We start from the raw sequence: 72,089 nt of genomic DNA, 5'->3' as shown, positions 1-72,089 counted from the left end.
ATATCGCAAAATACCATCTCATTCCAAGGAAGTTAAACTCCTGATACTTCGCCACTCAGTCCTGGGGTGAACATGGCAGTATTTATGTAGGCTAGAAAGAGCTGAGAAGTTATCCTGAGACAGGCTCATTAAAGCCTGGATCAGAAAAGAGGTGACCTTGAAAAAACCCCAAATTATTATCCAACTTGAATTTCAATCCAAACTGGAGGATAACAGGGTTTAGTTCAGTTGACTCCCTGGAACAGCTTTATTCCATTAACTTGCATGCAGTGGCGTAGCGTGGGGGGTGCCAGGGGTGCCGGCCGCACCGGGCGCAACATCTGGGGGGGCGTGAGTCCAGAGGGAAGGGACAAGTTCCTTCCTCCGCTGGGCTCCCCGCCGCCACCGCCAGCCTTGCGCCCTAGTGTGCGCGCGCCCCCCGCTCGCAGGAGGAGCAGCCGCTGCAGCAGCGCCGACGCCGCCACCGACGCCTGGCCGGGCACGGGCAGCCTCCGCACCCCGACGCCGACACCATCCCCTCGGCCCAGCCACAGGTGGCTGCTTCTGCCAACTGGGAGGGAGGAGAGCTTCGAGGGGCCTCGCCGCGCCCTGTGCTCCCCAAAACCCTCCGAGAGGAAGCCGGTGGGCGAGGGTCTCCCGGCAGAAGGGGGCGCCGCTGGCTCCGGCTCTCAGTGTGTCTCAGCCGCGGGGGGTGGGGCGAGGACGGAGCACGGCTGGAAGCCCCCGGACCCGGCCGGGAGGAGGAGAGGCGCTCGCCAAGCCCGGATCTGGAGCTCCACCTACAGCCCAAGGAGAGGAGGGGGCGGAGAGGCGCCCGAGGGGAGGGGGCTTCAGCTGCCTCGGCCCGCGGGGGCTCCGCAAATAATAAATTTAATAAATTCCTGCTTAGCCTTTGGAGGGGTCCTTGGCTTCTTCGCTCGCCCCCAGCCCCAGTGGCGTAGCGTGGGGGGTGCAAGGGGGCTGGGCGCAACATCTCGGGGCGCGCGCTCGCACTCCAGTGCTAAAATCCACGGGTTAGGGGGCGCAAATTACTTGCCTTGCCCTGGGTGCTGACAACCCACGCTACGCCACTGCTTGCATGGGCTGTTCAGGCTCTCTAAGGCTGAAATCTGAGGTGCATAGACAAGAAAACATGCCTAAGCCCCTAAGTAAGGGGGTGGGAGCAACTTTGCTCTGTTAATTTTGGTTGGAGTGGGGATACAGGGTGGGGGAAAGGAGTAGACCATTTTCCAAAGCACTCAAATTGGTTTGGGAAATTCCTAGGATCTCGGGTGGGTATTCTAATTCATGGTGACCTTCAGAGCATTCACCTATCCCTAATTTAGACTCTCTCCTGCTAAGATGTCTTGCTAGGAAACTCCTGTCACACTGAAGAGTAAACATCACTTGAATTGAGCATTGTCATTAAGATCTAGACATAACAAGAATTATTGCTAACGTGCTGCAGCCTCCATTTTTATTTAAGCCGATTCTGTAAACATGACATTGAATTGTGAGACTGGAAGAGAACTGCTTGCTAAGAAGCATTTTAGAATTGACCAATTCCATGGACAACATCACAGAGGCTCAACATAGAAACACATATTTTTGGTTGCACTTTTCTGCCCTTCCAGCTCCTTTTTGAGATAGGGCAGCAGAAATGTAGAGTATATTCCAGGTGTGGTTGCAACATAGATCTATAAAGCAATAGTGCTTAATGTTTTCTAGCTTAAAGGTTGCACCAAAATACAACAGCACAGACATTCACCACATATGAACATCTCCCCCCGCATGCACAGGTCACACATTCACTACCTTACCACCCCTGCAGCACACACAAAGCCCACACATGTAGACCACGTACACAGAACATACAGTCTTTACTCATGCAGGCCACACTCGCTGTGCTTCCCAGTCATACCTGTTGCTTCGGTAGAGGAAGCACTAACCAGTTTTGGACCGTTTCTGCAACAGTCTGTGCCAATGTAAGTGGGACAGTTATGGCGATGGCTTCAGTAGTGGTGCTCAGTAAGCCTTCGCCATTTAATGCTGGGCAGAGTGTTTCACAAACAAGAAGGAAAATGTGGATTTGCTCCAGCGCTTGGGGAGTGTTGCAACAGAACGGAGCTCTCCTTTCCACGGTGGCGGAGGAAGGAAGGTACGGTGAGTGCAGGCTGCCACGCGTGTCATCACTGAGGGGGGGTGTGACAAAAATATGAGCTTTTTTATTTAAAAAAATAGGCTCATGAAACTTTTTAGTTCAGTCAAGAAATGTAACGAAACACGGCTGGCACTGGGCGCCACACTGCTGGGGCCGACACTTACCGTGGGGCCTGCAGCGTGCCCGAGCCACACATCTCTCCTGAAATGGCGGTGTGGGGCTTGCGTCTGCCCACTGCCTCTCCCTCTGCTGCCCTACAGCTGAGGGGGAGGCAGTGGAGAGGCACATGAGCAGCTAGCTATGCCACTGCCTTTCCACTCTGACCAGCTCACAGTGGTGATGGATCAGTAAAATTTGTCAGGTCATTAAAAATGGCTTGTTGGGCCAAGGCATGGACTGCAGATTTTCCATCCCAGCATAAAGAGACTATGATATTGGCAGTTTCATGTTAGATCACTTTACTAATACTCCCTAACACAGAATTCACCTTTTCCAAAATTACCAAGGTGACATTTTCATTGACATGTGATGCCAAGATTCCTAATGTCTCACTGTGTTTTTATATTTTGTTGTAAGCCACCCAGAGTGGCTGGGGCAAGCCAGTCAGATGGGTGGGGTACTACTGCTGCTGCTGCTGCTATAATTATTATCATGGGTATAGCCGGGGGGGCAGGAGGGGCAGCTGCCCCCCTAAATAAAAAATAAAAATACATAGCTAACTGAAGTTTTGCTCCCCTAACAAAAGGCCTGCCCCCTCCAAAAAAAACATCCTGGCTATGCCCGTTGTGGTTGTTGTTGTTTTCCTGATCAGTCCCTGTCTGTTCATAACCTATCAGTGCTGACATAGAGTTAGGATTTATTGCCCCAATGTGTAGCACTTTACATGAACTTCAACAGCATTTGCCATTTTGATGCCCATTCACTTGGCTGGGAGGTAGCCTTTTGAAGCTTCTTGAGATTCCTTTTTGTTTTTAGTACCTTGAATAATTCAGTGTCTTTAGCAAGCTTGGCCATCTCACGGCTCACCCCTAAACTCTAAATCATTTATGTCCAAATTATAAAGCACCTGTCCTAACCCAAACCCTGGAGGGACCATTTCCCAGCTGTTCTGAAATATTCTTAGCCTGGTTGTAGCCACTTTCAACTCAATGTCCAGCCAGAGGAAACTGAGTCTTTCTGAAATCTAATTAAAAAGATGGCGTACTCTAAAGGATAGCTCTACGTGCTCAATCAGTACTGTCTCCCATCACTAACAAAAGAACAACAGATCTTTACAGCAACAGACAGGCATTTTTTAGAGTTGGCAAAAAAACACAACCATAACATGCAATATGAGTAGCTTCTGATTTAGGACTGGTTGCACTCCACTATTGGAAAAGAGAATAACCACTGCTGGGACTGTTCCTGTGCCAGCTACAAATTTAGATCTCCTAGAATAAAAAGCACTCAAAATCATAACCTATGGCTTTGCTTCAATCACATATTTAACACCAATTCCAGTATCAGTGATTTGTTGTCTTTCTCAAATTCCATAAAAAGCAAACATGTGTCCACAAATGGTGAAAACACATACAACTTTCTATGCATAGCACAAATAAAATACAAAAACACAAATGCTAAAGAAATAGACAAAATTGCAGACACACAATGCAATCCTATGCATGCTTATTCGGAAGAACGTCTTACTATGTTCAATGGGGCTTACTCCCACCAGGTAAGCATGCACTAGATTCTAGCTACAGAAATGCCATACATAATTTCTTATAGATAAATATAGATAAAATATATCAAATATATTGTACTTTCTGAAGATGTTTGACAAAAAGACTATTGGGTTTTGATGTGGAAAACCTAGATTCAATTCCACCATCTACAGTTACGGACTTAGGGAAGACTCGGCTTTAGTTGATGTACTTTATTGGGTTGTTCTTCAGGAAATACAAGAGAAAGGTTAGGAAAACGTCAGAAAGGGGCATGTAAAAGCCAAATGTTGGAAAATTCAGGGAAGACAAAAGAAAGTACTTATTCACACAGCAACAAATTAAAATATGGGATTTGCTCCCATAAGAGGTAGTGACAGAGACCAACTTGGATGAGGATTAGACAAATTCATAGGGAATAAGGCTATCCAGTCATGATGGCTATGTTTTACTCAACTGCCAGAATCTTAGAACTAAAGAGTTGGAAGGGATCATAAGGGTTATCTGGTCCAACCCCCTGGAATGCTGGAATCTTTTGCCCTATGTGAGTCTCAAACACATGACCTTGAGATTAAGAATCTCATGCTCTACCAGCTGAGCTACCTGAATACCAGATGTTGGAAACCACAGGAGCTGTTGAGCTCAGGTCCTGCTTTTGCACTTTGCATAGGTATCTGGTCAGCCACTGTGAGAACAGGATTCTGGACTAGTGGGCCACTGGCCTGATCCAGCCGGCTCTTCTTATGTTCCTAAGATGCAAGCTACCTTGCACCTTAAAAGTTCTGTAGAAATAGTTTTAAAAAGATTTCCATCAGAGAAACAGTCACTGCTAGAATCTGCTTTCTATCAATAGCACCATTGGTCAATGGATTATTTAAGTGGTGGGTTGCTGGTTTATGCGGGAGGGCAGGCATTGATTATAACAAGATATAACAATAACCTGAATTCTGAAGCGACGTAGGCGGAAAATAATTACAAATATCATTCCTGGGCTTTAGAACACTTACTCACATAGTGGGATTTTTTACAGAGGAGGAAATTGCCCAAGTTTTTGTTTGGTTCTTTTTAAAGCTATCATTTGTTAAAGTTTAAATTTGCAACACCTGGAATGTAACAGATGTGGTAGCATATAATTTCCTGCATGAGAGCAGATCAAATTCTTAATGCCCCAGCAGGAAGCCTTTTTAGTTATGCTTTTGGCCTCGGCTCCCACTGCAAAACGTCAAGCTGATGCAGCAAGATTACCCAGATTGGAAAATACCAGGTCAAAGGAAACTAACACTGAAGAGTGAGAGGAAATAAATTGAAAAGGTGTCAGCAGAAGGCTATTGTGCAATGTTACTAAGCCACGTCTTGAATAAATGGCAATGATATGGGCCAGCACTGAACTCACATATATTCTCCATCACAAACAGTAACATTTCAGTTGCATTCAACAAGGAAAAATACATTGGATTCCTGTCACTTTAACTCATTTTGGTGAACCCTTTTGGGATGGTGGGAATTGTTATTAGTTATCTACTGATCTGAGTAATGATTAATCCCTAAGAATCCAATCCTGACCCCACTCTGCAGTGAGAGACCCAGTGAATTCAGTAGGACTTATTTCTGAATAGAGATGGTTAGGATTGAACTGTGCATCTCCTTCAATTCCAGGGGCTGATAATTTTTTATGCTGCTCTAAGTTTTTAATTTTTTATGTTAACTTTTATTGTGGTTTTATTTTGCAGTGTGCCTAAAAATGTAAGCAATTGGAAAACTCTTTTTTTAGATGTAAAATCATTTTAGAGAACTGCTATAATATTAATAAAATTTTATATATATATATATATATATATATATATATATATATATATATATATATATATATATATATATATATATGCTTTCGTAGATTTTCACGGGTACAGGAATGCAGGTTTTGGTGTCTTCGGGTGTCTTCCCGTGTAAGAGTCGGGGTGTCTGGGCGACGTTTCGACGAGGTCTCACTCGTCATCTTCAGGCTGGAGCTTTCGGCTTCTTGTTACTGGAACAGAGCCAACCCTGCACAAATAAACTCCGTAGCCAAGACTCTCATCTCCAGAACCAAACGCCTGGCTGACAAAGACCACTTGACAACTGAGTTACAGAATCTCTCAAATGTGTTAATCGCCAATGGATACCAGAATATATATATATATACCATATATATATATATATATATATATATATATATATATATATATATATGCTTTCGTAGATTTTCACGGGTACAGGAATGCAGGTTTTGGTGTCTTCGGGTGTCTTCCCGTGTAAGAGTCGGGGTGTCTGTGCGACGTTTCGACGAGGTCTCACTCGTCATCTTCAGGCTGGTGCTTTCGGCTTCTTGTTACTGGAACAGAGCAGAATCTGGTGTTTGAGTTCCTATAAATACTGTGGAGGGGTGTGGTGTATAGCCTCCAACGTTCTGGGCAGAGAGGAAGTTCCTAGATTAGTGTGCCTTTTCTTCTTTTGTTCCTTAATTACTTGAGGGATATCTTGAGTGATTTCATGAGTGATATTCTGAATACCACTGGGTGGGTCATTAAGTGTAGATTAGTTGCTAAAGCTTTTGTGTCTTGACCTCTTGAGCTTGTGAAGAGTTTTTCTGAGAAGATGGCTGTGCTGCATTTAGTTGTGCTCTGGCTTGGCTTCGTGTATAGGGGCGAGCTGTGGTTTTGTGCCTTGTGCCAGCCAGATCTGTGTAGGGATTGCAGGGGGGTGCAGCATCCGGAGGTGCCACTATAGTTTGGCTACTGGATGGAGTCTGTAATATGTCTGTGGAGAGGGTCTGGGTTTGGGTCTGGTGTGGTTGATTGGTGACGGCGTTCTGTGTGCCTCTGGTTCTGGTGTCGGTTTTTGTGGGGAGGGCTAATTTCCAGATGTCTGGCAGGCGGGACGTGTCGTCACGCTTGTTCATGTTGTGAGGGTGTTTCTCTATCTCGATGGCTTCCATGATTATTCTCTTGTGGTGATGTTCCATGTTAAAGAGCAATTTGGAATCTGCAAAATTAATTTCGTGTCCTGTTTCTTTCATGTGTTGGAAAAGAGAGGAAGTTTTTTCTTCTTTTTTGACGGCATTCTTGTGTTCTGCGATACGTGCATTTATTCGTCTGTTTGTTTGTCCAATGTACGTGGCTGGGCAGACTTTGCAGGGTATTTCATAGACCCCTTGGTTTTCCAGCTGGATTTTGTCTTTTGGGTTTCTGAGGATATTGGCTATTTTTTGGTTGGTGCAGAAGGCTGTTTTGATATTGTGTTTATGGAGGATTTTGCTGATTTTGTCTGTAGTGCCCTTGATATAAGGAAGGAGGGCCTTGCCATTGTTTTCTTCTGTGTCTTGGTTTTTGGGGGGTGTTTCTTTTTGGATTAGCTTCGTAACCTTGTTTTTCTGGTATCCATTGGCGATTAACACATTTGAGAGATTCTGTAACTCAGTTGTCAAGTGGTCTTTGTCAGCCAGGCGTTTGGTTCTGGAGATGAGAGTCTTGGCTACGGAGTTTATTTGTGCAGGGTGGTGGTGTGATTGTGCATGTAAGTAGCGGTTGGTGTGTGTGTTTTTTCCGGTAGATATTGTGTCCTAGGGAGCCATCAGGTTTTTTGTAGATTAGGACGTCAAGAAAGGGGAGTTGGTTGTTGTCTTCTATTTCCATAGTGAATTGTATTTTGGGGTGTAGGCTGTTGAGATGTGTGAGGAAGCTATCTAGTTTTTTTTTCCCGTGTGGCCAAATTACAAAGGTGTCGTCAACATATCTGAGCCAAAGTTTGGGTTTGGGTTCTGACTTGTCTAAAGCATTGGTTTCAAAGTGTTCCATGTACAAATTTGCGATGACCGGTGAGAGGGGTGATCCCATAGGTGCTCCTTCTATCTGTTTGTATCTTTGTCCATTGTGGATGAAGTACGTGTTGGTTAGGCAGTGGTTGGTCAGGTCCAGGATGTATTTGGGGGGGTTGTATTTGTTTTGAATGGCTGTCAAGGCTTCATTAATGGGCACTTGAGTGAAGAGAGATACAACATCGAAGCTCACAAGTATATATATGCAGGTTTTGGTGTCTTCGGGTGTCTTCCCGTGTAAGAGTCGGGGTGTCTGTGCGACGTTTCGACGAGGTCTCACTCGTCATCTTCAGGCTGGTGCTTTCGGCTTCTTGTTACTGGAACAGAGCAGAATCTGGTGTTTGAGTTCCTATAAATACTGTGGAGGGGTGTGGTGTATAGCCTCCAACGTTCTGGGCAGAGAGGAAGTTCCTAGATTAGTGTGCCTTTTCTTCTTTTGTTCCTTAATTACTTGAGGGATATCTTGAGTGATTTCATGAGTGATATTCTGAATACCACTGGGTGGGTCATTAAGTGTAGATTAGTTGCTAAAGCTTTCGTGTCTTGACCTCTTGAGCTTGTGAAGAGTTTTTCTGAGAAGATGGCTGTGCTGCATTTAGTTGTGCTCTGGCTTGGCTTCGTGTATAGGGGCGAGCTGTAATTTTGTGCCTTGTGCCAGCCAGATCTGTGTAGGGATTGCAGGGGGGTGCAGCATCCGGAGGTGCCACTATAGTTTGGCTACTGGATGGAGTCTGTAATATGTCTGTGGAGAGCTTCGATGTTGTATCTCTCTTCACTCAAGTGCCCATTAATGAAGCCTTGACAGCCATTCAAAACAAATACAATCCCCCCAAATACATTCTGGACCTGACCAACCACTGCCTAACCAACACGTACTTCATCCACAATGGACAAAGATACAAACAGATAGAAGGAGCACCTATGGGATCACCCCTCTCACCGGTCATCGCAAATTTGTACATGGAACACTTTGAAACCAATGCTTTAGACAAGTCAGAACACAAACCCAAACTTTGGCTCAGATATGTTGACGACACCTTTGTAATTTGGCCACACGGGAAAGAAAAACTAGATAGCTTCCTCACACATCTCAACAGCCTACACCCCAAAATACAATTCACTATGGAAATAGAAGACAACAACCAACTCCCCTTTCTTGACGTCCTAATCTACAAAAAACCTGATGGCTCCCTAGGACACACTATCTACCGGAAAAAAAACACACACCAACCGCTACTTACATGCACAATCACACCACCACCCTGCACAAATAAACTCCGTAGCCAAGACTCTCATCTCCAGAACCAAACGCCTGGCTGACAAAGACCACTTGACAACTGAGTTACAGAATCTCTCAAATGTGTTAATCGCCAATGGATACCAGAAAAACAAGGTTACGAAGCTAATCCAAAAAGAAACACCCCCCAAAAACCAAGACACAGAAGAAAACAATGGCATGGCCCTCCTTCCTTATATCAAGGGCACTACAGACAAAATTAGCAAAATCCTCCATAAACACAATATCAAAACAGCCTTCTGCACCAACCAAAAAATAGCCAATATCCTCAGAAACCCAAAAGACAAAATCCAGCTCGAAAACCAAGGGGTCTATGAAATACCCTGCAAAGTCTGCCCAGCCACGTACATTGGACAAACAAACAGACGAATAAATGCACGTATCGCAGAACACAAGAATGCCGTCAAAAAAGAAGAAAAAACTTCCTCTCTTTTCCAACACATGAAAGAAACAGGACACGAAATTAATTTTGCAGATTCCAAATTGCTCTTTAACATGGAACATCACCACAAGAGAATAATCATGGAAGCCATCGAGATAGAGAAACACCCTCACAACATGAACAAGCGTGACGACACGTCCCGCCTGCCTGACATCTGGAAATTAGCCCTCCCCACAAAAACCGACACCAGAACCAGAGGCACACAGAACGCCGTCACCAATCAACCACACCAGACCCTAACCCAGACCCTCTCCACAGACATATTACAGACTCCATCCAGTAGCCAAACTATAGTGGCACCTCCGGATGCTGCACCCCCCTGCAATCCCTACACAGATCTGGCTGGCACAAGGCACAAAATTACAGCTCGCCCCTATACACGAAGCCAAGCCAGAGCACAACTAAATGCAGCACAGCCATCTTCTCAGAAAAACTCTTCACAAGCTCAAGAGGTCAAGACACGAAAGCTTTAGCAACTAATCTACACTTAATGACCCACCCAGTGGTATTCAGAATATCACTCATGAAATCACTCAAGATATCCCTCAAGTAATTAAGGAACAAAAGAAGAAAAGGCACACTAATCTAGGAACTTCCTCTCTGCCCAGAACGTTGGAGGCTATACACCACACCCCTCAACAGTATTTATAGGAACTCAAACACCAGATTCTGCTCTGTTCCAGTAACAAGAAGCCGAAAGCACCAGCCTGAAGATGACGAGTGAGACCTCGTCGAAACGTCGCCCAGACACCCCGACTCTTACACGGGAAGACACCCGAAGACACCAAAACCTGCATTCCTGTACCCGTGAAAATCTACGAAAGCAAATATATATATATATATATATATATATATATATATATATATATATATATATATATATATCTCACACACACACAGTTATTAATTCAGAGGCGCTAGACCTCTCTAAAATTTCTGGAACCAGTAAGGGTTATAATTTAATTAAACCTTGAGGTGCTAAACTGTGCACCAGATGCTTCTAATCCTTGGACCTAGCAAGTGTTAAAATATAAGCAAAGACTTCTAATTCCAAGAAGTAGCCAGGCTAGTCTCCTGATGGGCCATTAAGAGAACAAAGGATCAAAGAACTCTGTGCAAGACAACAAATGGGTAGGAGGGGCCCCCTCACTCAACTCCCATACATTGGCTCCCAGTACCTTTCCAAGCACAATTCAAAGTGCTATTGCTGACCTTTAAAGCCCTTAAACGGCCTCAGCCCAGAATACCTGAAGGAGCGTCTCCACCCCCATCATCCAGCCCGGACACTGAGGTCCAGCTCCGAGGGCCTTCTGGCAGTTCCCTCACTGCGAAAAGTGGGGTTAGAGGGAAACAGGCAGAGGGCCTTCTTGTTAGTGGTGCCTGCCCTGTGGAACGCCTTCCCATCAGAAGTCAAGGAAATAAACAACTATCTGACTTTTAGAAGACATCTGAAGGCAGCCCTCTTTAGGGAAGTTTTTAATGTTTGATGTGGTCACTTCTTTATTAATATTCTGTTGGGAGCTGCCCAGAGTGGGTGGGAAGACCCAGCCAGATGGGTGGGGTAAAAAGTTGTTGTTCTTGTTGTTGTTGATGATGATGATCAAGTCACAGTTTTGAGTCAATAGTTAGAAGCAATGTGAGCTAGAAGCTTAGAGTAGCGAACAAGAGGTAAATCAAATAAACTGGAAATGAATATATGTGCCCCCACCCTCAATCAAATTTTTAGGTATATTTTATTTCTCAAGGATACTAAATAAAAACATCTGGAATCACTTAACTGTAATAGGCTCAGTACTAGCTAATGGCTCAGTGAATACATTTCTGTCGTGACTTACACATCTGCTGCTCTGGTATCTGTCTACTTATATTGTTTTTTTGCCACATTATTGCTCAAAAAGGCTGATTGGGTGCCTGAAGGGCATACTTTGGGCTTATGAAATCCCGTATTTGCCCAGGGATTGGACGTGAACCTGTTGGAATGCTATTAACTAAACTGAGCACACAATATGGTAATTCCCTGAAATCATCCATCGTTTAACATCCATCACAGGCTTCCAGAAGCCACATAATCCACATAATACTGAAGAAATTGAATTTGTTTTTATAGAAGCAATTGTAATTGCCACAGAATTCAAACTCCACTAATTTCCTAGCATATGTGTTTATTCTCATTTTCCATATTAAGGGCATTTAAAGCACATTTCTCCCTCCCCAAAGATTTCTGGGAGCAGTCATGTACCCCTCACGGAGCTACAATTCTCAGTGCCTTTAACAAACTACACTTTCCAGGATTGTTATTGAGGTTTGCTTTAAATGTATGGCATGAACACACTTGAAAAGTGATGCACAGTCCTTTGTTTTGAAACATCTTCCTCTTCAGGAGGGGAAAAAAGTGAACAGCAATGACAAAAAATCCTGTCATTAATTGAAGCAATGAAATCACCTATTCTAGTTTGCACCCCAGACAAATCAAAGCACTTACAGTTACTGCTGCTTCAAAATGGAGATGGTAGGCAAGGGTACCTGAATCTGGACCTTTGCCACAGCATTTTGAGTTTCATGAAATATAAATCAGCTAGGAGAAAAGATGTTGACAAATTGGAAAGCATTCAGGAGGAACTATGTGAGAATAATAAGAAGTTTAGAAGACAAGTTACGCAAGGCAAAGCTGCAGGAACAGGGTTTACATTTGCTACAGAGAGAAGAAGGTGAAGGGGGCATATTGACAGTTTTCAAATATTTAAAAGGACATCAGATAAAGCGGAAGGGCAGTAAGGAGCAAGGAGTTGAGTCTGCAGAAAAGTAGATGTAGGTTAAATGCCAGGGAAAATATTCCTAACTACGTGAGCAATTCAGCATAAAACCAGCAGCCACAGAGAGAGAGAGAGAGAGAGAGAGAGAGAGAGAGAGAGAGAGGTGTGTTTCTTTTGTTATTGGTAAAATTCATGGATTTTAGCAGCACCTAGAAAAGCAAATTTTCAATTTACTGCAATTGTAAAAATGCATGCTTTAAGAATTTCCAGAAGGGTAGCTGAAGTGTAGGTGGGTTCCCATGAGGCAAGATGCAGTGATAACAGCAAGAACCTTTATTGAACTACATAACTGGGAAACAGGGGCAAAGCAACTACTTATATACATTCCTGAGAGCCTGGGCCACTCCTACTCCCAAGTTGATTGGCTGTCTGAACTTCCAAGCTGAGAATCACGAGTTCAAGGGCCAATGGCAGAGGCCCAAATCCTGAAATGTTCTGTGATTGGACATCATTTATCTATCAGAACACAGGAGCTCAGAATCCTTAGTCCAGACTCAAACTCAGGCAAACTCAGACCACTGAATACATAACAGTAGCCATGTTAGTCTTTAAGGTGCTACCAGACACTTTGTCATTTTTTGTTGTAAAAGACTATCAACTTTATTGTGGCATAAGCTTTCCTGGACTACAGTTCACTTCGTCAAATGCATGAAGTGTTGTCCTGACTTGCAGGTGTGTATATAAATGTTCGGGGAACAGCTTGTAGATGTTACAGTGATAGTTACTGACTTAACAGCTGTAGTTCACAAAACAGTTCATGAGAACACAGACATCCTGATGTTCTGATGAATCAGATTGTAATCCATGAAAATGTTTGCCATAACCAGCTTGTTAGTTTTTAAGGTTATTTGATCTTTTTTAAGGTTATTTGATCTTTTGGCAGGATGAGTATGAAATATGTATCCCAGTTTTGAGCATTGGTTAGGAGTGGAACAATAATATGTGCAAATAAGAGGTGTTCCTATTTGGAAACATTTAACATATTGCTGCTTCGGAATTTCCTTTGCCTCTCTCCCCGCCCCCCGCCCCCCACCTGAAAATAAGTTCACAACATGGCAGGGCATTGCTAGTGGAATGGCATTTTGCCATTTTCAAACAGGCTTAGATGAACATGGGAAGCACCCGACCTCTACGCCTTTCAAAAAGAACAGCCACAAGTATTGGTGCCTATTGTGTTCCTAAACATATTTAACATGGCAATTACAGCAGTAACTGCTGTGCTGTGTGGGGGAAAGAACAATTTTCCAAAACACAGCTGTGCTTTGAATGTTCTGAATTGTAAATGGGAACAGAAAACTGCTCTGGGGGAGGATTTCTGGATCTAGCCCAACAAATAAGTCAGAACTTCGTGCATGTTCACGTTTTAAAACAGTATGCAAAGGTACTAGGAGTCCCTGGCCCTTCAAAAGCACTGGGTGAACTTCCTTGAATAATTATCTGCCAATTTCATTGGCGCAATGTCTGTGCATTCTATTTGGAGCCTCTTTGTACTGCTGACAAAATTCAAGAAATGCACTCAGTTTCAAGCAACTAGGCAAGACGTTTACGGCCATATTAGATGTTGCACAACTCATGTGTTACCACATAGGTCGGATGTTTCATTATAAAGTGGGGAGGGGAGACACAAAGTTCTCCACTGCCTGCACTTGAACAGCTTCCTCTCAGCTGCTTTTCTCCCAGTGGGGCTCTAGAGGTAACGGCTGTTTGACAGAAGAACAGACCACCTCAGAAACTGGTGGACTCTCCTTCACTGGAGATTTTTAATCTCAGGTTGGATAGCCAACTGCCAGGGATTCTAGCTGTGATTCCTGCATTGCTGTGGCTGGACTATTTGATCCTTGGGGTCCTTTCCAATTATACAATTATATTATTCTAAGTAACCCCCTCCAGGAGAAGAAACTGCTTGAGTGTAGTGCTTTAGGAGATATAAGGGTTCATCAGCCCCATCTTACCCATCCAGGCAGCTTTGTGGTTCACAACACAAAGTTACAACACAAAAGCACAGCATAAAATAATTAAAACAAAGAACTATACTAATATATACAAACTAATAAAAAGCACACTCCCCAACAAAAGCCCCTAAATAGTCCCCCAGCCAAGAAATACAAATTCAAAAATCCTAATTAACATATAACATTTAAACAATGTTTTTTTAAGGAAGAACTGCCCCCCAGTTTTTGCAAAATCCTCCATCCTCATCTGTAGGGAACGTCTGCCTGCCAAAATAAGGAGGCTGCATTAGAGAGGCTACTTGGCTGATTTTGTAGAAGATAAATTGCATCAACACACAATGTTTTTCTAATGCAAGTATTCCTGCTACTATTTGGGCACACAGTATTCTCAAGTCCCGTCGCTCCTTTCTATTTCTCCGTATGATTCCCGTGGTTTTCACCTTGCCCATACTTACATCTGTCATTGATGTTGAGTGACCTGTACGTTTGTCTGTCCTAACATACCTTCTGCCTAACTGAAAAGCCCACTGTGAGTCCCAGCTTAAGGCAATCTTGCAAAAAGAACAGACTATCAGCTGTACACTGGAGAGTCGATTTGCTAATAGCTGCTCTGCTGTGCTTGTCTAGGTCATTTGTAGATGGAGGAGAGCCACTCAAGTGTCAGTTACCGACCGTCCCCAAGGCTTTGTCCAACAGTCCTTTTCTCACACATGACTAGCAGATGTGAATGAGAAGGGAGACTTAAATGCTCAGCTGTACCAAAGAGTCTGCTATAAAGCGGAATGAAACATGATAGGCAATACAAGGGCAGGAATACTACTGAAAGCAGCAATGTGTCATTCACACACACACACACACACACACACACACACACACTTAGGGATGTGGATACCTATAGGTAACTATAGGAAACATTTATCCATCTGGCATAGAGTTATGCATAGCTAATTCACAGAGGGCTGGGTGAAAACTGCAGGAGAGAATTTGCCAATTAAAAAAAAGACATTTACTCTTAATATTCTTCATCTCACCCATATCTTTGTTTCAACAGGTTTTCTGTCTCTTACAGGCTTATTTCCCCCCCCCCCTAGACTTTGCCTATTCAAAACCACATTCTGGAACCACCTAGAATCTTGTGCACTGCTCAGCAAGGATTGGGGGTTGGCATGCCAACCTTTGTAATAATATTGTTTGACTGAGGACTACCTACAGCAGCTTGGTTTTATCCTGGGCGTCTGAACTGGGTAGGACATTGGACCTTCCATATCCTCTGCTAGATCTAACCTATTGCACTAGATATATGACAGCGGCATAACCCTCATCCAGAACAACAGAACAAAGAGAGGTGGAGGCGGCAGCATCATTTTCATCTACAACAGTCTGAGCTCATTTGGGCTGATTTTGCAACTCCATGCATTTCCTTAAAAGGATTGTGTAGCATAGTTCTCATAATAAGAAAGGTAAGAAAATGCTGCCTACTCCTTAAAGTTCCTTAAGGACAAGTGTCTATGAATCTCAGCAAAAAAAAAAGTTTACACCTGTCCTAATTGTTACAGGGGGTGTGGGAGAACACGATATTCTCCAGAACAACTAAACATGAGCAATGTACACAGAGAGGCTCGTTTAGCAGTATAATGATCCTGTTTTCCTACTTCGAAACTAGATTGCTGGTATTATTCAAATAATGAGTGTGATGTGGAAAAGCACTTCCTGATAACATGCTCTCAGCACTTAGTTGACCGGATGTGTATATATTTCTTTATTGTGACATTTACATGTGCGCAAGACACATTAAAGGCAAACTACAAGAGGGCAGTGAGGGTAAGTAGCAGTCACAGATGAGCTGCAGCCTTGGAGAAGAGAACTGTGGATTTCAGCATGAGACATCCCTTTTGCAAACAGAGATCTGAAGATCAAAATCTGTGCCCGTTGCATGAGGAGATTGGAATAATAAGAGCCAATCTGTGCATGACATTGAATGAGGGAGAATTCTGGACTGTACCACTTCAGAATGAAGGAGGGAGAGCCACAGTAATTCTGAACTCTCCTTCAAGTGTTAAAACAAAATCATATTTTGTGTCTAGTCTGAAGTACATTCCTGTTGAATTAAAGTAATTGCAGCCAAATTTATTAGAATTGCCATCAAAGTTATTAACATAGCCTTCCACCTGATTTGTATGCAGGTTGTCCTTTACAATAGAAGAGAGATCAAAACTATGAGTCTCACATTTGCAGCTGTATTCTGAAGTGGTACAGTCCAGAATTCAGCCATGTTCTCCTGCTTCGCAGTGGTCTGGTCCAAAATTAGGTAGAATGGAGTGCACCTTCATCAAACTGCAATGGAGAGGGTCACTGTGACATCCTCTTCAAACAACTCATTGAAGAAAGAAAACAGGCTGCCATTTCAATTTCCCATCATCCTCTAGAGTACAGCTACAGCATTGTGGGTAATTAAAAAAATTGCTTTCCTCCAGAATTTTTTGGAATGCTGCTGTTGCTACTCACTGTTGCTGCTGCTGCCACTGCCAGGTAGGCCTGTAGGAGCCCATGAACATAGGAAGGGGTCCACCTGAAAGTACTCTGCTATTAGGAGCCAGCATCAAGCAAAGGTCAGCAATAAAAAACAGGGTGCCAGTGAACTTAACGCTTTATTCAAAGAAACCAAACCAACGCAGGCCTAGTTATCTCAGCAACTCTTCCCTGTAGGTCTTGTTCCAATGAGAAAACTGCGAGGACTGGAGGTCTCTGCCTTCCTACCACAATCTAAGCCTCTTCCTCTCCAGGGTCTTCCCCAAACAGTTGAAAACTTTGTCTGTGCACAACCAACATCTCTTCTGTTGTTTTCATTTCTCTAGGAGACCGGGGAGAGGGGAGCTGGTCGCAGCAGATGGAGAAGACTCCCTGGATTCTTCAGCAGCCTGTCTCAACTCTGCCTCTTGGCCCCACTCCTCTCCACCCTCCGCTTCAGCCTTGGAGTCTGAACTGCTCTCTGCCATAGCCTCTTCCTGCTCACTCAACCCTGATCCTCTTCTGGTTCCGACACATCCTCCTCCCAGTCTGCTTCTCCCCCCCCCCCCCCGACCAGTCATCATTGTCCCACCACCAATCCCCTGACTCTGAGCCTTCTACTCCTGGGGGTTCCCCAGCTGGTTCCCTCCTCTGCATCCATCCAGTCCTTGACATTTGCCAATGGCCTCCTAAAACATGAAGTCAGTCATTCTCACTGTATGGAAATGGGCAGACTTGCTCAGATTTATATGTAAAAGGGGCGTGAAATGGGGGCACTTTATTCTGAGGCTGCCATCATGTGTTTTGGCTTCCACTTGTACTTCAGTTTCAGAAGATCAAAGAAATGTGAGAGTCGAAACAGGAGCAATCAGAAACAGGAGTCAAGACCTCATAGTACCAACTACAACACCTTTCCAGAGTGACAGTCCCAAACCACAGCTCATCAGCTGCAAAGCAAACCATACTTAACTCTCCAAATATAGACCTGTGCCTTTCTGCAGCACTCAGACCTAACCCCCTTCGGTTCCAGAAGATTTCATGACACCACTTTTATTATTCTGCAGATGTCATGCCAGAGTCTTCCCCAGATGATAGCAATCACTATTCACTTTTTAAAAAGCACCCTTGTAAGAGAGTCGACTGCCTCTTTTCTCTGCAAAGACAGGGTGACAGATGGTGTCATTCTGAATATTCATCAAAGGCAAAAGAAAAAAGAAAACCCAAGTTCTCTTCCAGCAAGGTGCAGAGAAGGAGAGGATGAAATGCTAAAAGTCAAGACCACAGACTTCATAAGATGCAGAGGAACAGGGCAAGTCAATCTAAAAGCAAGACTTTGTTCTTGCCTTCTTTTTTTAAGCTGGCAGTAAAGAAAACATGAAATGGTGAAAAATGCCTTTTGTCTAATCAGACACTCCAAGCTTATATGGTTCCACTGCACAATAAGATACAATGCTGTTCTGATTGCATTTTCACAGGCGAATATAGAAAAGCAAGAGGCAAAAACTTGGGAGGGAGAGCTTAAAATGCAGGCTGACAAGAGAATTTCAATAGCACCAGGCTGCTATACCCATGCACTTGTTGGCTTTAACTGAAACAAATATGACATCACAGACAGCCAATCAGAAAGGTCCACTTTCATGCAATTAATAATGCTTAGGATAATGGATTCAATTTATTTGTGTCAGTTTCATACTAAACCTGCCACAAACACTGTTTTATATACACATACAGAAGACAGGGGAGGGGAACCCGATTAAAATTGCTGTATAAATGAATATGTATTTTTTTTAAAAAAGCAGACATGTTCCAATAGATCAGATACCTGACAAAAGCAGTTCATCTTTATGATTAGTGGACAATTTGTGCATTTCTAACTAGAACATATTTTCCATAAACAGTAGATCACACTTTAATTCTCCCAGAATGCTGACGCATTATTTTTGCCCTCGGATTTAGTGAAACTAGTTTGCATGCTGCTTTCTTCGGGGGTTTTGGCTCCTTCCCCTGACTTTTCTGCTTTTGGATTCCCAACAACAAGCACAGACAATGCGCTTTTTGTCCAAATAATTGACAGTAGATTGCCCCATTGAAATAGTAAATTTTCACATTGCTGATTTTCAGAGATAAATGGCCCTGTGAAGCCAAGGGGCTGCCTTTTGACTTTCAAACTATCTGCTGTCTCAGCTGAACTGTAAATTGAAGAGAATTTGCAGAGCAGAGCTTCTTTATTGATAAGGGTCTATTTTGGGGAGGATTAAGACTCTAACGTCACGGAGAAACAGAAACATGCCAAGAGTCTGAACGCTTCAAACCTAGATTGCATTTTCCTTCACTGTCTTCGGTTATTCCTGCACATTACAATACTGTCCATTTAAGGACTACTGCAATTTGAAAAACATTCCTTCACAGGGTATCCTGCCAGAAGAAAGGACTATCATATACTTTTATGGCTTGGGTGACCACTCTTTTATCAAACATCCATTAATCTCTTTGTGTGTGTATGTAGAGAGAGAGAATTGTTTGAACAAATAAACACCCTTTATAGAACACTACTGGCCTTTCCAGATAAGGAACAATGCACACACCTGCTAGAGCTGATAAATAAAGCTACTTTAGCAGTCTGAAGTTGCAGCAAAATATCTACCCCCCACCAATGGTTTGGCATGTGCAGTTAACCATCTGTGATAACAGCTATGCTGCAAGGATGTAACTCAGTAAGTTCTTTTGATTATATGCTATATTTATACTTTCTTGACTTCTGTGGTCAATTTTGTTGTTGTTGTGTATTCACCTCTTGCACATTAAAGCAATGCCTACCTTTATGCCAGTTTCAAATCCTTTGTTCAAACATGTTGTGTGATTCCATCTTATCAAGCTAATTTCCCAAGAGATAAGTACAGGGGAATGGATGGGAACATGAGCCGCTTGTAAGTGATATCATCATATACAGTGGTACCTCCAGTTGTGGGCGATCCGCTCAGATCCCGAGTTTTCCGCAACCTGAGGTAAAATACTTCCGGGTTTGCTGTTTTTGCATCCTGAAGTTTACGTAACCAGAGGGTTACATAACTCTAGGTACTACTGTAGTGTAGTGTATATTATATTGCAGGAAAAATGTCGTAGTAGTAGTATTTACACAACTTTTTGCATTTAACTTTATATGAGCTCCCACCCACAACTGAGTGAGTAGCCACAACTGAGCACCTCTATGTCCCTCTGACTTCAATGGAGGCAAATTAAGTAATGGGTGCAAATTTCTGTATTTACGCGAATCTAATGCGCCATCAAATCTAATACGCACCTCAATTTTCAAAACCTTGAAACCAAAAAAAGTATTTGCTGGTGAATGTAAATGTGCCATCAAATCTAATGCACACCCTAATTTTTATGACGCAATTTAGCCTAAAAAGGTGCACATTTCATACACATAAATACGGTAAGCTGGAAATAACTGACATACTCAAGGCTGACTGTGTGGCAAAGACAGGTTGATTCTTTGCTAGACTCCCAAACGCTCCTCAGTTAGTGTGTTCCCATAGGTCAGTGATAGGGCACATCCAGAACACTGCTGGTTCAATGTCTGCCACCTCCATAGGGATGGGAAAGTTTAAAAACCAGGAAAGCAGACAGATGAAACAATGGCATAAACTGGCACGAGGTCTTCAAACCTTTTGAGTTCCTCCAGAGCATTTGCACAGTTCAAACTACAATAGCCCTTTACGGATGTTAATACCTGGGTATCTATCATGGAGGCTGAAGGTGGTTTTCACAATGAAAACCCCTACCAACTATATAAAAAAACTAGTTGCCTTACCCTGTCAAAGTGGAATATCTGAATGAATGCCTTTCCTCGAAAGGCTTCTCATGAATTAAAATTCATCTCAGAGGACCTTTCTGAATCCCATCCGCACTGAAGCAAGGCAGCTGATGACCAGAGACAGATCTTCATACATGTTGTACTAGCTAAGGACCTCCAAGAGGTTTGGAGTTTGCCAGACATCAAGTTTGACAATGTTTTGGTGGCAGGGAATCCCTTTTTTATTTCCCCAGGCCTTTTACATTGGTGATTTTCAGTTCTGCTTTTTGCTGGGTATGCTGTTTTGCTGGGGTTTTGGTTTTTTATTGTTACACGTTTCAAATCTTGTTATAGGCCACTCCGAGAATCCTCTGGATTAAAGAACAGGGAGGACCAATCAATAGGGCTAAAGTGGGAGCACAGAATGGAGCTTTGCTTATTATGGGGAGGGCAAGCCTCTGCGGAGAGGATTTGAGCTATGTTTAGAAACACTATCAAGGGAAGGGCAGAATCTGCGGCCTACCTTTGGCTCTGGATGGCCCAGCCCTCACTGACAGGGATCCTGTGGGAGGATGCAATGTCTCCACAGATGTGCTACATCCTTCAGGGTTCCTTAAAGCATATAGGACCATATACAGGTTCACATTCACCTCACAATGGATGCTTTGCTTCTTATATATTTGTAGTCAGTGGACCATAAATAATGTTTCTCTTTGTACAAATATCATTTGTGTCAGGGAAGATACCAAATAACCAGGGAGGAGACTGAAGGAGGTAGTTCCTTTTTTTTCATGTGAAAAGGGCATTCCCTATTTTAAAAATTTATACAATAGCACCACCTAGCACGACACTAATATTTTCTGCACTACATCAAGGATGTAACCATGTTGCGGAGTTGAAACAAAGGTTCACAGATGCTTCTAGAACTTCAGAACGTTACCAACTGGGGAATGTTTCTTTAAGTTTGTATCATATATGCACATCTTAATTTAGCAGAATATTGGTCTGAGTGGGTAAGCCCCTACTCATAAACACACACACAAGGAGGCAAGTCAGATTTGTGGCTTTACTGTGGAATACATTCTGTCCTTTAGCTTTGTCAACGGTAGTTTTCCAGTGTCAAAGACCGCAATCCTAAACACACTTTGCTGGGAGTTAATCCTATTTAACTTCATAGGTCTTGCTTTTGTACAAATATACATAATGCTGGCTCCACGCTGACTGAACAAAGTACAATGAAGACCACCACTAAAAGACAGAGACCCCAATGATCCTATTTCATCCAACTTCTGTATAACTAAGCAATTGCTTAATATCATACAGGTCCTCTTCACCCCCAAATTATGCAGATTGCCTGGAGTGCGATATATTCCCAAATATTGGCATCCCAAGATGGAGTGAATGCTTCTGCTTTAGAAATGTGTCGGTCTATTCTAGAACAGTGTTTTTCAACCACTGTTCCGCGGCACACTAGTGTGCCACGAGATGTTGCCTGGTGTGCCGCGAGATGTTGCCTGGAGGGAGGCGGGCAAGTCGGGCGGCGAGAGGCGGGGCGGCGGCGGCGAGGAGAGGCCGCCCAGTGCGGGGCTCTCGCCGTCTGCCTGCCTGGCTGCCTGCGAGCTCGGCGGGCAGCGCCTCCGTCCGCAGCGCCCGCCTCGCGGCTCTCATTCCCTGCCCCTGCCAAAGCTCACCCAGCCAAGCCTCACTCTCCTTCCTGCCTCGCTTTGCTGCCTCCTCCCCCCCCAAAAGCTTGGAGGTTCCCCGGCAAGGGGGAGGGAAAAAAATTGAAACTTACACTTTCGTGCGTCCCTCCCGGCGTGACGCTGCGCGCTGACGTCATGGGGCTGTAATGGTGGTGTGCCTCGAGATTTTTTTCATCAAACAAGTGTGCCTTTGCCCAAAAAAGGTTAGGAAACACTGTTCTAGAACCTTCCAAAGAATGCAAAGAGCAGGGAACAGATTCACTCAAAAAAGCAAACAGATACCAAGACTGGTTGCCAGTGCAATAGTACCATAAGAAGGGTATTTGTATTCCACATTACTGTACAAAAGTTGTTGTTTTTTCATTTCTCCTCATAAACAGGGTCAGAAAAGGGGGGGCTTCAATTACTTCCAAGAGAAGATGCCAGCATTAAACCTAAGGGCATTTCCAGAATGGCTTGCAGGGACAAAAAAGCAAACATGCTTTCCTGTATAAGAAGTCTCAAGGGCTTGGGCTAGCCATGGAAGTATCACAGCTTGAAAAGTGCTTTTGGAGAAGGGTTTTTTAAATTTTCAAATCGGAAAGAGTAAAAACTGATTTTGAGAAAAAAGTTCCATGCACGTAAAGGAGGCTCCCTGGCAGTTGAAGCTGCCCAAACTCTCAGTCCTCTATCCGAGAATTATAAAAGGCCAGATGCATTGTAGGCAAAAACCTTCTTCAACCAGGCCTTTGACTGATTAACATCCAATACCCTTTTAAATGTGTTGAGGGAAGGGTTTGTTTTTCTTATTTTTCTTATATATTTTGTGTTTTTTATATTGCATTTTTTATGTTGTGAGTTGCCCAAAGATCTATGGATGAAGAACGGTATACAAATTTAATAAATATAAAGAAATAAAAAAGGCTGTTGACAAGGCAAGGTTATTAAATGAGCAAAACAGGATAGTCTGTTAACTGCCACACACCACCTAGATCAGGTATTTTTCACTGAAGTTCCCGCTTGTAATCCTTGGGACTCAGGTCTTGCCTCTTACCTCCTGCCGCAGCTCTTCAAAACAGATCATGCTTTTGTTGCTTTCATTGTCACTGGAGAGCTCTGCTAGCTCCACTACCTAAGCCTCAGCGCTTTTCAACTATGCATTTGTTATTATTAAACTGTTTGTTCTTCACAGTGGTACCTCAGGTTAAGAACTTTGCTTCAGGATGAGAACAGAAATTGCGTGGCGGCAGTGCAGTGGCAGTGGGAGGCCCCATTAGCTAAAGTGGTACCTCAGGTTAAGAACAGTTTCAGCTTAAGAATGGACCTCCAGAACAAATTAAGTTCTTAACCCGAGGTACCACTGTATATGGAGCTAGAGAAGAGAGAGCTTCATTGATACACTCATATTTTATCCATCTTTGTTGTGACCCGTTTTGACTGTAATGCATGCAGAGAAAGAGGACTGGCTGTGAAAGGAACCGGGAACTTTTGGATTTTGAGATTTAGATAGGCCAACCCATAAAAATACATATGGACAGTAAAATACATATAGCAACTTGATATGTACACTTAGGAAGAAATATCTTGATTTCCAAACACTTGGAAACAGCTTTGTCTTTACATATCAGTTTTCAGCACTATAGCCACTTTATTTATGAGCACACACCTCTGTTCCAGAGCAGAGCAGACATCACAGGAAACAGATTCTTCACTGGCTACTCACCTTTCGTTTTGATTAAAAGGCCCAGGTAGATAAGGAAAGACAAATGAACAGTGAACTATCAGTCCAGAACGTAATGACTTCTTAACCCTGTAGCAGTGACTAGGAAAGGAGGACCCTTTAAGCTTACGCAGAATCAAGTCGTACTATGAAAAAGATTATTTAGCTTTTTAGAAGTCGATGAAATTCACTAACAGGAATAATAGACCTGTGTGCATGTAAACTTTATTTAGGGGAGGAATGTACATACAACCCAACCATGCTGACACTATATTTTCATATAACTTATTATTATTTTGTGCTTTAGAAATATCTAGCCTATAGCAAAAAAGCATGGAACTGATCACATTTCCTTTGTACCCGAGAGTAGCTGCACCTGAATCCTGATCTTGAAGACATTTAGAAGAAACATGTAAGACAGCCTTCTTCCTAATTTCCTTTTTAAGCTATATTAGGTTACTGCAGTTGGTATATCAATGGTACCTGAAGAAGAACTAAAACAGAATCATTATTGTTGCTATATACAACCTGACAATGAATGCAATTTAACAATCAGATGTGAAGAACTAATTCTTGGTAGATATAGTGCTTTGATAACAGGTTACTCTCTGTGGTAGAAATTGCTCCAAAACACCAATCAGCTAAAAACAAAATGGCTTTATTCTAAATACATCTTATTTCCAACTTAAAACTGGTAAACTGGTAAATGACTGGCATTAGTCAGTAAAAATTAACAAGAAAATGCGACGAGATGTACAGAGGAACTCAATTACACATGCTCAAGAATCACAAATAAGTCAATCTATACATGAAAATGTAAAAAAACCCTTAACAATGAAATGCAAAGCCAAGAAATTCAAATCCCAAATTCATGTAAAAGCTACTCCACTGTAGTTTTATCCTTTTATTAGTGGTTTGTGGCAAATAATTGCCTTTTAAACATTCTTAACTTAGAAGACTGCTCAGCAATTAAACCATCCCTGTTCAAATGCTCTGCAGAAAAGCTGATTTGGCCACCGTGCTTTTAAAAAACGAAACTACAGGAAAGAGACTGAGTGAGGGGCTGTACAAGCAAAGTACAACAGATTATATATTTGCACAATGTAGGAGGGAGCTATTTAAACAAATCAAGTCAAAAGAAATATGGCAAGTGAAAAAGAAAATCAAAAGGGCACACTACAAGGAACTTGTAGGCAATTTTGGGAAGGAGAAAAAAGTTGCTGGTGATTGTTTTAAGAGGAAGGCTAATCAAAACAAAATGGTTCCTTAAAGATACCTTTCCTTCAAAAGTGAAGAGGCTGTTCCTGATGCACCCGCTACGAGCAAAGAATTAGGAAATCCATGCCCATTTCTGCAAGCACATAATGGACACAGAATAAAGTCAAAATTAAAACACCCCAAAGCCAGCTTTCTGACAAAAGGCACTCATCATTTAAATTGGATTTAATCTGAGGAGAAGAGGCTCTTTTCCCGGATATGTCTACTCAGTGTTTTAGTCCAGTAGCAGAAGGTGTTCACAACCCTTTCAACTTTGAAGCTGTACCTCCATTTATTTTCCCTTGAGCCTTGTCGGAACAGGATTCCATCAAGATGAATATTACTCATTGTTCCCAGAACTACTGCTTTAAATTACAACAACGGTTAAAATTTCAACAGCAGCTTTGGTCTGCTTTGGTGACCCACCATTTGGAGTTTGGGTGTCTTAACATTTGAAACTTCAAAGTGAATGAAAAAGAACAAACTTCTCAATGAAAATAAGAGCAGTCCACATGGTTTCCTTCAAACCAGAACACAGAATCAAATCTAGTCTGTGCTAGAGGAGTGCTGCTGACTGCCTGCAGCTCATTTCCCTCAGGCATTTCCTTCTTTAGGTGCACTGGTGATCTTAGCACATTATCTATTTCACAGGAGGTGGAACTGTGGAGGAGAACGACAAAGTTTTAAGTCTTTATTCGGCAGACAAAAACTTGTGCTTAATTTTGGCAAATGACAATGTGATTTTCTCAAGTGACCACTCTATACATCAAGCTTGTTCTGGAAGAGCATTTTAAAACAGGAAATTACTACGCTGGCCTTGCAATCTTCTACTTCACTTGCCTGCTCTACTGACCTTTCGCTCTGCATCCTCCCTCCACAGCTGTCACCCTGGTGCAGTATTTTAGCTCCACTTCCCCCTCTCCTAGCCTTAAAATCTAGTGACGTGTGGATCTATCCAATATTACATCAATAACCACTTGAGAAAAGCTACTACTTTCTCTAAGCTTCACCAACAGGGTTAGAAAACCTTCAAATTCATTCACATTCTCATCTGGAGAGTATACCTCAAAAGTTGCCCGTCGTATTTTCAATCAGCCGCATTTTTCTCTCCTAAAGGAATACGGTCCCAGAGCTGTAGCAACTGTTCACCAACCTGAGGTTCCAGTTCCTACACCAGGGAAGGGGGGAAAGTGATGGTGTTATAAGGCCCGGCTATAAAAAGGAGACCACTACATGGAAATGACAACTAGCCTCAGTAGAAGCTGCTTCAATTACAAAGCCGAAGTTACGTATTTCACTCTACAGGGAAATTTCTTACATCTTGATGTTATTTCAAATAGTGAGATAAAACTGGCCATTACCGGTTTTAAAAAATGAACTATGTCAAGACATTCTTGACAATGAAGACAGAGGGAATCAAGTAATCCATCCTTGAGCATATACTTGTACTCAGAGCTGTAAAATCAACATACCTGGCCATCTCGACTTATTTGTACTTTCTTGTTGTCGTTCCAAGGGTTGAGTAAGTGATGAGCAAACTGAAAAGGAAGACTTTCTTTCCGGATCCACTCCACCTTGAATACTCCTCCTAAGCCAGCAGAACCCCAATCCTGACTCTTCTCACGTCCAATCTCTGAAGACATTCGAGCAAAGCCCTACGACACATTTAAAATGTTAGAATCTAAATAAAACCAGTTTTTACTCTGTATTAAACACATCAGTAGGACCATTGAAATAAATTAACTGAAGTCCATCGATCTCAGTAGGTTTATTCCAAGTATGGCTTAGTTGGATAGCATCTATTCTCACTTAGTAGGGGAAAAAAACCTGATAGGTTTATGGGTTGTCTTTTTATCCCAAGCTGACTTCTAATATTTCTTGGGGGAGCAGGATATCCAAAATAAAACCATGTGTCAGGAGAATAATATTTTAATATGCTTCTCTGACCAGTTTTTGCTTGAAAAAATGCACAGCATTCTTTTTTTTTTTTAACCTCAATACATTAATTCATAAAACAGAAAGAGGGTTTTAGAAGTTGTTTTTCTATCTCAAGCCAAATTCAAATGCTTTGGTGTGGCAAAATGTCCCCCAATAACGCCACGTGTAGTGCTGCAGAAGGAGGCGACTTCGCTGCTTATCTGGGTTGTTTTTTGCTTGAAAAACTACATGAATCTTAGTACTGTCTGGGGTAAAGATTCATTTATAAGAGTCAGCTGTTTTTCTTCAGGTGCTGAGTTGCCGCGGGTGCTTTTTGTTTACAAAAAAGAAAATGTAATTGTTAAGTGGCTGAAGTTTGAGGATACTGTTTACTACCATGTTTGAGAATACTGTTTACTACCATGAAGATGAAAATAAGTTAGGAGGATTACATTGTGGATCTAGTTCTGTATAAATGTCACTCCCAGGGTGGATTTCAACCCCATTTTTCATGTGAGGTTGCCTGTTTCTAGTAGGTTTCAGAGCCTTATTAAATGCCAGTCCTTTGTCAGATCACAACTTGAAAAATTAAGAAATTAACTCTACACACAAGTTGCCTATATTACATCACTGGAGGAAGGAAAAGGACAAATTGTAGCAAGGTAAATGTTGTGAATGTAGCAGATGTTGTTATAGTCTGGTAACAATTTTGCAACATACTCATCAACTTCAGTGTATCAATTTCTCACCTGAAAGTGTCCTGATCCCTGAACAGAAAATACTAAGTAAACAACACTGCTCTCCCAAAAGGCTCGGTTCAGTTTTCGCTCATTACTTGGGGTTGTAGACCAAATCCCCTTCTGCTGTGAAATCTCAAGGTTTCTCAGGTTGCTGCTTTTCATAATGAAGTATCGAACTGGCATATTTGGTCTTGGAGAAGGAGACTTGGAGCCCTGCAAAAAAAGATAACTTTTGTAATGTTTGGACACATTCAACCCACTATGTCCCAGCATTTAACAGTAAGTAAGTCCACATAAAGAAGGCTGATCGCCAAAGAATTGATGCTTTTGAATTATGGTGCTGGAGGAGACTCTCAAGAGTCCCATGGACTGCAAGAAGATCAAACCTATCCATTCTGAAGGAAATCAGCCCTGAGTGCTCACTGGAAGGACAGGTCGTGAAGCTGAGGCTCCAATACTTTGGCCACCTCATGAGAAGAGAAGAGTCCCTGGAAAAGACCCCGATGTTGGGAAAGATGGAGGGCACAAGGAGAAGGGGACAACAGAGGACGAGATGGTTGGATAGTGTTCTCGAAGCTGCCAGCATGAGTCTGACCAAACTGCGGGAGGCAGTGGAACAAAGGAGTGCCTGGCGTGCTCTGGTCCATGGGGTCACAAAGAGTCGGACACGACTAAACGACTAAACAACAACAACAAGACCACAGCTGCACTACCTGGGGATAGGCTATATTTTGGCTGGGTATTACATTCAAATTCAACAGTAAAACCTTAAAAGGGTAAACCAAGAACCATGGTACAACTTGTAGTTTTTCTGGAAAGAGATAGATCATGACCACAGATCTGAAGGTAACACTAAGGTTCAGCCCCGAGTACCATGGCAGAAGCATGACTGGAAGAGGAGCCTTGCAGCTGCAATCTTGTCTGCAGAAATCTACATATTCATGCATTTGCACTAAGCCATGGTCTGTCTTAGAATTATATGAAAACCAGGTCAATGATTAGACATTTGTTGTTGTTTTTTAATGTATTACCTTTAAAGGTATTTTTAAAGGTATGACCATACCATTCTTGTGGAAAGTAGTTCAATAGTTGGTATCTTTGCTGTCAAAGGAATGCAAATACGAAACGTTGCAAATTAAGATAGTAATGCAATGTTGCAATACATCAAGTTGAATTTTATTGGGATCTCTAGCACAACTACAGTTTAGGGACAACTAACCAGCTCTGCCCCTTCTGCCATCTGCTGTCAATAGGTCTCTAGAAGCAGCATATACATTTAGGACCAGTTCTTGTTGAATGCCAAAAATATTGTAAGATAAACGTACAGGTCATATTTTACCAAATGAAGTCAGCTCTGGTATCTAAGCAGAGCTGGTTTTCTGGCTCTTAGGAGAATGAATCAAGTACCATAGTGAACCAAAACTGAATTGAGGAGAGAACGGGATTATACAAAAGTAGTCAGCTCTTTTAAAACTTTATGTTTTTAAACATTTCTACGGCTCTCGATTTAGCCTAAGATCTACCGATCCCTTAATTTTCTTCAATGATTCTCAAGGTATTTGTGTTTCTGCTCCACATATAGACACAAAAACCTCTGAGAGGGTACTCCTGGTTCAAGGTGGCAAAGAAATAAGCCATACAAATTTATCTGAAAGAGCTTGAACCATGTACTCCAGAAAAGGAAATCAAACCAGCAATATTTGCAAAATGTTGTCAGCTCCAGGGTACTATGTCTGATTTTATTATTTCAGCAAGCAGTCAGCAGCTTCCAAAAATTTAAAACAGGATGAAGAACAGCTACTGTACCTTCCCAGATGACGGAGGAGAAGGACTGGCACAGGGGCTGGGGAAACTGCTGCTGTCTGTAGATTTCACAGACGACTGGTCTGACCTATCATCTGTGCTTCGTTTGGAATGCAAAACGCTTCTCTCTTTGTATTTCAGGGGTTGGTGAAATGCTGGAGATGCAGACTTCATTAGAACTCTGTTAAGTTGAAAGCAGAAAACCACGTTTAATGAGGATCAAGCAATTCTAGGGAATTGATAGGGAACCGTGGCCCTCCAGATGTTGGAACTGCAACTCCCATGATCCCTGACCATTGTCCATGTTGGCCTAGGTTTGATGAGAGTTGGAATCTGACAACATCTTCAAGAGCCACAGGTTAGCCTCCCCTGCTCTAAGAGGTTTCCTGAAGACGCCATCTGCTCACACTTATGGGGTTCCAAACTCTGGTCGACAGGCGGAAGCAGTTTTTCTGTATATACTAGCAACCCAATATTCATAAAAAAGCGGCACAGGGACAAAGTCAGGCAAGCAAGGATAACAGGTTTCCAGACACGTTATTCAGCAGCAGCAGCAGCAGCAGCAGCGGAATGCATAGCAGCCGTTTGCCAGTTACCATTGAGATTTATCTCTGTGGAACTAGGCATGAGAAGGCAGACTGGTGTAATGGCTGCTAGAGTCAAACAGCACCAATGCCTTCTTATTTCCTTCCCCTGTAGTTCTAATAATAATAATAATTTTTATTTATACCCCGCCCTCCCCAGCCAAGGCTGGGCTCAGGGCGGCGAACAAGCAATAATAAAAACAAGTTGAATGATTACAACTTAAAAACAAAATTAAAATACAACATTAAAATATTGAAACATTAAAATATTAAAATGTAGCCTCATCGCAGGAGGAGAAAGGAAAAGAAAAAAGAGAGGGAGGGAATCAAATTGGCTCCAAGCCAAAGGCCAGGCAGAACAACTCTGTCTTACAGGCCCTGCGGAAAGAAATCAGATCCTGCAGGGCCCTGGTCTCATGAGGCAGAGCATTCCACCAGGCCGGAGCCAGTGTTGAAAAGGCCCTGGCTCTGGTTGAAGCTAATCTAACTTCCTTAGGGCCCGGGACCACTAGGGTGTTGCTATTTATGGACCTTGAGGCTCTCCGTGGGGCATACTGGGAGAGGCGGTCCCTTAGGTACGAGGGTCCTAGGCCGTGAAGGGCTTTAAAGGTCAAAAGCAGCACCTTAAATCTGACCCTGTACTCTACCGGGAGCCAGTGCAGCTGGAAAAGCACTGGGTGAATATGCTCCCATGGCAGAGCATAGTCATTTAAACTTTCTGGAGAAGGGACAGTGCAATTCACTATTTTTGTATTTCCTTAGTAAGCAATCTATTCTATTTATTTTTCTCTTGTCAAATTGCCTTGTACTCTTTGAAGTGTGCTTTTTACAAGCTTTAAAAATTGGAACGTTACCTTAATATTGTATTGTTCTGTTCTTTGTTTATATCATAGCTTAAAGTTGCTTTGGGGGGATTTCTGAAAGAGAAAACGGCTATATATTTTCAAGTTGTTTTAGAGACATTTTACAAACATGTTGAAGACTAAGTTCATATTATGCTCAAGTCCTTCATAAATATTCCTTTGCTTTTCTATATATTTCTGGTTCCTGCTTATTGTTTTTAAATACTGCAAAGAAATGAATATTGTTGAACAATAAGCTTTTTTGTTAACACTGTATATTTTTAAATCTACTCTGTTAGCCATCAATGTTGTGTGAAAACTAATTTCAAAATTATTAAAAATGGTCCTGAATATGTTCCAGTATTATAAATTACCTTTTTAATGATGCTGAAATTACGTTAAGCTTAAACGGTAGCATACTTGAGTCTGTTACACATGACAATTCTTATTTTTTAGCAGTATATTCTAAAGTTTAAAAAAAATCATGTACGTATGTGCACATATATATGTGTGTGTGAGAGAGGGAGTATGTGTATGCCCCCATAATAGAAAACTGGGATTCCATGAAGTATCTTTGCATATCAAGTTTTGTGTTTGTAAGTCTGCCCTCCTCCTCAATGGCTTTACCGGACCAGGCAGGAGAGGCACTCTTGAAAAGTTCGGAGGAGGGGGACTCAATTAAACTTCGGTCCAGCTATCCCTATTTTGTCCTAATGCATTTTAGTAAAGCTTCAGATATTTTGGTCAGTGGAAGCAACAAGTCAACCAAAATGCAAGGAAGATGTAGGAAAGCATAGAACCTCAGATTTCACTTCTGTTTGCAAAAGACGCACAACCACAATATGACTTTCTATGGGCATGCACTGTCAGATTAGGTCAGGAGCCTAAACACCAGTCAAGAACAGAAAGGAACTCTCCCTCCATCAAGAAATACAATGTATTACTTTGAGGTGACCCAACTGTGGGTTTGCAACTGCTGAGCGACAAGCAATGAGTGGACACAGAGAGGAGAGCTTATGCTACCTCTGGTGCTCTGGTGCTGGTGGGGAAAAAACTACAGCTTCATCCAGGGATGGCCAACCAACAGCCCTCTGTATGTTGCTGAACTACAATTCCCATCATCCCAGATCACTGGCCATCCTAGCTGAGGTTGATGGGAGTTGGGAGTTTCAAAAAATGTGGAGGGCCAAGGTGAGCTTTAAAGCATACAGACACCTCACAGGGTTAAACCCTTTGCACACTATGTGCTTCCTAGTCACGGCAGGCACAGAGCACAGTACTGCGGACAGTACTATCCACTAGATACTGACCTTTCAGCATTAAAAGCATCATCTGCGAATTCTGCTTCTGCTGAGCTTTTTCGGCTAGTGTTTGATCTCCATGAAGACGCTAGAGGAAGTTCTTCAGATGACATGGGTCTTGGTCTTTGCCCAATTCCCGAAGGCTGCTGTAGACCTGCAGACTGTTCTTCAGTGCTTAAAACAGCAATGATTGCGCGTATGGTTGCCTCATCAACTTGAGACCAGGGCTTTGAAGGAGCTCTCATGCGCCGTAAAAATAAACTATGCCATTTTTGCCTCAATTGCAGGAGTAGGCTAGCAGCCTGTAATAAATATAGTTTATAATTTAATATATATATGTCTTGGAGACCCTTCCAAGAACGCTTAGTGACCCTTTATTGAATATAAGTGTATTAAATAGTTTTGATAACTACAATACTTTGAGGAAGTTTGATGTCAGCAACATGATTCCTGAAAACATCCTTTTGTTCCAAAATATTTGGAAGATTTTAAAAAATTGTATTTTAATTAATATTTCATTCCTCTGTTATATCTGTAACCATGACCAATGGCAAAGGATTTCAAGTTTTTCAACTGGGATGATTATTCTCATAGTGATAGAGGATAGGTCCAGAATTAAACTGCCCCTGCATGGCTTTCTTGCAGCACCATTTACATAGGTGAAAGGACATGAATGGCTAAGGAAGAGGGAGTTCAATCTAAATCAACATCAATAAATGGTTGAAACATCTGCTTTTTCCACCCAGGCGAAGTGCACAGGTTTATGTGTCCCATCCCTACCTCCAAACTCCATACATTCATCAAATCTGGAGCTTCCATTTAGCCAGTAGAGATAGTAGCCTCTATAATGGACACTTATAGAAGATCAATCTAACCACCTTCTAAAGTCATCTAAGTCAGTGGCCATCACCACATTTTAGGATAGCAAATACCATGTTAATTATGCAGTCTCTGAATCTAAAGCCAATTAATTTAATTTAACTGAGAGAGAGGGGGAAATACCCCCAACAACTTTCTTCACATCATGTATGATGTTATAAAAACACACTAAGGTCCCCTTGCTGTTTATTATTATTAATAATAATAATAATAATAATAATAATAAATTTTATTTGTACCCCACCCATCCAACTAGATATTAATTCCACATATTGGTGAAGACCAAGTCCCAGCTCCCTGCTGATCTCTCCCAACTAAGTCCTCCAAACATTTTAACCTTTTCTCATATGGAAATGGTTCCAATCCCTTGTTTAATTTATTTTGACTCCCCTTTTTGTGCACCATTTCCTACTGTACAACAGTGGGGTTTTTGTTTGTTTAGATGCAGTATCTAGAATATATATTTTAATGTGGTCGCATCATAGATTTATAAAAAGTGATTACGATGCTGGGTGAAACGAGAGAGCAAAGAGTTCTGTTTCATTCAGAGGTCAGTTTTTGAGCCTGGAATCCTAATTTTGAGTCATTTTGAGGTCAAAGTGCTGAAAGCAATTCTCAAGACTGAGCTTTTTCCTTTCAATTTTTTTCAGATGAACCATGAAGTACGCACCTCTGGGTCTAATTTGAAATGAAGCCATTCATCCAGTTTCAAGGCAGCCAAGTTAGCAGTAGTTCTGTCTTCCATCTCACTATCACTGCTGTCATTAGGAACACCATCCACTATATTAGAGAAAAGAAGATCTCAGACATTAACATTTACTGTACTCCGTACTTAAACCGACAACAATTATGAAATGTATGCATTCTTAATATGCATCAAGATTAATCTGCTAACTTCCTACCTGGTGCCTGGTTCAGAAGCTGCAGCTAATGGAAAATGCAGCTGCTAGGTGATTTAGTGGGACACCCAGACTGACATGTTACACCAGTGTTGTAAGATCTGCACTCACACCCTATTAGTTGTTGACATTTAAAGCGCTAAATAACCTGAGAACAGGATACCTAGCAACACAGAACTGGGCCTTCCCAACGATAGCACTCACTCTCTGGAATGAGGTGATGACAGTCATGACATTTAAGATCTTACAGTTACCCAAGCTTTCCGGGACTCCAATTTCTTTCTTTCTTTCTTTATTTCTTTCTTTCTTTCTTTCTTTCTTTCTTTCTTTCTTTGTACTCTGCTTAGTTTTATTTGCAATATACAGCTGCATTTTGCTTTTATCTCATTTACTTAACAGGTTAGCTTATATGACAGTAACCACATTCATATTTATTTTAACAAAACATTAAGAAAACGAACTGTTTGAAAGAGCTGCTAAAGGCAAGACAATCTACACTTTCTTCCCAACAGTGAGGCGCTTTCCCTGCAAGAAAACATAATGTATGAAGCTGCTTCCAGACTTCAAAATAATGAACAGAACCCAACAATCGGTTTGAATTTAAAAGGGAAAAATGAGAAGAGCAAGTGCCAATTTTTCATTCCCCATCCCATTATAAAAAAATGTTTATTTTACTTTAGCGCAGGAAACAAACAGCTCTTAACAACTGCTAACGCAAGTCAACAAGTGGATTAGATCTACCCACACATGCATATTAAAAGCGTGTTTCTTATTCTAGCACTATACCTCTGAAGGAGGAAGGCTCCTGCAAAGCATTACTTGGCAGCCTAGCTGATCCACAGAAGAGGGCCACAGTGACTGGTGTCACAGTTGAGCAGCACCTGATATTGGCTATGCGGTGGGCTCTTGTCATTTCATCGTATATGAGCCAGTCCGTGGGAAGTGCCTGAATAGCTGCCACTTGACCATTCGCTGGAGGAATCTGTTAGGCAGTAACACAGAAGGAACAGAATTGCTTCTTTGGGTTCGAGAAAAAGGGACAATTTTAAAGATCCGTTTACAAGCAAACTTTCCCTAGCCCTCTGAAGAAAACGGGCAGGGGGGACTCAATGCGCAGCATTGCTGAATCTAAACCATTGTGAACCTCCTCATTGCTGTATGGGAGACTACGGGAGCACCATATAAAACACACAAAAAGCTATGCAGAACAAAAGTACATGGTCAGGAAGCCTTAAAGGTAAAGGTAAAGAGACCCCTGACCATTAGGTCCAGTCGTGACCAACTCTGGGGTTGCGGCGCTCATCTCACTTTTTTGGCTGTGGGAGCCGGCATACAGCTTCCGGGTCACGTGGCCAGCATGACAAAGCTGCTTCTGGCGAACCAGAGCAGCACACAGAAACGCTGTTTACCTTCCTGCCAGAGTGGTACTTATTTATCTACTTGCACTTTGATGTGCTTTCGAACTGCTAGGTTGGTAGGAGCAGGGACTGAGCAACGGGAGCTCACCCTGTGGCAGGGATTCGAACCTCCAACCTTCTGATTGGCAAGTCCTAGGCTCTGTGGTTTAACCCACAGCGCCACCCGCATCCCATCAGGTAGCCTTGAGAAAGGGTAAAATCCTGCTGCATGAGGTGGGACGCACAGTTCACATGAGGAATACTGTACAAGGCCTTTACAACACAAACGTCCTGAAACAAGATCAGGTACCATTTGGTGCTAAAACAAGTTTAGCAAAGAAACTCAGCAAAGGCTTGTGCCACCTTATTTTACTAGATCTCTGCTTCCTCGTTAAGAATAGCAACTGGTATCGGTCTTGGGTTGCTATTATTTAAAATACGTTTCTAAATAAACAAAACATTCAAAGTTCACGGAAGAACTGAGGTTCTCATATCTCCCACACTAATATTTTAAACTTTATACCTTCTTACCTTTTTATACTGGGGCTGGCTAAGAACGGAGGTAGGATGAAATCTAACTTTTTTTTCTTTTGGCCCAGTCAAAACAATGTTCTCTCTGTCAACATGAACTATATTGGGGTACATTCCAGCTACTAAGGCACCTTTCACCACAGCCCAGTTCTCAGAGTTGGTGTTAACATCTCTTATGTCGCCACCACCTCTGGCTCTTACAAAACCTAGAAAGAAAAAAGAAAGAAATGTATGCCCTGCTAATTAAGAAAGCATTATTAACTTCAGAGACTCATGTCAGGGATAGCCTTTTTAGCTCCCACTCTGTCATTAACGGTATACCATTTTGAGCAGTGAAACTCGGGCATTCGGTTCCAAAGGATCTTGCCTTGGTTGCAGAACGGGAGAATAAAAGTTATTTTGCACGAGAATAAAAGTTATTTTGCACGAGAACACCCAAACACAGTATTTTCTCATTTAACTCAGGACACAATCCTTCCTGCTGAAACTTACGGAAACACCATTCCTGTCAGGGACTGGGCATAGGAGGAATGGTGGAGACTGCCTCCCCAGCCTGACCCTTCCAGAGAAGAAGACAGCTCAGAATTACTACAGGGGTTTGAGGGAGGTCACAGCTCAGAGGCAGATGAGGGGGAAAGCTGAGAAATAATGGAAGAGGAGGAAAAAGAAACACCAGAGGGGGGACAGCTGACAGACACAGTGTTTTTAGAAAGCATTCCAGGCCCGCCCCCTCCTAGAGCCTGGCAAGCCTTGAAAGTAGTAGAGCAAAGGGCTCGGAAGCAAAGGGCCCTCAGTGCCACCCGTAGGAGACAAGGTGATGAATGAGGAAGTGGGAGGAAAAGGGGGTGGAGAGTCACTTGGGACAACGCCATTATTCCAGGAGGCTGTGTTCCAATCCTCTCTCTATAAATATTGAATAAAAAGCAGATGGTAAGGACTTTTCCTTGTCTTATCCATTCCTGGCAACCTGCCATGGGGGTTGGTTCCTCTGCCACCTGACAAATTCCCCGTAAAATACCTCACTTGAGTTTTCTGTGCTCCTGAGCCAAACTCAAAAATATTAGCTCATTTTGAATTAAAACTAGCTCTTGGCTTTGATGGGCTATCAGGCTTATTTATTTTTACCCTGCTCTCCAGCTGGAAAACACTCCCAGAGAGGTTTACAATAATCATTAGAAAGGATGTTCCCATCCGCAGTCTAAAAGACATGCTGGAAGAGGAAAAGGAACTGGGAGAGAAGATGAAAAAAGCAAACTCAGCCACTACTTCTTAACTGCAAATCTCATTTTAACACGGAGGCTTGAAGCAAGCTCAAAGCAGGATAGGACCAGTTCTCCCTCTAATCAACACATAGCCATAGATGCACTTTTGTTAGGATAACAGAACAGTAAGTATTCACTATACAATCTACACAGCAAATATTACTAATGTAACCACAAATACACATAACTGGGGCATATTTACAATCCACTGCAATAGCATAACACCTCAAAGTGTGCTAACAAGTGGAATATGCTTTCAGTGTAAGTAAACCAAAGGTTTGGTTGTAGGATAACTGCTCCAAAAGAAACCTCAAAAGATAGCAACTGTATCCCTGATCATATACATAGGAATCAATAGTACAGTGAAATCCAGGAAGAAAGCTTGAAGACTTTGTGGGGCAGATTTCAGGTTAATAAATATACAGATATATATATATATTACCTGATGCTCTGAGTTGCCCAAGCAGCTGTGTTCTCATTCCTATTATAATCTCCATTGTTGCCTGAGAAAGGAAATTCTTCTCACAAAAAGCTCGCTCCCAGCCATCGCTTCGCGCCTTTTGCCATGCCTGTAAAACAAGTTGATTTAAAAGAACTTTCAGAGTAGTTAATGTTTCTTCAGTAACCATTTAAAATGCAACCCCTGACAAACACACATTTCAAGATGTTCAGATCATTAGTATAGAAAGCCTTGATTTCTAGAATAGCAATAATTTATCTATGGTGTTGCTATATCACACAATTCACAGGCAGATTGCCCTGCCCACCTGTCAAAATCTCTTGCTGTCCCTGCAATCTCACCTGACCACAGGAGAGGTGGGGAATGAGCTCTTTTTGCAACAGTCATGGCATAAGCCTGACATAGTATAAGCCCCAAGTACTCTGAGCCAGTGAGAAAGAAACGGAACACATTTGGGGAATACCCAATTCCTGAAGGCTTCTCTCTACATTGTTCAACTACCAGAACATTGCTAGGAACAGCTATACCACTTTGCAAAGAAGAATCCAAGTGCAAGTCCATGGTTTTCCCCCCGCATCCATGGGCAGATGAGGAAATATGGGTAGTATGCTATTAACATTTCTCCTTAGTGTCATGGATAAAAGTAACTTTAATTAATCCTTACTTAATCATAATATTAGAGCAATAAACCTGGCTGCAAGGAGGGGATGGGGACATATTTTTCCCATAGCACAGCTTCCAACATTATCTGTGTACAATTATTCAACTTAAAAACAAAGGATTCATGGAAAAATGGAGATGAAGCAGGTGATTAAAGCCATGGCTCAATGGAAATTAGAAACTCATCTTTTCTGATTGTTAAAACAATGCTACCGCAATACAAAAGCTGGGCTTGCATATCTCCAAGCAGCCCACCCTCAGACTCAGTTTAGAGCAATAGCAGTCTTATAAAGCAAAGGCCAAAGGAAGACGATTCACATACAACCAACATAGCACTGCTTTTCCAGCTGGTAGCAGTTTAAAAGGGGAACAAGTGGCAGGTGGCAAGCAGCAATGGAGGGAGACAAGAAGAAGCAGCCATAGCAGACAAGGTCTACAAAGGCTTGGTAATTGGCCTCCAATAACATTAGTTTGCTAGACTGAACTAGGTAGAATTTCAAGATGTGTTAATCTAGCTTAGGCACCTCCTTGCTTTCTGACACATTTCACAAAGATCATAAGTGTTTGGGGTTTTTTTTGTAGACTCGCAATACCTGGAAAGCCCGGAGAAGAGCCATATGGTCACTAAATGTTCCTGCAGTAAATCTTTTTCTACACAGCATGGCTGCACGCTTTTGAGAGGCCTGTGTAGGTAACACGAATGGGTCGCGGTATGCAAGGGTGCATGCTATTGTCAGAATAGGATCCAGGCACTTCAGAACAACGGCGCACAGCACCATTTTGCCGAGATGAGGTTCTACTGGTAAGTCAGCCAGATGATAGCCAAGTTCTGTCAGATCCTCCCAGGTATCCATAGCATCTATTGTCTATTTTTTAAAAGAGCAAACAAAATCAGCGTACAAAGAAATGCACATTTCAAAAGCAGGTAACGACTAGACTCCAAATTTCAATTAGATTAGCAACTATTTCTCTTGTCGTGGCTTCATCTGAAAATGCAAGTGAATTGTTTCATACAAACAATTCCAACACAGACTCATGTAAAGCCACTTTTGATCAGTTATTTCCAGGGCAAACTTCAGAGGAGAAGTATTAAGTAGGGCACTGATGAAATTGGGAAAGGTGCTTACGGATTTTTTTCAGAGCTAGTAATTTCAGTAGTTATGCAAAAATTTAGTGTTTTAGGAATCATTATAAAAGAAGAAGAAGAAGAAGAAGAAGAAGAAGAAGAAGAAGAGTTTGGATTTGATATCCCGCCTTTCACTCCCCTTCAGGAGTCTCAAAGCGGCTAACATTCTCCTTTCCCTTCCTCCCCCACAACAAACACTCTGTGAGGTGAGTGGGGCTGAGAGACTTCAGAGAAGTGTGACTGGCCCAAGGTCACCCAGCAGCTGCATGTGGAGGAGCGGAGACGCGAACCCGGTTTCCCAGATTACGTGACTACCGCTCTTAACCACTACACCACACTGGCTCTCTAAAAGCTGGTAATAAATAAAAATACAGGGGCAAGAACAGCTTTATTTGTATTACTCACCTTAAGCATCTGTACAGCATTTCTTATTATTAAAGCAGGAGGTGGTTCTGGAGCTTTCATCAAGAAGTCAGCAATTGGACAGTTGATGGGAGCTAGCAATTTGGTATGCAAACAAAGCTCCTAGAAATTAAGACACGTTTCAGAAAAACCAAAATACACAATATAATGTCCTTACATTGAATGAATTTACTTTATTATGGTTACAGACCAGCATAAGCAAAACATCTAAATAAAAAGCATAACAGTACCTCTAAGCGGATAATTATTAAATTAATTGGGAGCAAGAACCAAACGTAGATTAAAACATATACATAGAATACTTGATTAAGGATAGATATATTAAACAATGTGCTTGCAGTGCAACTCTATACTTGTCTGTTCACAAATGCCATGGATTCCAATGGGATTTCTATAAGTAAAGTGGGCATATGTTTACAGGATTAATTAGTTACTTATTTTTTTCCCCAAGTATTAGCTCAGTAAATGCATAGGAGAAAAACTGATTGCTCCCTAGTACTTAACAAACTCTTATGCCAGTCTGACATTTGAAAATGTGTGAACTAAAATACACAAAATCGAATATTCAGCTTTAATCACCCCTGATCCAAAACATGTGGTAAAGCTGTAACAAAAATAAAGAAACTAAGAATATTCACACTTTCAGTATAGCAAGTCTGCAGGAACTCTACTGAAAAGTGTTAGTTTATTCAGCTCCGGCCCCTCTGGAGCTGATATGGCTCATCTTGTCTTGAGCCCAGCAGAGTGTAATCTCGTAGGCCGCAACGAAAGGATGAGGCCAGTATGGCTACATTGCTATTTTATTTCGCTATACCGAGAACACACAAATGTACATCTTGCCTCTGTGAGAGCAGAGAGCAACTCTCAACAAAGGAACGACAGAACAAAGAAACAGGAAACCAGTGAACGTCACATCCAGTCTCCCTTTCCCGTGGGAACCCAACAGTAACTGAACTGTGGAATGAAAACAGTCCCATGACTTGCAGCTGCTGCTCAGTGAGGGAAGCAGAAACCAACAAAAAGCAAGTACCAGCTTCAGTGGGATCAAGGAATCCTGCCGATGATTTCACCTTAAAGTGCAATCAATTGCTCATTTCTGCTTAAGCCTTGATATATAAAAAGCAGCTAAAGAAAAATGTTTGCTTGTGACATTCTACAGACATTCTGTGCTAACTCATACAATGTTGTTCCTGCAAAGGAATGCAAATAGGCAAACAAACCAGGAACACCATCATCAGTGACTACCACCAGAGACAACACTGAAACATTGTCCAAGGCTGCTTTTTGGGATGATGTGAAGTAGAGATGCAGGACACTCTTAATACTGATCAGACTTCCACAAGTATTATATAGAAATACAATGGGTTATTTTAGATTCTTTTAAAATTGAGGTGTCCTGTGGTAAGTGCTTCAAACAGCAACCTTCCACATACTGGTCATGTTCACACATCCTGCTAAAGCATAGCTTAGCGTGACATGAATAAAGAAGAATTCTTGCATATTCTTTCCAACCAGCTGGGAAGCAAAGGTCAATAGTTTCCAATACCATGAGGCCTGAACCATTTCTCAGTCTCCAGAGGCTTCAGCTCCAAGTAAACTGGTGGGAGGACAGAAATTAAAAGGAAACAAACAATTCTAAACCATGGTTTGGAGTCTAAACTATGGTTAGCACAAGTCATGGTTTGGCTTGAAGGTTGAATGGGACCTTTGTGTTATAAAGACCTCTTTGGATTTAACAATACAAGAAAGATCACTAACCTGTAGTGGCATTCTTAGTAGTTCTGGGGTCTGAAATTCCAGCATATTTTGAAATCTGAGTCTACTAAAAAGTCGGAAACAAATTCCAGGTCGACAACGTCCTGCCCTTAGAAACAGTTAAGTATTATTTAAGGTAAGTCAATACATAGAAGAGTAGAATTTTAAAAATGAAAGCAGGAAAAAGAGATGTTGAAAGTAGAAAGTAGATTTCATAAATAAGCTCTTTCAGAAGTGTCATTCATTATAACTTGCCTGAAGGGCTCAAATTAATTGGAAATGTAACATGCGCTTCTTAAGAATACTACAATATAAATTTTAAACACAGGGCTGGTGTGTGATCCAAAGTGAATAGTGTGAAAAGCACAACCAGATGTCTCCAAAAAGATATTATTTCCAGAAATAGTCCAAGAAAGGTTTTGCTGAAAAATAAAAATAAAAGTACTAACATTTAAGCTTTCTTAAAAATCAAAATTAACCTGTTTCAAGTAATCTTATACCAGTAATTCTAAGAATCTTTTTTTCTTGAAAAAGTAAGAATAGTCTGTCTGTAATCTGTTCTTAGAAGAAAATATTCATGATATTTGCATTACCTGCCCTTTCTCTGAACGGCACTAGCTTTAGAAATCCATACCATCTTCAGCATGGTCACACAGTTCAATGCATCAAAGGACTTCTAAAATTTCAAGAAAACACTTTTATTAGAATGTAGATTTAGAATAGCAAGGTGAAATGAACACTTGAATGATAAAATAATCTAAATTAACAATAGTTTCGGGAAGTGATTTTGGCATACATTGGCCTGGATCCAGGCGTGCCCTTCCAAGAACAGAAGTTCTCTTTGCATTTATAGAAGGCACTGAGATTCATTTGAGGCTCCTGCTGGAGAGAAGGGAGGAGGTGAATTTCCCCGATTCCACTTTCCATGTTTCCATCTCCAAAGCAGCATTTCAGGGCCACAGAGAGCTGCTGGGGAACTGGCAAAAATCAAGTCCCATGCTTCCAACAGCATAGCATCATCTTGAGATCTGAATGCTGGAAATCCCTCCACTACAGACTCAGGTTGCATATATATGTGTGTAAAAACAAATCAGTCATAAAGACACAACAGCCTCCACTGTGCCTTATTTCTGAGGAAAACGTGAACCCTGGGTGAAAGCCAAGACCCCTGGAATCTCAAACTAGCTGGAAATTGGGGTGGCATGTAACAATATTTTACACATTGTACAGTGGTACCTCGGGTTACATACACTTCAGGTTACAGACGCTTCAGGTTACAGACTCCGCTAACCCAGAAATATTACCTCGGGTTAAGAACTTTGCTTCAGGATGAGAACAGAAATAGTTCTCCGGCGGATTGGCGGCAGCAGGAGGCCCTATTAGCTAAAGTGGTGCTTCAGGTTAAGAACAGTTTCAGGTTAAGAACAGACCTCCGGAATGAATTAAGTACTTAACCCAAGGTGCCACTGTACTAAAACCCTTCTTTAAATGTTTTGTTTACAATACAGCACACTTTTAGTTTATGGTAAACTAAAATTAAATGTGAGTCTAAGATAAATTTGAGGGTTTTTTTTGCAATATACAGTTGTGTTTTATTTTCACCTCATTTTTAGCAACTGCTAAACTTTATTTTATGTAAACCACTTAGAGACTACAGTGGTTGCGAACGGGATCCATTCCGGAGGCCCGTTCGCACCATGAAAAGAGCGCAACCCGCAGTGGCGCATCTGCGGACGTGCGGGTTGCAATTTGCCGCTTCTGAGCATGATGTCATTTTGTGCTTCTGCACATGCGCGAGCAGTGAAACCCAGAAGTAACCCTTTCCGGTACTTCCGGGTCGCCGTAGGACATAGCCTGAAGCAAACGTAACATGAGTTATGACTGTATTATATTAAGCAGTATCTTAAAAAAAATAGATAAACAGGCAGATGGCATACCTCCTTCATTTTTCCGGAGTCAATCACAAAGACAACATCATTAACTGTGATGCTGGTTTCGGCAATATTTGTAGAAAGAATCTGAAACAACACATTATGCTGTAATAACAGTTGATGTGAAAAGAATGTGGATTGATAGAAACGGTTAAAAAGTAATTTGATACTTGCTATTTTGCGGATGCCTGGGGGAGAGGTCTTTAGAACCTTCTTCTGATCTGAGGTCTGCATATTTGAATGCAGCATAAAAACTTGGAACCTAAAAACAAAGCAGTATGAATTGAATGAAATGCAGTCTTTTAAGAGTAAAACCGATATACCAAAATAAGAGTTACAGATTTTTTTTTACCTGTGAGCATTATCAGCAAACCTCTTGTCATCAAACAGGATGCGGTCCCTCAAGCCAACAATCTCATCATATCCAGGAAGGAAAATTAAAACCGCTCCTTTAAGACAAAGTTCCAAAGTGAAAGGAAATAGAGTAAGAGAAAGCTATTCTTAGAACCTGGTCTTTCATTATGAGCTTAGGTCTTGGAGCAGGAGACCCATGGGGTCTTGGGTTCGAGTCCCATATTTTGCAAAAGATTCCCACATTGCATGGGGTTGGACTAGATGATTCTCATGGCCCTTTCCAATTCTACAATTCTATGATTGGGCTACATATGGTCGGAGGGAACAAAGTACAAGTTTGAGGCTTGTGCCCACTAATGTAGTCTGTGTTAGTGTGAAGCAAAACCTGCCCATCTCCATTCATACACATGGGGGCCCTGTTTATAAGAACCATCCATAGGAAAAGAGGAGTGGGGCATAATCACAGTCAAATGCATTTGTAAGATAAGAGCAGTCTTGCTGATCAGACAAAAAAAGTCAATTTACTGCAGGACTCTACTTCTAACAAGCTCACATGTGGAATATGACAGCCTTTGGCTTCCAACAAATGTTTTATGTGCATAGTAGTCTAGGTGCCAGAGCACAGACTAAAGGATGTGCATGTAAAAGATGCTTAAAATGAAAATAAGCACTACATCTGCATTTACCTGCATCACAGCTGTGACAGATGTTGTATAGCAGGTGCATGATCAGGTCAAGATCCACTTTTTCATCATCAAAGCTGTGATGATAAGCCTTTAGGAGTTCTCTGTCTTCTGCACTGAGTTCACTAGCATTCGCATGGACCAAAGAACTTTCATCGAGATTACCTGACTCTAGTGAGGCACTAAAATACAAGCATCAAAAAATACACATGTCAAACAATTGGCAATACTTGCAGAGCATGGAAACAGATTTAGAAAAATATAATTTCTGAAGCTGTTGGTTCCTTGATCTACTTCCACTATTATCTGAAAACCACAAAGGAGTCTTCCCACGAACCCAAGGGCCTTTGAATCAGCTGGCCAGATCCAGTTCCCTATCCATGCTTTAGAAAGGACAGGCAGTTCTCTGCTATGTATTCAAGCACAATAGGATAGCTTAGTCGGTAGCACATGGGACTCTTAATCTCAGCAATATGGGTTCAAGCCCCACATTGGGCAAAAGATTCCTGCACTGCAGGGGATTGAACTAGATGACCCTTGTGGTCACTTCCAGCTTTACAGTTCTATGATTCTATGATTCCAGAGTTAATAAACACATTACCAATAGGACTCCAACAGATCAACCACTTCTGTCTGTCCGAAGTGCTTAGCCCAATCTAAAGCTGTCCTGTAATAATTATAAAAAATAAAACAAGCATTTTGCTTAAGTATAAAAATGTAACCTATGAACAAAGAACATTTTCAATCATTGTTAGTTACATTCAGGACGGCATTTTAAATCTTATTTTATTAGCCTGCATATGACTAGAGGCAAGAATCCTACTGAGTACTTACAAAAAACCTTTGCCTAGGACTATAATACATTTTTTCCAGTACTAAAAAAAAAAAGTCAAAAATTAAAGTAGAGCCAAGAGGACGGGACTTGATCAAAAGCTCTATTTCTTTTAAAAACCAAGGAACTCTAATTGATATGTGGAGATTTAATTAAGACTTTTTTGATTACAGTGGTACCCCGCAAGACGAATGCCTCGCAAGACGGAAAACCCGCAAGACGAAAGGGTTTTCTGTTTTGGAGGCGCTTCGCAAGACGAATTTCCCTATGGGCTTGCATCGCAAGACGAAAGCCCATAGGGAAATGCTGGCGGTCGGGAGCAAAGACTTTCGCCCACAGCCGGCCTTCAGAAGAGGACCTCTTCTGAAGGCCAGCGGGGGGCAAAAGTCTTTGCTCCCCCCGCCTGCCTCCCCCCCGCCTGCCCCGGGCGATCTTAAAATGCTGGCGGGCGGGAGCGAAGCGTTCGCTGCCGACCCCCAGCATTTTAAAATCTCCCCGTGTCCTGGGAAGATTTTAAAATGCTGGGGGTCGGGAGCGAAGCGCTGCAGACCCCCAGCATTTTAAAATCCCCCCGTGTCCTGGGAAGATTTTAAAATGCTGGGGGTCGGCAGCGCTTCGCTCCCCACCCCCAGCATTTTAAAACGCTGTTCCGAAGTGGGGCGGGGGGGGCGGGAACACCTGGCCCCGCCGCCCCATTTCGGAAAGCTGTTCCGAAGTGGGGAGGGGGGGCGGGGACACCTGGCCCCGCCGCCCCACTTCGGAAAGCTGTTCCGAAGTGGGGAGGGGGGGCGGGGACACCTGGCCCCGCCGCCCCACTTCGGAAAGCTGTTCCGAAGTGGGGAGGGGGGGCGGGGACACCTGGCCCCGCCGCCCCACTTCGGAAAGCTGTTCCGAAGTGGGGAGGGGGGTCGGGAACACCTGGCCCCGCCGCCCCACTTCGGAAAGCTCTTCCGAAGTGGGGAGGGGGGTCGGGAACACCTGGCCCCGCCGCCCCACTTCGGAAAGCTCTTCCGAAGTGGGGAGGGGGGTCGGGAACACCTGGCCCCGCCGCCCCACTTCGGAAAGCTCTTCCGAAGTGGGGAGGGGGGTCGGGAACACCTGGCCCCGCCGCCCCACTTCGGAAAGCTGTTCCGAAGTGGGGCAGGGGGGGCGGGGACACCTGGCCCCGCCGCCCCACTTCGGAAAGCTCTTCCGAAGTGGGGAGGGGGGTCGGGAACACCTGGCCCCACCGCCCCACTTCGGAAAGCTCTTCCGAAGTGGGGAGGGGGGTCGGGAACACCTGGCCCCGCCGCCCCACTTCGGAAAGCTGTTCCGAAGTGGGGCGGGAACACCTTCTGAAGGCGGGCAGGGGGCGAAAGTCTTTGTCCCCCCCCCCCCGCCTGCCTTCCCAGGGGCTTTTAAATCGCCCCGGACAGCGGAGAAGTCCTCCGCTGTCCGGAGCGATTTTAAAATGCCGCCCGCCAGCATTTTAAGATAGCCCCGCACAGCGGAGAAGTCCTCCGCTGTCCCAGGGTTTTTTAAAATGCTGGGAGTGGGAAGAAAAGCCCTTGTCCCCCCCCCCAGCCTTCAGAAGAGGTCCGGGGACAGACTGTCCCCGGACCTGGTCTGAAGGTGGTTTCCCTAGGAATGCATTAATTGATTTTCAATGCATTCCTATGGGAAACCGTGCATCGCAAGACGAAAAAACCGCAAGACGAAGAGAATTGCGGAACGAATTAATTTCGTCTTGCGAGGCACCACTGTATATAGATTTACTAAGATAATGTTTGGGAAGTGCTTCCAGCTAATAGGAAAAGTGCTAAATGACTACTATTATTTATTGAAGTCATCAGAAGATTCTTCCGCCTCAATTTACTGTGCAGAGAAACATACCTAATTCTGAACTTCGACTATGTCTACATTGCACATAATTTCTCCCCAATTCTCCTTGAAGCAGGGAGAAAGAGATTCTTGCAAACAATTTCTGCTTACGGCCGAGTGTCAAATTAAATTGGAACAAAGACCAAAACAGATCTTAAATTAGAGGTCAGAGAGCATAGGCCAAATTCATGAACTGCTTCTCAAAGACAGGGCAGTAATCATCATGAGCATCTAGCCTGCATGCATGAGCCATGTTTTAACATGACATCTACCATGTGGATACGGAAGGCATGGTGGGGGTGGGAGAAGTAGGTACATACTCAGTCCTCCACCCTCATTAGAGGCATGTCAACTTGTATTTATTAGTTGAACTCATAGCACTATAAACTACCAAACCCAACCAAATTAATTGTGGAAATAAAAAAATCTTCACATGGGAGACTTTTAAACTTTTGGACAAAAATCATGTGGCACATTACATCAAGGCTGAGCGAACCTGCAGCTCTCAGGCATGCCCTCGGCCTACTTCCAGGCAAGTGGCAAGGAGGGGGGAAATGGAGGAGCAGGCAGAAAGAGAAAGTAGGAAGAAAAAAGGGATGTTCTGCCCACTGTCTGCTCTGGCCCCACTCACTTATGCCACCAGTTATGTCCACTACTGGCACCTGGGCCCCCACAGATTACCCTTGTGGGAAGGCAGCAGTAAACAGTAAAAGTATCCCACTCGTTTTAGAGTTGAGTTTGTTGAGGTTTTGCTCTTCAGGGGTGGGGAAGTCGCAGACTAGTAGACAGGAGCTAGTTGCTTTAGCAATGCAACAGACTGTAATGGTCTTGTCTTGTAGGGTAAAAGAAGGACAATTCTATAATCTCCCACTTCCCTCTGTATTAGCTATAAATTGTTGAAATTTCTTCTATCTACTTCAGCATAATCACACAAATATTTAAGCAAACACTGAAATCTATTACAACAGACTGGATCTCTGACAATTAGGTCTGCCAGATCTCAGGCAATACAGGGTATAGCACCAGCATTGTGGAGTAGATAGTGTGGGAACTAACAAAATAATCTTGTTGTTGTTTAAAAAACAGCTTATAATTTACCCTCAACATTTCCAATAATCCACAATTTCTCTCTACATACACACGCACATACACAATGAAATGAACAGGGAAAAGTTGCAATGAGATTGTTTTACCAGCCATTGGATGATTTGATGTGAATGTTTGCTCCCATACCAATCAGCTGTTCTACTTGACTCAAGAAACCTCTTCCAGAAGCTACCATTAAAGTTGTTGCGCTTGTCTCACTGTGCCTGTAGTCAACTAGGACAAGAAGAAGGGAAAAGTTAGTGTTTAACAAATGCTCAACTCTCCAAACTATTTTGGCAAAATCTTTTCAGAACATTCTGGGTTGGATCCATACCAACTTAGCTGCACTTAGTTCCCACTGAAATCAATGGGAAATCCATTTAAATTATGGCAAATGCACTCCACTGATTTCAACTAACCCAGGGTCCACAACTTTAAAGAGTAGCTTGCATGGATTCTTATTACTTTGGGCTTAAACCTATGTACATTTACCTGGAACGTGCTCCAGAGGAAATATACAGAAGATTAAGCTGCATGTTTACGGAAAAGGAATTGCTCAGTGGTACAGTATCTGTTTTGCAAGCAGAAGGTTGCGGGTTCGATCACTGACAGTCAGTGTGGATAAACTGAGCTAGATGAACCAATGATCTGATTCAGTATAGGGCAGCTTCCTATGCTTTGGGAAAATACTTGCCATTCTCTCTCCCTCCCGCCGCAGCCACCCTACCCTCTGCCACAGAGGGTTGGATCTTGCCTATAGTGATTGCTCATGAGTCCCAGTCCACTTATTCGAAAATAATTTTAAAGAGTACCATAAAACGCCTAACTCCAAGAAAACACATATTATTTTTAAAAGGTATGGACCAGATTATTATTTTTTAGGGCAAATAAGGTATTTATGGCTTAGGTGCACAGTTCAGCAAGGGAAAGTTAAGAATGCAAACTTACCACTGACATTTTCAGTTAAAATAAGGTGGAACACCTGTGCAAAGGCATCAATGTCTTTGTGAAGCCAAATATCAGAGAGACAAGCATCCATTTCTTTAATTAACCAAGGCTCAAGGCAGTTGACATCTTTTTCAGCCTGAAAACAAGGAAAACACATTACCTTTCTATCTGAATGCTATCTAAGAGCAACAGACGATCTCCATTTGCTCTTTCCTCACCCTGAAACTGACAGAATAAGAGGCTTCAATGTTTCAAAACTTGCATGCTAGGTGAATGCTTCGTTGGCCTTTCTTTGACTTTACAGAAAGGATTTCTTCCAGGTTGATTGTCATGAATAATATACAATATGGGAAGTAACACTCTTAAGTTAAAGAAAAGACCAAGGACCTAGATCTAGATACATAGTGGAGCTTTTTGCTGTCTTAACTTTCTATTCTTATTGGCAGCCCCTCCCTCTCAAGTTTAAAAGTAGCTTTTACTGTGCCAAAGTAAGAGAAAGTCCTCTGCAGAAGGCAAGGCATCCCGAACTCATGCTACTCCTCCATTTAAAAACAACACAGAATTACACATAGGTGTTAAAAAAATTTTTTTTAAAGAGCCCCACCATGCACAAACACAAAAATAGGCATAATCACTGTAACATACTGTATGAAAACAGTAATACGTCTCTTGGAAAGGTGAAGCAGAAGCCTGACTTTACAGAAATCCTGGAGAGTAGGAAAAGTCAGGAGGACCTCTATGAATGCACATCTGTTGTGTATGCAGAGGAGACTATGCTGACTATGAGCTTCATACGCAAATGAACGTTGGTGGAAATTTGAACCTAGATCATACCGTTCTGGTTTCATAACAATTCCTATCAACATGAAATATTAGAATCCTTAAACAAATTCATACCAACTGACTGAACACTGTGTCACCACCATCATCCAGCAGATCATATTCTTCAGCCACATTTGGTATTGCTCTCTGGCGCTGCAATTCTGGCTTGCTGTTGTCTTGTGCAGAATACCATTCAGTCAGAGTTGTCTGTTGTTTTTCCTCTGGAGAACATTTTTAAATGTTTTACACAAAGAAAAGGAGTAAAGATGAAAATGTATATTTACTTACTAGTGTTTCACAATATATTGGGGGTGGGGGGGTTTGCAATGTTTGCTTATCTCTAGATACATCTCCCTTCTAACACCTGCATATATAAATACCAACCTCGCTGTTTTTCCTTTTTGTATTTGATCATCTCTTTATTTGTGTAGCCTGTACTTCTTAGTAGGTCTTCAAGGAACATCTCTTTTACTTCAAATGGTCTTCCTGGTACTGAAGACATCAATATAAATAATCAAGTTTATGCTAAATCATCAATATCATACTTAAACCTGTAGCTTACAGGTTTCAAACTGCTAAATCTCTTTCTCTCTATACAGTGGTACCTCCGGTTGTGGACGGGATCCGTTCCAGAGCTCCGGTCAGATCCCAAGGTTTCCGCAACCAGAGGGACTGCTTCTGTGCATGCACGCACGGCAAAAACCCAGAAATATACTTCCAGGTTTGCCACTTACGTATCCCAAAGTTTAAGTAAGGGGAGGTACGACTGTATATATACATACATATGCCATGTAAAAATAGTAAATATGTGCCAAAAAAAGCAGTTCAAGACTTATAGAAATGCAGCTTTAATATTAGCATATTGGATTAAAGAAATTGTATACTAATTGTTACAAGCTTTCTCAGCCAGATGAATAGGTCTCTGCCATGGATGTCTATTTTGTATTGTTTTAAAGTATATCTGCTCTCAATTTCTGTGTGACTTTTACCTGTTTTTTGTTGCATTTTGCACATTGCCTTGAGACATGTATGTGAAAGGCAGTAGTAGCAGTAGTAATAGTAACAAAAATAATACATTGATTTGTTTCCAAGGTTTGACATGTACTACACCAAGCTAAGGAAAATGCATTCAACTTAATTTAGTAGACTGATTCCTACTAGCATTTGAACTTACTATATATCACTGGACAGCCTGCAAAATATCTGAGAAACAGGTTCACATCCAGGGCAGCACTAGAAAGTATGAGTTTCAACGATGAGTGTTTTTGTAGTGTATCTCTTAACTTCGTTAACAAGAAGTCGCTGAACCGATCTCTCTCATGGACTTCATCCTGCAATATAGACAAGAAAGAGAGCCCTCCTTAGGACAGAGCTTAAGAAGTTTGCCACAGTGTACTACGTAACTTCTGCATCACAAATTTTGTCATTTGACAATAGTTTTATATTTTTGCAAATACACCTGCTAGGCATTTATCGTGATCTATATAGAATTAACACAGCAATCATCCAGAAACAGTAATCTTTCTCTTATTAGCAGAAGTGCTGAATTAAGCTTGTTTGACTAACATTTTACTAGATTATTCAGCGTGTTAGGTGTTATGTTCTACCCAACTCCTACTGAGCCATTCTTGCAGACATGCCACCCTATTCTCTTATCCCTTTCATGCTTTCTCTTGTGAGCATGTTCTTTGCTTCAGGGTTTCACCACGTCCTCAGTCTAGCAGCACATGTGATGTTGTGGGATACATGTTAACACCTGTGTACTCTTATAGTTCGTTTGTACACACATCATTCCACAGTTCTCTGCCGGTGACAAGTTTACACCATAGCAGACATGACAGTTAAGCTCTCCTTCAGTTTTTAATCAGCTATTCACTGTCCACTAAATACAAATTTATTGAATAAAAATTGGGCCTGTTTTTTTTTTTAATTATTATTATTATTATTATGTTAAATTTCTATACCGCATCCTGAGCCATTTAAGGCTTTAGTATTCTGTTGACTAAGGTAGACACAACTCAAGTTCAGAATTGTAGTTATCAAGTTTTATGTGCCTACCATAAGCTATTTGTAGCCTCTTGGTTATCTGAATAAACATATCTGACAGCAAGTGGCTGAAAGTCATGCCTTCAACTACAAGTTCCTTCGTATGTCAGCCAACTCCAAAACTATAAAGTTGATCATGGTGCTCCATGTGTCAATTTATGCATAAATAATAATAATAAAGAACCAACAAGAAGAACTTTAAGTCAAGTTTCGCAACTTCAAAAATTTGGCATAGTTATTTTCGTGAGAAATAATTAGTCAATCTTACCACAATGACATGAGTTACAGTTGACAGTGCACTATCTCCTGCCATTAATGTACGAAGTAATACACCATTAGTGCAAAATGTTAAAAGTGTCTTTGGAGAGACCCTGTTAAAAATACAAAACAGCTTATGAAGAAGTATTTGCACACAACAATGATATGAAATCATTGCAAATATATGCACTTTTAGCACAAATTTATCACATCCAGACCTGCATAAGATTGTTGACCATGCATAAATACTATCTGACCTACAACTTTTAGTGACACAAGATTGCAAATAACCACTTGCCTGAGAGACAACAGTCCCCCTTCCTATCCTCAGGACAAAACCATGCTTTATATAGTAGTACAGTGGTACCTCAGGTTACATACGCTTCAGGTTACATACGCTTCAGGTTACATACGCTTCAGGTTACATACGCTTCAGGTTACAGACTCCGCTAACCCAGAAATAGTGCTTCAGGTTAAGAACTTTGCTACAGGTTGAGAACAGAAATCGTGTTCTGGTGGCGCGGCAGCAGCAGGAGGCCCCATTAGCTAAAGTGGTGCTTCAGGTTAAGAACAGTTTCAGGTTAAGTACGGAACTCCAGAATGAATTAAGTAGTTAACCCAAGATACCACTGTATGTTCAGAAAGGGAGCAAAAACACCCTGTCTGTCTGTCTCTCACTCTCTCTGATACATGCACCCTCGTCTCCGCTGTCAGAATGCATGGAACAGATCAACATACTGACTTCTGAAAACTGCTCATTAGAGTGTCTTTTTTCGAGCCTTCCACCTATGGACTTTTACAATGCTATACCGCTGATATATATTCTGAGCTGGAGAGCTCTTTTGCTTCCATTTCTTAGCTTCCACAGTGCAGCCCTGTTTAATAGTGCCATGGAAGCGTTATGCAATACACATTTAACTTTTTTTTTAAAATACCTCACTCCTTCAACTTCACAAGTCTCAACATGGCTTTCAATTAAAACAATCAAGAATAGAAAAAGCGGGAAATGTTACTAAAACAGCAGAGCAAAGGGAGGAGCATAAAAGACCTTGACAAAGAGGTCTTCACCAAATGCAGATAAAAAAATTACACCAGGCAAGCATTCCTGTGGTCAGCATTTGATAAATGGGGCACTGTACTGGGGGCGTGGGGCCCACTTAACTTTGAAAGGCAGAGACTCAGCAGATGGCTTTGACTTTTGAGGAGGTTCATAAAGGAATTGCAGGTGCCATTAGAGGTGAGCTGTGCAAAACAGCATAGCAGCCACATTTGGAACCCCTTGTGGCTACCTGCCTTACCTCTGAAAGGAAGAGCCCCAAAGGCTAAAAGAACAGGGGGAGGAGGTAATTACCCTGTTAAATTTTTATTTGCAAGTACAGTTGTATCTTGGCTCCTGAACGCCTTGAGAGTCGAATGTTCCAGCTCCCGAACGATCAAAAAACCGGAAGCGAATGTTCCGGTTTTCAAATGTCCTTTTGGAAGTTGAATGTCCGACAAGGCTTCTGCGGCTTCCTGCAGCCAATCAGAAACTGCACTTTGGTTTCCGAACATTTCAGAAGTCAAACGGACTTCTGGAATGGATTCTGTTCAACTTCTGAGGTACGACTGTAATACATTTCTGCTCCATTGTCTCACATTTTTCTAAATATTTCTAAAACACTTTCTATCCAAAACTACAAGCAATATTGGCAGGACCTGCTTTCCAGTCGGATTTGATAGCCAATCGTCTGCCCAATCTTCTCTCTTCTCTCAGCGGCAACCCTTTCAGCCACAGCAATTGCTGCTAAACGTCTTGGCTGAGTGCAAAATATGCGACATGGTATTCCGTTTTTGTAGCAGTCATCAAGTAGAAACTGGGGAATCTGAACACAAAGATTTTAGATTAGCGTTGAAAAAGTTGTAATGTGCACCCTCCTCACAAGAGACCCAGTTCACACATAATACTGAGCCAATCTGTGCAGGCTACTGGAGAAGATGTTCTTTATGCTGCTATGCCATGCCAATCAAAGCCAAAGGCTGACTCAGTATCTTCTACAAACCAGGACCTTTGGTTACAGCTCCTGGTGGGTGAAGAGAGAACTTAACCACAAGCCCCTGTTCAGACGATATACTAGGCCAAACCTTGGACCAGGCAAGAGCGAAACAGCTCAAGCTCTTCTCTGGAAGCCCACATGCTCAAGCAGTCCTGCTAAGCAATAGTTTAACTTAGGATGACATGTGAACCAGGACACAATTTATTACGACCAACTGAGAATGTGGTCCAGCCAAACCCACTCCAAGTGTCCTGAGTAGATATTAGTTTTCTGCAAAAAAATGCTTCGATAGTAAAATGCATAAGAAATCAAAGTTGTTGAAAATTTATAAGGAACCAGAAAAAAATAAGTCATCAAAATGAAAGTGTATTTCCATTAGTAGACAAAACTAAACACTTGAGATTTAAACTATTTTGGAATTTTAAACTATTTTGGAGATTTAAACTATTTTGGAATCAAAAGATCTTTCCATTTCAAATTCTGATAGTATACATACCTGAGTAGTTTTTCCTGATCCAGTTTCCCCCACAATCAAAATAACTTTATTTTCTTTAATAATTCTAACAATTTCATCCTGCTTTTCATAAACTGGTAGAGACTGCCGAAATGAATCAAATTCAGATTCTCCCCGTTTCACTGGGATTTGAGGGATGCCATTGTTAAGTCGCCCACTTGTTTTGCTCATTTCTCTATTCTCTAAGAAAAGACAAAAGTGATGACTGCACCAAACTTGCTATTAATCTAAACAGATGTCTTTAAGTATGTAAAATTGAATACTTCCTAGCATACTAATCAAGATTACATTTTTTCCCCCAGGGGAGGGGGAAGTAAACAACTGTGCTAACAGCACATAATTGTATCACTACACAGGGGTTGGGGAGTGCTCAGCCCTAAGCACAAACAAGGCTTTTATCTTTAGAAATGGTATGCTTCACTTACACATTTAGCTTTGCCCATGTTTACAGCCAAATGTGAGGTTGCAGCTTAGCAGCTGCACAACTATTAGTGCTGCTGTGGCTGCTAAAAACACCCGCGACATACCATGTCACAAACTTTGGTCCTTACTGAAAGCTGTTAATGACCGTTCTTGTTAGTCTTGTAAAAGGCTATTTCTTCATTGGCCACTGAACCACACAATCTCCCAATCTTTTTGCATGCATAGGGTTTGGTGGGGTTGAAATGGCTTTAGCACAGCATCCCACAGTGCTCCATAACACAGCAAAACTGTAGATCATACCATTGAGCTTCAGTCTACCGTAAGAAGAAATGCATGTTTTCTAGAGAGAAAATGATCTTTTTACACAGCTAGGCAAGTATAAAAATGCTTTGGAAGCATCACAGGAAAAGCCCTGTATTTGTCTCTTAGTTTACATTTTCTCACTGTCCACCCGATATCCATATCTGCTCACAGAATACTCCTGGCTTACAGACAGGAAAGGTAGAATGTTCACCTCAAATTCCTTCCTCAAAATCTGCTTGGTAGGGCTGGGGGACTTGCCAGAAACGGTGTGGAAAATAACACAAGAGGCTGCCTGGGAATACTGAACTGACAAAAATGCCATGTCCTCCCATGAATGGGAGCCTCCGACTCTATTACACTGCTTTCTATTAATAGAGGGGGCATAGGGGAACCAAGTCATGGTCTCCTTTGGTTTGATGTGCCACAATTTTTGTGCATTTTAATTTGAAAAGATAGTGCATGATTGTGCACATTTAGGTGTATCTCATATTATCAGAATGCACAGCTTGCAGGGTGAAGAGCTTTCATTCTCCACCTAGCAATGCCAAGTCTCTTGCAGCACCATCAAAATGCAATGAACGCACCAGCACGTATATGGCAACCACATTTGCAAAAACATAATGCAGTTGTAACTGTGTCATTATACACACATAAGCTATAGACCTCCAAGAGTTTCCAAGCATAGCTTGGGGTATGCAATAAATTTTCCCTTCACAATTCACCATTATATTTCTTAACAGAATATACTCAACGCACCAGCTTCAACAGCAAAAACATTTCCTCTCTCTGTCTTTGGTAGAAGCTCGGTGCGCTCTTTATTGGTGACAGGAAATCGCTGTACGAGGCTTCTGATAGCATGTTTTGTGTTGGGAATCAAATTACATGTCATTACTGTATGTGCCAACTCTGAGCCATCTTTTTTCTTCACAGTTAGATATCTGCTTGCACCTTTCCTAAAAAATAAAAAAAGGAAGGAAGAATCATTTCATATTCAGCACCGGGAGTAACCTTTACAAACACAGATGAATTATAAGACCCACAGTGAAGCAGTTTTCTCAAAACATTAAGATATGCTAGGACTTCCCAAATAAGTGAATTAAACTCTAAACACATTGCTGTGCTTTTTGAGTTAGTGTCAGCTACACTAACTCAGAAATATTGTTTCAGATGCTACATGCCGTAGATTTTTGATCCTGGATTAAGTACCTGCATAAAGACAAAGTATCGATGTGGCTTAATGTCCGGCATAGTAAACATCTAACTTCAAATCTGATTTGATTGCGTCTTGTTTTCCAGTAGGTATGCTTCAAATCTCTTCACTGCCTGACACAATAGTCTCATTAGGGACAATCATATCTCAGTTTAGTAGCCCAATATACAGTGGTGCCTCGCAAGATGAAATTAATTCGTTCCACAAGTCTCTTCGTCTTGCGAGTTTTTCGTCTTGCGATGCACGGTTTCCCATAGGAATGCATTGAAAATCAATTAATGCGTTCCTAGGGAAACCGCCTTCAGACCAGGTCCGGGGACAGTCTGTCCCCGGACCTCTTCTGAAGGCTGGGGGGGGGGACAAGGGCTTTTCTTCCCACCCCCAGCATTTTAAAAAACCCCGGGACAGCGGAGGACTTTTCCGCTGTCCGGGCGATCTTAAAATGCTGGCGGGCGGCATTTTAAAATCGCCCCGGGACAGCGGAGGACTTCTCCGCTGTCCGGGGCGATTTAAAAGTCCCTGGGAAGGCAGGCAGGGGGGACAAAGACTTTCGCCCCCCGCCCGCCTTCAGAAGGTGTTCCCGCCCCGCCGCCCGGCTTCGGAGCAGCGTTCCGAAGCCCGGCAGCGGCGGGAGGAGGCGTTCCCGCCCCACCGCCCGGCTTCAGAGGAGGTCCGAGGACAGTGGGGAAGACGCGCTGTGCTTCCCCGCTGTCCCGGATATTTCCCTATGGGCTGTCGTCTTGCGAAGCAAGCCCATAGGGAAATTCGTCTTGCGAAGCGCCTCCAAAACGGAAAACCCTTTCGTCTAGCGGGTTTTCCGTCTTGCGAGGCGTTCGTCTTGCGAGGTACCACTGTATAAGAACCCTAACCTCTCAGAGGAAGACACAGCCTTCCTCAACCTGGGGTGCTCTAAATACTTTGGTATAGCAGTGGCATTATAGCTCCAGCAGCCAATCTCTGCTGCCTTTCAAAGCAGGTAGCATGCAGAAGGAAAAATTATTGCAGCAATGGGTACACAGTCCAAACTTGGGAGCCATATATGGTCGCCTGAAAGGAACAACTACTTATCACAGGTAATTGGGCAAAGGCCAAATTATGAATCTGCCTCAACAGTGTCAACAGATATCTCACCCCACCCTGGCAGTACTTGTACACAGAACATTTTGAAACAACAGAACACAGAGACTCTCAGGAAGAATTCCACCTCAAGACACTACTCAAAACTGAAAAACAAAACTTTGCCAGAAAGATGCATATTTTCCTATTCACATGGGTAAGTATTTTTAGCAAGGTACTTACTTACCCTTTACTTTTAGAAATTAGACCAAGCGATTGACTCAGTCGATGAATGAAGGCTCTTTCAGTACTAGTCAAGGAGGAAGGAAATTCCATTTCTGAAAGAGAAATCATACATGTATGTGCCTACATACAACTATGTCTAAATAGTAGAAATACATCACCCCTGAATAAACAATCAATGACTTTTTAAGGACAATAAACTAAGAACTGCACTCACTCACGTGGAACTCAGTCCCATTGAATTCAATAATAATAATAATAATAAAATTTTAATTGTACCCCGCCCTCCCCGGCCAGAGCCAGGCTCAGAGCAGCTAACATCATATAAATAATACAATATGCACAAAAACAACAAGCAATCAATTGATTAAAATGCATCCCAAAATTAATTCAAATAAATTAAAATTAAAATTAAAACTGGACAAATGACAATCCAATGACAATGAAAGCAGTTAATACTCGCCAGGACCAACTGTTTCCACTGATATTATAAGGACCTGTGAGCAGGCTGGGAAACCTCCTTCATGCTTGTTCTTATACAAAGAGAAAATGAGTCATACTGAACCCTGACCAAAGGCCTGGCAGAACAGCTCCGTCTTTGCAGGCCCTGTGGAAGAATGTCAAATCTCGCAGGGCCCTGGTCTCTTGTGAGAGAGCGTTCCACCAGGCCGGAGCCACGGCCGAAAAGGCCCTGGCTCTGGTTGAGGACAGTCTAATCTCCCTGGGACCCAGAATCTTCAGGGTGTTGTTATTTGCAGACCGTAAGGGACATACCAGGAGAGGCGGTCCTGGTAGGTACGAGGGTCCTAGGCCATAAAGGGCTTTAAACCAGCACCTTAAACCTGTACTCCACCGTGAGCCAGTGCAGCTGGTATAGCACTGGGTGAATGTGATCCCACGGCAAAGACCCCATAAGGAGTCTCACCACGGCATTCTGCACCCACTGAAGTTTCTGAGTCAGTTTCAAGGGCAGCCCCATGTAGAGTGAGTTACAATAATCAAGCCTGGAGGTGACCGTCACATGGATCACAGTGGCGAGGTCAGGGCAAGAGAGGTAAGGGCAATAAGGCTTACTTCAGGGTAGATATGAATAGGATCATACTATGTATTGAATTTGCTCAGCAAGAAAGATGAAGAAGGAACAAAGGAGATATTTCACACAATGCATAGTTTAAAACAATTAGTGTGTGAAAGTTACTGCCACAAACTATGGTAATTGCCACAACTATTAGCTGCTGTTCCAGTATGTCCAGAGGTAGAGGACAAACTATGAGCTAGCCATCACTTTGCTAGTGATCTTTCTACAGTATAAAGCTTGCTGCTGCTGGAAACATAGTGTAGCAACTTAGTTTGATCCAGTATGACCATTTTTTAAGCTCCATTCATTGGGTTTTGCTATATAAGTGCATGAAAAGCAAACATTTATACTCTGTCTTTTTCCCCTGATGGGGTTCAAGTCAGCTTACAGATAAAAATTGTATATGCCATACTTAAATATAGAAGGGCCTCTTCTACATAAGTGATACAACTCCTGCATTGAATGCCCATGATCCCCAGCTCAATCCCTATCATCTCCAGTGAAAGGATCTCAAACAGCAGCGCTGGACTAAAGAGACCAATGGGGTAAACTGCACCCTATAGTAGACAATGAAGACCTGTAGTTCTGCATCAACCCAATCCAGTATGACCAGTTGGTCAGGGACGATGAATTGAACTCCAGCAACATCTGAGGGGCAAGGGCCATATATGAGCTGAAGATGGGTGCCAAACTGGAAAAGGACAAAGATTAGTTCCCTAGCCCACAGTGTTGCTGCCAGCCACTGAGACAGCACTGAAAACGAGAGAACGGTGATCTGATCCCGTGGCAAGACAGCTCACTATGGATGCATACAGCCACGCCACCACATCTATAGCAGAGGTGCCAACTAGAATAAAATAGGGGGTGGCACGTAAGCCGTACCCCACATAAACACATGATATGGTGCACGTCATAGCAATGCCCATCAACTTTTTTGGAGGGACGGCCCCCTCAAATATTTCATTGGGGGGGCCAAAACCCCATAGCCTCTAGGAGTTGGCAGGTACATACAAAAGCGGGATCAAGACTAATAAAGTGGTACCTCGGGTTAAGTACTTAATTCGTTCCAGAGGTCCGTACTTAACCTGAAACTGTTCTTAACCTGAAGCGCCACTTTAGCTAATGGGGCCTCCTGCTGCTGTGCCGCCGGAGCACAATTTCTGTTCTCATCCTGAAGCAAAGTTCTTAACCCAAGGTACTATTTCTGGGTTAGCGGAGTCTGTAAGCTGAAGTTTATGTGACCTGAAGCGTATGTAACCCGAGGTACCACTGTATTCATGCAGCAGAGCTAGTACTGGCAGGTGATGCTCAGCACAGGGCTGCAAAAAAAATAATAATAATTCGGTTTTAATAGGCTTACTGAAAAACAACCCTGTTCTCGACTACATCTGGTTGCCTGGACTCCTTCGGCGCCCTGACGAACTAACGAGGCGCTGACCCGCGAAGACCCACCATAACAAACCCGCCTCTTTCGACTGGGGCCGCTTTCAGGTCCACCCCCTCCTCCATCCTCGGGGGAAGGGAAGGGGAACCATTACCTCGCTGGTCCCCATAGCGGAACCTCTCCAGAGCGATGTTCACGGCGATTTTCACCTCCTCGTCGATGCGAATGTCCTTCAGCCCTTTGGACCGGCCGCTGCCGGAGCAGGAGGACGAGGCGGCGGCGGTGGACGGGCCCCCGCCGGGAGGGCCGCCGCCCCCTCCGGGAGGCCGCGGGGAGACGCTGCTCGGGCGCGACATCCCCCGAAAGCTGAGGGCTCAGAGGCACCGCTAGAGGGGGCCGGGCTAGGCCGGAGGCGCCCCGTACGCGAGAGGCAAAGCGGAAGGAGGACGCGCCTCCTCTGAGGGGCGGGGGGAGGGGCGAAGCGAGGGGCAGGGCCTGAGGCGGGCCGCGATGACGTCACGGACTCCTGGGCGGGGAAAGCAGGCGGCGAAAGGGCGAGCGGGCGGGCGCGCCCAAACGCAAATTGCGCGTCTGGGTGATTGGGACGCCGAGCCTAGATTTGAGTTTATCGTAGGAGGCAATAATGTTAGGACAACCCGGGCGGCTTGATTTCTCTTTATACGTCTTGCAGCCGTCCAGAATACACCAACATTCCTAGCTGGGGGAACCCAGAAAACAAGGGCGTGGCCAGAATGTATGGGGCGGGGGGAGCAGAAAGATACTCATCTGCCTCTCCCCCCTTAAATGCCGGAATCTTTTGACCACTGTGGGGCTCGTACCTGCAACCCTGAGATTAAGAGTCTCATGCTCTACCAACTGAGCTATATGGTCAAAATCAGATCTCTTCTCCTGCACGTGTTCTTTGATTACATCCAGAAAGGGCCTCCAGTAATCTCCCGACTGCAATATATTTTCAGAGCACCTGCTTATTGACAGTGATCACATCCACACCATATATTTAAAGAAGTGGTTTTGAACCAGTGTGCCATGGCACCCTAGGGTGCCATGAAGGATGGCTGGGGTGCAGCAGGCAACACTGGCCTGTGTCCCTCTTTCCTTCCCTCCCTCCTCTGGTGCCCTCTTGGACCTCTACCTCCCAAAGGCTTGCATGGCTTTTTGTTGCAGCAGCCCTGGCTACAAGCTCCCCAGGTGAATGGTGCTTCTGGGCCTGGCCAAGGGGTGCTGGTTGTGGCCTTGCAGTAAGCAAGCAAGTAGGCAAGGGAGCCCAGCCAGCCAGTCCATCAGCCCTTACTGTTGAGGAATGGACAGACAAGTGAGAGGTTAGGCAGGCAGGCACTGTGCTGGCCTTCCTTGTGCTTGCTGTGGGCAAGGCCTCCCTGTGAGCTGCATGCCTTTCCGCCATGCAGGGCTGGCAGCGCCCACTGCTGCCTCCCAAGGTAAGGTGCTAGCCTCATGTTCACCTTTGGCCATTCTCCATTGGGCCACTAAGGCTGGGAGCATCCTCTTCCCATACCCTTGTGGGTCAGTGTGAGGAGGCCTCTCTCTTTGGGGCAGGTGGGGGGCAGCTCAGAGACCAGGAGCGGCAGCTGCAGCTGCCCAGAGGACTCTCAAGGAGAGGGGACAGGAGAGGAGGCTGAGGGAACACTCCACAAGGGAGGGTGTTTGAAAAAGGGTGAGAGGCTGCCAGCTTTGCAGGAAAGGGGTGACACAACTGGGCTCCTGAGCCCCACAGGGGTGGCTCAGAAAGAATCTAGTTGGTCAAGGGAGCTGTGGACTCAAAAAGGTTGAAAACCTCTGGTCTAGCAATTTTTGAATGAAATGTCTCAACAACAGTTGTTAAATTGCTTTCTTTGAACCCCGAGAGCTCAGAAAAAATCTGTCAAAATCTTCCTACAATTTCTAATTTTAGTTAAGTTTTTTTTATTTACAGTGGTACCTCGGGTTACATACGCTTCAGGTTACAGACGCTTCACGTTACAGACTCCACTGATCCAGAAATAGTACCTCGGGTTAAGAACTATGCTTCAGGATGAGAACAGAAATCGTGCTCTGGTGGCGCAGTGGCCGGGGGAGGCCCCATTAGCTAAAGTGGTGCTTCAGGTTAAGAACAGTTTCAGGTTAAGAACGGACCTCTGGAACGAATTAAGTACTTAACCCGATGTACCACTGTATTTACTTAACTAAATCTATTTACCATGCTTTTTTTACACACGCAGCCCGATCCCATCTGCGGCTGTTTGGAAATGGCCCCCTGTGTGCGCAGTGTGAGATTTTCCCCTGCTCAATTTACAGCGTCGGAACTAAACTGCAGCTCCTGCCTGCAGGTAACCAATAGGACATATGAAAATGTGTGTTCACTGCTGGGAGCAATACTGCTGTCACATGCAACAGAACCACCTCTGGTTCTGTGAGCGCTGCACAAGGGATTTGAGGCTATCTGTTTGGCTGTATAGTATACATTTGCCACACGGTGGTGCCAGTCTAGCAACTGTGGGGCCGAATCAGCATTGTACATTCAAAACACTCTTAAACCGTCACAGTTTAACTCCCCAAATTCCTGGGAACTGAAATTTAAAGGGGAGCCATAGGAGCCAATTCTGAGGGGCTCCCCAAATGGTGTGTGTGCACTGCACCATATGATCAATTATGAGAGGTGGGGCATACATGCCCCCCTCATTTTATTTAAGTTGGCACCCTGAAGGGGTGCCGAAACTTGTTAAGAGACGCCCGTTTCCCTCACAAAGCTAGTTTCCAGAATGGTTTTAACAGTCAGACCCTCCTCACAGGGAATCGTAGCTCTGTGAGGGAAATAAGTGTCTCCTAACAATTCCCCGGGACACGGGTGGCACTGTGGGTTAAACCACAGAGCCTAGGACTTGCTGATCAGAAGGTCGGCGGTTCAAATCCCCGTTGCTCGGTCCCTGCTTCTGCCAACCTAGCAGTTCGAAAGTCCAAGTAGATAAATAGGTACTGCTCCGACGGGAAGGTAAATGGTGTTTCTGTGCACTGCTCTGGTTCGCCAGAAGCGGCTTAGTCATGCTGGCCACATGAGCTAGAAGCTGTACGCCGGCTCCCTCGGCCAGTAAAGTGAGATGAGCGCTGCAACCCCAGAGTCAGCCACGACTGGACCTAATGGCCAGGGGTCCCTTTACCTTTACCTAACAATTCCCCACCCACCCCAATGGCCTTTTATTGTGAGCAGAAGTGAGAGTCAAACATGAGTCTTTGTGGCTCATCATAGTTCTCACACTGAATCTTGCTCTTCTAAACATCTACAACTACCCTAGCTTTCCCTTAGCCTCTTTGTTCTGAGCTTCTTCCATTTGTTCCCCATCCCAGTAATAATTGCCTTTTCCCATGCAGCCACCGTGTCCTTTTTTATATCACAGGTAGTCAAAAGCAACAGCTGGGGAAGCATCAGCGCAACCTCCCCAGTTTTGAGTGAATCGGACAGCATCAGGTTTTTGGTGATCCCGTGACCCTGCGGGTTAGGGTTTGGGGTCCGATGCAGAACGTGGAGTTTTGGCCACGAAAGGCTGTTGCAGGACTTCTGCCAATGTTTTGGTGCCAGTTTAGAAAATCGGACATTGGTTTTTTGGTGACCCCCTGGGTTTGAATGTCAATTACTTTGTTTGTGTGTGGGGTGCTGCAAAACGCAGGCCTTTTGGTGTGAAACACCACAAAATGATTGCAAAACTTTGGCACCAGTTTTGAGGGGATCCCAGGTTTTGTGGTTTGTAGTTAATGAAGCCAAAATGCATTAACAGCATTTCTTGGCACCTACTTTCTTCTTTAAATCTATGCCACTTACCTCTTAGGAAATTTCACTTGTATGGAATAAAGTACAGTAGGAGAAACAAACACACTGTTAACCGTAAGCATCTCACGCCAATGCTCATTAATAACAGAAGTTTCCTTTGCACTGTGTCTTGAAAGCTTTATAGATAAACCACCTAGTGCCAGAGCAGTTTTGAAACCTATAAACACGTTAACTATAAACTCCAGCTCAATAAAAAAATGAATCCATGTCTGTAACCGAAGCTTTGAAAGATGTTAAAAAGTCTTTGATCTTTTTTCGCAATTTGGAAACCTGAAGCATTTTTCAAGTGCTCACATGCTGTGTTCATTGTATCATCTCTTTTTATCCATCTTCTCCCTTGATTGAAACAGACCAAGAGCACAATCCTATGTCTACTCTGAAGTAAGCTGTTGAATTCAATGGAGCTTATACCCTGGAAAGAGAGATTTTTAGGATTCATCCTTAACTTTCTGTATGCTTTTGGATTCCACACTATAAAGTATTTTTTACTTTTTATAATAAAATACTGAAACTAGGGGTCCAAGTTTAAAGCATATACCGTAAATCCCCTATTAACCCCTTTTCTTGGTGTCACTACTAAGGACCAATTTTGTCTGCAGGCAACTAAGGAATACCCTTTATAAATCTTGTTTTCCTCAGGTAAATATTACTTACACATGGGAAATATTGTACAACCACATGTAGATCATTGCCTGTCACAACTGCACACAGCCTGGGAAGCAGCTACTAGTCATGACTTCACAAAAACACATCACAGTAAAATGCACACAAAGGTAATTGTCACATGTGAATCTACATGAAGGCTACGGTTTCTTTTTTTGCCTCCACAGCAGACCTCTTTGCCCATGGATGAACCTCCCTCACTGCCCATAGAGTGAGAGGTTTAACCCTCTCTAGTTTGTCATTTTTTTCACTTAACTCATCCATCCCCAAATCTGTTTTCTTCCCACAGGAGAAGACACAGGAACGGCTTTCTTTTCTCCCAGGTGAAAAAGCAGCTGGGATAGTGGAGGGGAAATGGCAGGTTTGAAAAGCAGCCTCATCCCCCACTGTTTCTCTCCTTAAACTGAAAGCCCTATAAGACTCCTTGTGAGCATCTTGTTTATACTTCTCCTTTATGCCTACAAAGCAATAGTGCTTAGTACAGTGTGACAGCCAGTACTTTAAGGAACTGGCTTCACCACTTTTACTTCCTGTTCCATTTTATAACATCCTGATTTTTACTGTGCAGACAAATTATGACAATATAAATGTTGGGATTAAGCAGGTTTCAAAACACTTAGTAGATATGAAAGTTGCACACAAATCTAATACAAACTTACAGGAGTCTCCCATAACTGGTTCTAGTTCCATCAGATCCATCATTGCAAGCAACATGGGTATGAACATCCTTTGAGAATCTGCTTATGGTGTAATGTCTGAAATGCTGTGGGTACAAGACTTGAATACTGCCATTGATCAGACCAAGTGGAGTGCTGATTGGGACAAGATGCCATGCTCCTCAACCTAAGCCTGATTAAAAGAGAATGCTTATGATAATACAAAGGTGGTAACTATCTCTCTACACTCCAATAAAACAACTAAACCCCATTAGTCCAAAATGTAGGAGAGATGTAGGGACATATTTCCATATGTGGTGGCCTAGTTCCATCATTTGGGCTTTCTGAGACTGTGCCTTCCAAACAGTTAGCCTCATTATTTCTCAATTTCTTTGCACGCTGTGGGAGAGGATGTCATACACAAGGAACTTCTCAGATTCCTATTTGCAGCAGCACGTTTAACCATTGTGAGATGTAGGAAGGTGATGGGCAATGTTAACATTATGGGATATTGGTACCAACAAATGTGGAATATTGCCTTAACTAAGAAATTTCCAAAGCAAATACAAGAATAACTAAAGGCAATTTCCATATGATGTGTCTTATACCACTTCGGGATTTTCCCAAGGCATCCGGCGACCTATTGTTTGTTAAGGGTTTGTAAGTGCCAAAAATTTAGGGGAAGCCAAGGCTGTTAAAGTGATACAATAATGCTTTAAATCAGAGGTTTTCAACCATTTTGAGTCCATAGCTCCCTTGGCCAACTACATTCTTTCTGAGGCACTCCCCCACCCCGCTGTCCAAAAGAGAGGTGCCTCTTCACACTGACCCACAAGGAAGAGGATGCCCCCAGCCTTAGTGGCCCAAAGGAGACTGGCCAGAGGTGAACATGAGGCTAGCTAGCACCTTACCTCAGGAGGCAGTAGCAAGCGCTGCCAGCCCTGTATGGTGGAAAGGCTCCCCTTCAGCACTGGACACTCAGCTCCCAGGAAAGCCTTGCACACAGCAGACACAAGAAGGCCAGCACAGAGCCTGCCTGCCCAGTCTCCCACTTGAATGTCCATTCCCAACAGCAGGGGCTGACGGACTGGCTGACTAGGCTCCCTTGCCTACTTGCTTGCTTACTGCAAGGCCACCTCAGCTCCTGGCAACCAGCACCCCCTGGCCAGGCCCAGAAGCACCATTCACCTGGGGAGCTTGTAGCCAGGGCTGCTGCAACAAAAAGCCATGCAAGCCTTTGGGAGGCAGAGGTCCAAGAGGGCATCAGAGGAGGGAGGGAAGGAAAGAAGGACAGAGGCCAGTGTTGCCTGTGGCACCCCAGCCATCCTTCATGGCACCCTAGGGTGCCACGGAACACTGGTTGAAGGGCACACTGCTTTAAATATATGGTGTGGGTGTGATCACTGTCAGGAAGCAGGTGCTCTGAAAATATATTGCAGTCGGGAGATTACTGGAGGCCCTTTCTGGATGTAATTAAAGAACATGTGCAGGAGAAGAGATCTGATTTTGATCATATAGCTCAGTTGGTGGAGCATGAGACTCTTAATCTCAGGGTTGTGGTTTCGAGCTCCACGTTAGGCAACAGATTCCTGCATTTCAGGGGGTTGGACTAGAGACCCTTTCGGTCTCTTCTAACTCTACAGTTCTGTGTTTCTATGCAGTGAAGCACAGCAACCAAGGATTTAAAAAATATGATGCCGTGTCAGTAGTAGCGAAACTGTTTCAGTGCCAGGATAACCTGTTTGCTGTTACACACAGTCTAATTATTATCTCTAAAACTTATTGGGAAATAGCCTGTAGCTTAATGAAAGGTGTTTCAGGTGACTGGATTGCTGCCCAGTGGGGATGTGACTGTTGGATGCAGTGCAGGCCATGGTTGTGATTGGGGACCTCTTTGCTGCTGCCATCACTGCCACTGTCACTAGTATAGACAGAGGTCCCTGGTGTCTGTTGTGGTTCTGGCTTTGTTACCACATGAGGTGGTCCCACATTGGTGTGTGTGTGTGGTGGGTGGTGGAGCAGGCTGCTGCTGTTGCTGCATGCTTCTGTTCTTGGGTGCCCACTTCCCTGCTTGCATTAAAGCTTTCTTTCCCATGGACCCATGTCTGGTGGCATGGTTCCTTGGTGTGTAGATGCTGTCTGTGAGCTCAAGGTATGTAGGGTGGTTGCAATTGCCATGCATTTGGGCAGAGAAGGTATATCCATGTGTGTTTGTTTGTAGGAACCCAAAAGTTTCATTCACAGTCTCAGCTTTAGTCCAAAGTGCAGGACACAAGATTTAGAAGTCTGTAAGCAAAGTTATATAAACGGGTTATATAAAAGTTATATAAAAGGGACGCGGATGGTGCTGTGGGTTAAACCACAGAGCCTAGGACTTGCCGATCAGAAGGTCGGCGGTTCGAATCCCCGTGATGTGGTGAGCTCCCGTTGTTCAGTCCCAGCTCCTGCCAACCTAGCAGTTCGAAAGCACCTCAAAGTGCAAGTAGATAAATAGGTACCACTCCGGCAGGAAGGTAAACGGCATTTCCGTGCGCTGCTCTGGTTCGCCAGAAGCGGCTTCGTCATGCTGGCCATGTGACCTGGAAGCTATACGCCGGTTCCCTCGGCCAATAAAGCGAGATGAGCACCGCAACCCCAGAGTCGGCCCCGACTGGACCTAATGGTCAGGGGTCCCTTTAACTTTACCTTTAAGCAAAGTTATAAGATGCATAGCTAGGCGGTAGCTAATACGCTATTCCAAGACTTGATACACCCCTCTTAATTGACATTTTAAAAGCTGGATGTGACCAGTCTGGTACTCGCCCCAGGCAAGAAAACTGTGCTTACAAGCAGGGCCGTTCTTACCCATAGGCACTAGGGGTGCGGGGCACCCGGTCACCAGGCTCTCAGGGGCGCCAGGCTGAGAGTCCAGGGCCTGAGAGTTGAGTCCGGGGAAGAGCCATCGGTTAGAGCGCCACGGCGGGCTCTTCTGCTGCGGGCGGCTCTGTGCTGCGAGTGTGGGGGCGACCAAGCCAGCGAGACACTGAGGCGGCTGCCCGGCTCTGCCCTCCTGCACGCCTGGGACTGGGCAACCTGGGAGCGGGGCGGGTGGATCTTTGCACTCCGGCACTGCATATGCTTGTCAGACCTGCTTACAAGTGTGCGTTCCTGCAGGTGGTTTGGATCTGAGTCAGTCCCTCTGACTCTCCTGCCACCTCTGCCCCCTACAGCCCCACCCATTGGCCAGCTGCCTCCTTGGCTACTATGAGAACTTCTCTCTCAAGGGGCAGAGGAGAGGCTGACTCAGATGGCTCCCTGTGACATCTGGCAACGAAGGGGCAGAAAGCCCTCCCAACTGAGTGTTGGCCTCTCCCCACCTCTGACCCCTGGATTCTCCTCCTCCAGATGTCACCAGCCCTTCCCTTCTTCCCCTTCCATGGTTCATTTTACATATCATACATTCCTGCAAATTTTACTGTAACCATTCAAATCAGTTTTCCACTTTTATATCAAGTATTATTTACACTGTTGAATTTATCTTAATGCTGCCAGCATTTTCAGCTGTATACAGTTATTCTCCATATATTCAATAAATGTTTTCCACTCTTCTTTAAATATACGTAATTCTTGCCCTCTTATTCTATGTGTAAATCTGCATATTCTGTCAACTTAATTTGCCAATCCTCTTTAGTTGGGACCTCGCTCACTTTCCATTTGGGGGCTAACAAAACATGGGTCGCAGTTGTAGCATACAAAAATAACTTTTTCTGTCACCTAGGAATTTCTGTCTGGGTTATTCCCAACAAAAAGGACTCTGTTTTTTGGGGAAAGTAATTCTAAACTTTTTTTTTCAACTCATCATAAATCATTTCCCAATGCACTTGTACATTTTTACATGTCCACCACATATGAAAAAAAGGTTCTCTCCACTTCTTTACATTTCCAACATGTACCGTATTTTTCGCTCCATTGGACGCACTGGACCATAGGAGGGGGAGAACAGGGGAAAATTTTTTTCCCTTGTTCTCCGCTTCTAAAACAAGGTGCGTTCAAGGTACATTCACCAGAGCTTGTGGGGCTGGCGGTGGAGGGAAGCGCTGCTTTCCCCCACAGCCAGCCTCAAAGATCCCTGAAGCCTTTGGAGCGCAGCGCCCCACTGCCCTACAGAGGTTTGCGCGCAGCCGTCCCCAAGCTAGAGCAGCGAGATGGAGCCCTCCGTCTCGCTGTTCTGGCTTGGGAACAGCCTTGCTAGCTTCTGCAGGACAGCGGGGTGAAGGCACCGTCCCCAAGCTAGAGCAGCGAGATGGAGTGCTCCGCAGTGCTCCGTCTTCCTGTTCTGGCTTTGGGCTTAGCGGCGCAGCCTGCATTTGCTCTATAGGACGCACACACATTTCCCCTTAATTTTTGGAGGGGGAAATGTGCGTCCTATAGAACGGTATCTGATTCTGATTTGTAGATCTTAGCCAATTTACTAGGAGTTAAATACCATCTGTGGATCATTTTTAAATAGTTTGATGCATTTATTTGTGTGGTAACTGCCACACAATAAGGTGGATCCCTATAATCTGAATTGCTCTTTTACCTAATTTTATAGCAGCTTGTAGAATTCTAGTTCATGGCAAATTCTGGGGTATAATTGAAAATATGGTGCTATCAAAGAGAAACCAAAGATGTTAGCAAGTCACTTGTTTTTCATATCTAAAGCATTGGAGTATGTCGAAAGTTATGGGCCTTTTGTCTCTTACAGGTACAACAAAATTGGCTCAGGGGAGGCTCTTGCTAGTTCCTCTGCCCTCAGAGACTTGGGTTGGTGATGGCTCAGGAGAGGACATTATTTTTATGATTGTAGGTTGATTAAACGTGTTTTAATGTTGTAATCTGCCTTGGGAGCTTAAGGTGAAGGGCAGGAAATAAATAATTTGTCTGACCTGAGGAAAATACCAGGTTCTGGCTGGCTGGAGATGAGTGAGTGGACACCACTTCAGAAAACGAAAGATATTTATGGGGCTTTGGCTGATTTACACTGAGATTAGACCTGTGAAAACTCATTGTGACTATTTTCGGTCAGTTTAGCACGTTTCGCTAAACAGAACTGAAACAGGCAAAGTGACTTGGCAGAAGATGCAAATAAGAGATCTGGGGGAACTTTTGTACTTGAGGAAAATGTTTATTAATGTAAACAAAACCCAGGCCCAGTGCCAGGTTGCTGGAGGCCCCAAGTGAGGGGACTCTGCTTTTGATGCTGTGCGTCTTCGCTGCTGCTTCTGCATTCCTCCACTGGGCTGTAACACAGCGTCAGCAGGGAGAGAGCAGTGACCCAGGCTGTGCTCCCTTGACAACAGTCAGTCCCAGTCAGATGTCCAGCTTGCCAGCTGCTAATACCTAATTAAAACCTGGTAGCCAAACAAGAATCATATAAAATGTTGTCATATCTATTTGACATTTTAGATAAATATTCTCCATCCAATATATGACCTGAATGAGAAATGCATAGTTTGCTACAAAAACAAGTCCTGCGATACCTTAAAGACTAACATTTTTAATGACAAAAGCTTTCATGGATTACAGTACAGATGCATGATGTGTTTTCCTAAGACAGGGTCAGCAAGGTTTATCTTGCCTGGGCCGGATCGGCCCCGCAGAGATCTCTCTGTGGGCAGGATCACACGTGCGATTTCTGGTATCTGCGCATGCGCAGACGTGATTTCTGGCACCGTGGAAGCAAGTCCCCACACCACGCTATGCTGGTTTAGTGGGCCGGTCAAACAACCTCCGTGGGCTGCTTCTGGCCCGTGGGCCTTAGGTTGGTGACCACTGTCCTAAGATGTAGGAATATAGGCATACCTTGGAGATATTGCAAATTTGGTTCCACACAACCGCAATAAAGCAAGTACAGTGGATGCTCAGGTTGAGAACGTGATCCGTGCGGGATTCATGTTCGCAACCCGCGTCTGCACACGCGCGGGTTGCAATTTGGCGCTTCTGCACATGCGCAAAGCGCAATTTAGCGCTTCTGCACATCCGTGACTGCTGAAACCTGGAAGTAACCTGTTTCAGTACTTCTGGGTTTCGGCGGTCCGCAACATGAAAAAAATGCAACCTGAAGCGTCTGTAACCCGAGGTATGACTGTAATCACACGTTTTTAT

General features: G+C 43.3%; 1 protein-coding gene across 2 annotated transcripts; it reads right to left on the bottom strand.

Moving 5' to 3' along the window:
• Positions 1 to 24,111: 24,111 nt before the first annotated feature.
• YTHDC2 (YTH N6-methyladenosine RNA binding protein C2) lies at positions 24,112 to 61,262 on the bottom strand. Of its 2 annotated transcripts, XM_082191539.1 has the most exons (31): positions 60,958 to 61,262; positions 58,346 to 58,436; positions 56,589 to 56,785; positions 55,089 to 55,288; positions 54,255 to 54,421; positions 52,570 to 52,672; positions 51,430 to 51,586; positions 50,640 to 50,747; positions 50,331 to 50,476; positions 49,434 to 49,569; positions 48,593 to 48,719; positions 45,309 to 45,374; positions 44,711 to 44,889; positions 44,023 to 44,119; positions 43,845 to 43,932; positions 43,677 to 43,757; positions 42,333 to 42,415; positions 41,743 to 41,848; positions 39,967 to 40,086; positions 39,029 to 39,301; positions 37,758 to 37,884; positions 36,054 to 36,259; positions 34,912 to 35,107; positions 33,897 to 34,006; positions 32,357 to 32,649; positions 31,059 to 31,121; positions 29,624 to 29,801; positions 27,827 to 28,030; positions 26,633 to 26,815; positions 26,225 to 26,328; positions 24,112 to 25,820 (listed from the first exon to the last, which is right to left on the bottom strand). In XM_082191539.1, exons 1-30 carry the CDS (start codon positions 61,157 to 61,159, stop codon positions 26,248 to 26,250), a joined length of 4,368 nt encoding a protein of 1,455 aa, XP_082047665.1. In that variant the 5' UTR covers positions 61,160 to 61,262; the 3' UTR covers positions 24,112 to 25,820; positions 26,225 to 26,247. The 2 variants fall into 2 exon arrangements, with proteins under 2 accessions (XP_082047665.1, XP_082047666.1); XM_082191540.1 differs by lacking the exon at positions 31,059 to 31,121.
• Between the last annotated feature and the right edge of the window lie 10,827 nt (positions 61,263 to 72,089).

This window comes from Podarcis vaucheri (assembly GCF_965113315.1).
Source record: "Podarcis vaucheri genome assembly, chromosome: 11".
In the NCBI taxonomy this organism is placed as follows: Eukaryota; Metazoa; Chordata; class Lepidosauria; order Squamata; family Lacertidae; genus Podarcis; species Podarcis vaucheri.
This window is presented reverse-complemented; position numbering and strand designations above follow the sequence as displayed.

What these genes read in the sequence shown, in the direction of transcription:
- YTHDC2 (XM_082191539.1), bottom strand. Translation starts at nt 61,159, where the DNA reads ATGTCGCGCCCGAGCAGCGTCTCCCCGCGGCCTCCCGGAGGGGGCGGC. An exon ending in CTAATTTCTAAAAGTAAAGG is followed by an intron (nt 56,786 to 58,345) that starts GTAAGTAAGTAC and finishes TTTATTTTTTAG; the next exon opens with GAAAGGTGCAAGCAGATATC. An exon ending in AGGCTGTCCAGTGATATATA is followed by an intron (nt 50,748 to 51,429) that starts GTAAGTTCAAAT and finishes TGATGTCTTCAG; the next exon opens with TACCAGGAAGACCATTTGAA.